Source organism: Electrona antarctica (assembly GCF_951216825.1).
Source record: "Electrona antarctica genome assembly, chromosome: 13".
Taxonomy (NCBI): domain Eukaryota; kingdom Metazoa; phylum Chordata; class Actinopteri; order Myctophiformes; family Myctophidae; genus Electrona; species Electrona antarctica.
In genome coordinates this window covers 35,441,610-35,513,698 of record NC_136794.1, presented here as the reverse complement: position 1 = coordinate 35,513,698, position 72,089 = coordinate 35,441,610, and the positions used below count along the sequence as shown (strand labels likewise).

At 42.8% G+C, this 72,089-nt stretch overlaps 2 protein-coding genes across 2 annotated transcripts; one reads left to right on the top strand and one right to left on the bottom strand.

The window, feature by feature from the left end:
- Positions 1-18,482: 18,482 nt before the first annotated feature.
- On the top strand, positions 18,483-20,447 carry LOC306934940 (ubiquitin carboxyl-terminal hydrolase 16-like; the record flags this gene model as incomplete). Its single annotated transcript, XM_079517762.1, has 1 exon — positions 18,483-20,447. The coding sequence occupies one exon, from the start codon at positions 18,483-18,485 to the stop codon at positions 20,445-20,447; it is 1,965 nt and encodes a 654-aa protein (XP_079373888.1).
- A 23,812-nt stretch (positions 20,448-44,259) lies between these two features.
- Positions 44,260-61,001, bottom strand: LOC306935813 (myosin heavy chain, fast skeletal muscle-like; the record flags this gene model as incomplete). The annotated part of the gene is made up of 38 exons (XM_079519033.1): positions 44,260-44,409; positions 44,780-44,875; positions 45,086-45,190; positions 45,555-45,725; positions 45,933-46,058; positions 46,172-46,375; positions 47,036-47,344; positions 47,466-47,590; positions 47,801-47,966; positions 48,394-48,577; positions 49,262-49,458; positions 50,286-50,404; positions 50,543-50,669; positions 51,044-51,433; positions 51,763-51,853; positions 51,991-52,136; positions 52,352-52,528; positions 52,841-53,083; positions 53,404-53,659; positions 53,829-53,965; positions 54,156-54,279; positions 54,388-54,505; positions 54,771-54,858; positions 55,032-55,096; positions 55,356-55,659; positions 56,078-56,248; positions 56,343-56,492; positions 56,588-56,706; positions 57,166-57,304; positions 57,423-57,526; positions 57,665-57,763; positions 57,915-57,978; positions 58,081-58,173; positions 58,305-58,422; positions 58,952-58,979; positions 59,089-59,245; positions 59,798-59,941; positions 60,795-61,001. 38 exons carry the CDS (start codon positions 60,999-61,001, stop codon positions 44,260-44,262), a joined length of 5,811 nt encoding a protein of 1,936 aa, XP_079375159.1.
- Between the last annotated feature and the right edge of the window lie 11,088 nt (positions 61,002-72,089).

Sequence of the window (72,089 nt, the reverse complement as noted above, 5' to 3'; positions counted from 1 at the left end):
GTGTCACCAGCTTCACATTTCTGGGGGTCCACATATCAGAAGACCTTTCCTGGACCCTAAATACATCCTCCCTGATAAAGAAGGCCTACCAGCATCTCTTTTTCTTGAGCAGATTGAGTCAAACTATACCACCAGACTCTGGAAAACTACCGCTGTACCATCGAAAGTACACTCGCCTACTGTATTCTTCACTGCCATCAATTGAGTCCATCTACAAACAGCACTGCTAGTCTAAGGCCTGACTCACACGGTTGCAACAGATTGATGTATGCTTGTTGTATACAAAGGGTGTGACACATCTTGCCCCAATGCATTTCCAATGGGAGTCACATGGTTTGACACAACATTTGTGTTGTATGAGGGGGAGGGGGGCAGTCGAAACACAGCCGAAAGCCATACAACAGCTTGTAGTCCAAAATGTGGACTACAAACCATGTGACTTCCATTGGAAATGCATTGGGGCGGCCATGACACTCACAACATTCATACAACAAGCATGCATCAATGTTGTATGCTAGATCGAAAGGTGTGAGTGAGGCCTAAGGCCCTTAGTATCATTCAAGGATAGTCTAAGAAGGATGAGACGCGAAGATCGTACGGGCGACGCCATGTTGCTTTGGAAGGAAAGAAACATGCGCAGTTGAGACCAGGAAGTTGGACATGCACAACTGCGCATGTTTCTTTCCTTCCAAAGCAACATGGCGTCGCCCGTACGGTCTTCGCGTCTCATCCTTCTTAGACTATCCTTGGTATCATTAAGGATGCATCCCACCCCAACAACAGACTGTTCCACCCCTCCCATTCACAAAGGTGAAAGGGCTACAGATGCCTCAAGACTTCAACCACCAGATCCAGAAACGGCTTCCTCCCCTCAGTCCCCCCATCCATCCATCCATCCATCCATCCATCCATCCATCCATCCATCCATCCATCCATCCAGCCTACTTAAAGTTAATTTTGATACCTATACTTTTGTAATATTACTCAAGTACATTTTGAATTCCAGACTTTTACTTGTAACACAGTAATTCTACATTGCAGTATTGAAACTTAAGTAAAACAATTGAGTACTTTTTATCCCACCACTGGCCAACTGTGTGGCATGATGCAGCGTCTGTATACCGTGCTTGCAGGCCATCAAAGGCACCGCAGATCAACATTTAATCAGCTCGTTTTACGGTGCGTGATGATTGCGTGCACGCGGTAAATAAATAATTAAACGTGCTATTATGGGAAGTGTGCCGTCTGAACCTTCTTCCACTGCTTGCTCATAAACCATACACATGCAGCACATGACTACATGCGGTAAATAACCAATGGGGGGACAAGTACGCACATTTCAAGTAAAATTAACAATACTGCAATGTAGAAGTACTTTGTTACAAGTCCAGAATTGAACATTTACTTAAAATTACAAAAGTATGAAATGCGTTTCAAATGTAGACCATGTTGGGGACCAACAGGTGCTGGAAACAAATTAATTGGTTCTACGCCAATCAGACTGCTCAGACAAATTGAAACACCTGTGTTGGTCCCCAACATGGCAGGTGTGTGACTACATTTGAAATGTAATTCATGAATTGGCAACAAAATATACTTAAAGTACCAAAAGTTAAAAAAAAACTCATTATGCAGAATGTCCCATTTTACAAGATATCGTATGCATAAAATGTACTAAAATCGTTTGCATTGTGAGCTTGTAGATCGTCAATTTTCAAATAGCCAACCTTTGAATAGGGCTGAAGTGGTTAATATATGTTTTGTAATAATAATAATCACAATCTACAAAGTACTATTAACTAAAGTTTTCAAATAAATGTTGTGGAGTAAAATAGAACATTTCGACCCGAGATGTAGTGGAGTAGAAGTAAAAGTATTGGAAGTTGGAAATACTCAGTACTTGATTAAATGTAGGCCTACTTAGTTACCATCCACCACTATAAATAATTAAACTATATGGAAAGGTGTGTGTGTGTGTGTGTGTGTGTGTGTGTGTGTGTGTGTGTGTGTGTGTGTGTGTGTGTGTGTGTGTGTGTGTGTGTGTGTGTGTGTGTGTGTGTGTGTGTGTGTGTGTGTGTGTGTGTGTGTGTGTGTGTGTGTGTGTGGTATATAAAAATAATGAATTTATTTATATAGCACCTTTCCAAACAAAGTTACAAAGTGAATAAGCAGAATAAGAGAATAAGCTGATTTAAAACGTTATGACAAAAACAACCACAGGCTTACCATAAAGATAGGTTTTTAGAAGTGATTTAAAAGAAGACACTGATTTTGCTAGCCTCAGCTCCACAGGAAGTGCATTCCGGAGCGTGGGTGACCGGACTGCGAATGCCCGATCGTCCTGTGTAACGAGGCGAGACGGGTGGCCTTTCAAGAGCACCTTAGCCGAGGATCTAAGGCAGCGCCCTGGTTCATAGGGGGGCAGCAAGGCTTTGATGTAGCTGGGAGCCAATCCCTGACGGGCTTTAATAGTTATCATTATAATCTTTAAATCTATTCTAAAGCTAACAGGTAACCAGTGTGGTGCTGCTAGGATGGGTGTAATATGGGTCATGCCACAGTGGGTAGTGCTGTACCCTGTGTGAAGACTCACATCTCTGGCAGGGAGGGACCACTGTACCGCGGCCCTGTGACTGCCCTCCTGCACTGGAGCAGATAGTGTGTATAGCACACAGCCAGCAGCGTTCAACACACACTGACACCACGGTCACTGTCTGAATGCATGTCAACACACAGTGACACCGACAGTGGCACTGTCTGAATCAGAATGCATGTTTTTTTGTTTCATTTTGTTTTTGGATTTTCTCTGATGCTGTCGAAACCTTGTATCTCCGTAGAGTAATATTCATTTTCTTCTTCTTCCTTTTTTTTTTCCTGGAATGTAAATGACCTCATTTGTACAGTAAATGGTGCATTTGTATTTTGTATAGAGCACCGAAGTCTGACGTCAATATCGGTAGAGGGCGCTAAGTCCACAGGTCCATGTACTTTTTATTTGCATTATAATCCAATAGGAGAATTTTAGATCGCCTCGTGTCATACAATGCAATGCGTAGTGAGCTTGTAGATCTGCTTAGTACTGTCTGGGTGGTTCTTGTATACTGTACATTTAACCAATGAAAAACCTTAACTTAAGAGCTTGTGACTAAATAACTACATCAATTTTGTTGACTAAGACTGAGACTAAGATTAAGGTTTTATATTTATTTAGTCGACTAAGACTATAAACATGTTCAGAAGACTAAATAGGTGTGTTAATCAAAAGACTAAGACCAAATATTTTCTGGCAAAATTTACATTGCATTAAGACTAAGACCAAAATACTAAGATTTTGATATTCGTCGACTAGGACTAGACTAAGACTAAACAATTTCAGAAGACTAAATAGGACTAAGACTAAATGGTGTGTTATTCAAAAGACTAAGACTAAATCGAAATTTGCTGAAAGAAATTAACAGTGGATCCATTGTAAGTACAGGCTTTTTTTTCTCTCTCTCCCATCTCCTCAAAAGTATAATGGCTTTGGACATACAAGGTCTCCCCCCGCCACGCCTCGCCAGGCGGCCACGTTTCGTCTCATAGCAGGCTGCACGTTGGCACCAGCTCCAACCAAGCCGTCTCAGCGGGCAGTAAAACTAAAGCGGACGTGGCAGCAGTGTGTAGTGTTTTCACGCTGCCAAGTCTAATATTGCTTCAACCACAAGGTCAACCATGTGGAAAAAAGAGGGAGCTTTTGTTCGGCTAGTCATGCAAATAACCCTCTCTCTCTCCCTCCTCCCTCTCCTCCCTCTCTCTCTCTCTCTCCCTCCTCCCCCTCTCTCTCTCTCTCTCTCCCTCCTCCCTCTCTCTCTCTCTCTCTCCTCCCTCTCCTCCCTCTCTCTCTCTCCTCCCTCTCTCTCTCTCTCTCTCCTCCCTCTCCTCCCTCTCTCTCTCACTCTCTCTCTCTCTCTCTCTCTCTCTGGAGGAATCCCGGGGATGGCTTGACAGCGGGACATACTTTTAAAAGGTCCTGTTGAAATGTTTAGTGTGTGCCTCTCTGCTGTGCGCTAAAATGTTGTTAAATGTCTGTGTCGCAAAGCAATTTTGTCAAACTTTGCTCTTTGCAGCTCATCATTCCCAAATTGTAGCTGAGCATATCAATGTCGATGTCCATTACTCCGATATCCATTTAACCACTCTCCTCAGTCTCCTGGGCATGTCATTATGCAGTAGGCAAAAAAAACTACACGTGCATTTCATTTATAGTAAGTGGGTCGGATAGGCTTATTGTCTGTATCTGTGCTCAGAATTCGGTTGTCTATTCAAGCTTTTCGATGTGCTAGACCCCTGGTAGATGGATTGCTGATGATGCCCAACACCTACCATCAGCCACTTGCCACACAACTTAAGCTCGATTCATGCTTGCCGAAAATAGCCAATCTACAAGCTCACAACGTGTCACATCGTGATGTGTTGTGGCTTGTATGTCGGCTACTTTAGACGCACGCCACTTTCAAGCGACGAAGCATAAATTAGGCTTTAAATTAGATACCCAACAAGTCATGCTACTCATACTGTACGGTCTTGTACTGTACCCATAATCATGTGGTCTAATATACCTGGCCCTGGACACACAAATACAAACCAAATAGTAAGTTTTAAATTATTAATAGTAATATCACTTTTTTTTGTTTGTTTTTTATGAAGTGTTTAACTGTGGGAACTAGCTCATTAGAAAACAATTATAAAACAAAACGCATCTCCTCCTTGTCACCACCAAATACTTTCTCAAACGGGATGGAAAAAAATAAACAATTATAAGAATAAAGTAAAGTAGTAAGTTTGCTTCTATCACCTAGATAGAGTTAGGTCTTCATCAGTTCTGCTGTGTTCATATCACACCTAAGCAGACAGCCAGATTATTATATTTTAGATATATATTTTTTCTTTTTGCCTGGAAGTTTTGCAGAGGCCATGTATTTCACTTTAAATCCTCCTTTCAATTTCCTCACCCAAACACCCAAATTGAATTCTCGCTCTCTTGGAGATACGGTCAGGGTGACTTTAAGAAGTGGCCACAGAGTAAACAACCATTAAAGGGGAACGACGCCGGGGACCCTGCAAAGTTAAAACGTCTACACACACAGTGTCGTACCTTTTTGAGGGTCTATGATCAGACCAGATCTAATCACAGAGTTGCATTACATCTTCACAGGCTGTGAAGATGTAATGTGACTTTCAAATAGAATTGTGGTGGAGTGACTTTTCAAATAAATCCCAAAGTTGTATTTTTTTGCTCAAGTAATGCCGAATTCATACATGAAGACTGGTGGTAGAAAAAAGTACTCAAAAGTTTTACTTTAGTAAACGTATCAATATGGCAATATAGAAATACTCTGTTACAAGTAAAAGTCTGGAATTGAAAATGTACTTCAGTGAAGGTGCAAAAGTATTGGCATCAAAATGTACTTGACTACCAAAAGTAAAAGTAGTCATTGTGCAGAAGGTCCCATTTCAAGTTTTTTAAACTGTTTGAAAATATACATTGTATAAAAATCTTTTGACAATAGAAGATCTACAAACACACAATGCAACACATTGTGAGCTTGTAGAACTATCGGCTATTTTCAAATGGCCAAAAAGCATGGTTGCTACGGTCACCCAGTTCACCCGGGTGTGATTTCATTACGTCAGACATTACGTCAGACCAGAGCTGATCAGTCTATATATGACCTTACACCACTCAGTTCACACGGGTGTGATTTTTTGTAATAATAATAATAATAATAATAATAATAATCAAATCTACAAAGTAACTAGTAACTAAAGTTTTCAAATAAACGTAGTGGAGTAAAAGTACAATATTTGCCTCTGAGATGTAGTGGAGTAGAAGTAAAAGTATTGGAAATACTCAAGTAAACTACACATACCTCAACATTGTACTTAAGTACAGTACTTAAATGCCCCTAGTTACTTTACACCAGTGCATGGAGAGGGGCATGCAATATAATATTGTCTCTGTGTGAAGAAAAAGTCACTCTTGTGTGAAGTGAGGAGTGCCTGGTAATGATTGTTTTAAGTGTTCTAAACAAACATTAAAAGTCACTCTGTTTGTTTAAAGTGCTCTAAACAAACATTGTCTGCCATAGTCTGTTAGGGCAGCTACACTAAAAAAGTCCATGGACTTGGCTGCCACTTTGTTGGTTAGATTTGGCTGCATATGTAATTTCCATAAGCCAGTCGTTGGAATGACTACAAAGTTGCCAAAATGGCACATCTGCAACGACAACATGACATGGTACGATGTGTTTTGTTGTGTCAAAGATAACAAAATATTAAAAGAAAAAAACTTAGAAGAACGTACATTTCTTTGATTTGGTGTCAAAGAAAGTTTTGTACATTTTGATGATGACCTGCCAAAAAATATGGACACCAGTTTGAGTTTGGTTTTATAAATATTGAACCAATAAAGTATTGAGAGCTTGTGACTAAATAATGAATAACTACACATAGGATCCATTGGAACACAGGTTTTATTTCTCCATTTCTTGAAAAGTAACGCTTATCGACATACAAGGGATTTCCCGCCTGACGGCTAAAAAATGTAGCAGAACAGAAGCCTTAGCATCTCCTTTAGCCAAGTGTAGTTTCCCCTTTGGGTGAGTCTGCTTTGAATGGTTTCCCATGTGGAAGAGCAGGGTATGAACCGTTCAGGAATGGTTTCGCAAGCTGTTATTTCTGTCTGAAGTGATTATGTCAAGTCTGTCTTGTCTGTCTGTCTGTCTGTCTGTCTGTCTGTCTGTCAGGGCAGCTTTTTGTCTCAAGCTCTACATACCACCGTATTTTGTTTTGTTGTTGTAACACTAAGCATTTCGCCCTCACTCAAGGCACGTCACGCACGCAACAGCAACGGCAGTATAACACTCATCTGCTCTCCTCTCCTCCGGTCTGTTTCATCTTCAGCTATCGATCTCGTCTGCAAATCTTTTCCTGTTAGCTCCTTTAAAGATGGACTCTCGTCTGAATCTCAGAAGTGCCGTGAAAGTGCAGCGAAATGAAAGGATGCAACGTCAGGGTGAAAAGAATCATAGAAGACCGGAGGCCCACAGAGGAGATTACATTCATAAGAGAGAGAGAGAGTGAGAGAGAGGGGGGGGGGGGGGGGGGGGAGAACGTGGTGGCAGGGTTTTTCTTTTGGGTGGGGGGGGGGGGGGGGTTGTCTTTACACTCCTGTTCATCTTCATGCCAGACTGTTTCAGAGCAGACTTCTGGTATCCCTGCTGTTAGTTAGTGGTGGAATAAGTAGAGTTTGCACTCACCTAAAAGTTTGGTTCCATGATTAATACTGAGTGAGTATTTTACAGTGTAGATTGGGGTCCCAGATTGTGACTTGTGTCGTGGTGTTGTGGGGAAGTGGTGTTGTAAGGAAGTGGTGTTGCGGGGAAGTGGTGGTGTGAGGAAGAAGTGGTGTTGTGGGGAAGTGGTGTTGTGAGGAAGGAGTGGTGTTGTGAGGAAGGAGTGGTGTTGTGGGGAAGTGGTGTTGTGAGGAAGGAGTGGTGTTGTGGGGAAGTGGTGTTGTGGGGAAGTGGTGTTGTGGGGAAGTGGTGTTGTAAGGAAGTGGTGTTGTGGGGAAGTGGTGGTGTGAGGAAGGAGTGGTGTTGTGGGGAAGTGGTGTTGTGGGGAAGTGGTGTTGTAAGGAAGTGGTGTTGTGGGTAAGTGGTGGTGTGAGGAAGAAGTGGTGTTGTGGGGAAGTGGTGTTGTGAGGAAGGAGTGGTGTTGTGAGGAAGTGGTGTTGTGAGGAAGTGGTGTTGTGAGGAAGGAGGGGTGTTGTCAAGGATAGTCTAAGAAGGATGAGACGCGAAGACCGTACGGGCGACGCCATGTTGCTTTGGAAGGAAAGAAACATGCGCAATGGGCTATATGCAGCCAACACTTCCGCGTTCAGCTTCCTTGGTCTCAACTGCGCATGTTTCTTTCCTTCCATGGAGCACCATAAGCAACATGGCGTCGCCCGTACGGTCTTCGCGTCTCATCCTTCTTAGACTATCCTTGGGTGTTGTGAGGAAGTGGTGTTGTGAGGAAGTGGTGGAGCCTAGGACAAATAAAGAGGATAGTGCACGGAGGTGTGGCCCACTCTCCTGCGGGAGGTTTGCACATGCTCAGTGTAAACAGGAACTGCGATGATGAGTGTTCCAGCAGAGGTGTAAATAATGAGATCCAGAACAGTTGAGAGTTAAACAGCAGTCACCCTTTCCTTTTCAAATGTTTTATATCATCCACAGCACTTGAATGAACAGTATCCATGTTTCTTTGTCATTTCACAAAATTAAAAGTTTGATACATATTAATTAAAGAACATGGAAAATCCACAAAAGAAAATATACAAAAACATTAACATTTAGTAAATGTACTTGTCCTTTATCTTTCAGTCTGTTATACACACAAAAAATTCCACAGTTATGAAATTGATATACTTTTTAAAATAAAAACAAAATCAACATTGTACTATTCTCTTTTTGTGATATCCTTTTATTATTTCAGTTCAGGGTCAGCAACTCTCATGCACCTCTAGCACCTCTGCTGGAACACATCATCGCAGTTCCTGTTTACACTGAGCATGTGCAAACCTCCCGCAGGAGAGTGGGCCGCACCTCTGTGCACTATCCTCTTTATTTGTCCTAGGGTGGAGTGGGGAAGAGGTGTTGTGGGGAAGGAGTGATGTTATGGGGAAGGAGTGGTGTTGTGAGGAAGTGGTGTTGTGAGGAAGTGGTGTTGTGGGGAAGGAGTGGTGTTGTGAGGAAGGTGTTGTGGGGTAGGAGTGTTGTTGTGAGGAAGTGGTGTTGTGAGGAAGTGGTGGTGTGAGGAAGTGGTGTTGTGGGGAAGTGGTGTTGTGAGGAAGTGGTGGTGTGAGGAAGTGGTGTTGTGAGGAAGAAGTGGTGTTGTCAAGGACAGTCTAAGAAGGACGAGACGCGAAGACCGTACGGGCGACGCCATGTTGCTTATGGTGCTCCATGGAAGGAAAGAAACATGCGCAATGGGCTATATGCAGCCAACACTTCCGCGTTCAGCTTCCTTGGTCTCAACTGCGCATGTTTCTTTCCTTCCAAAGCAACATGGCGTCGCCCGTACGGTCTTCGCGTCTCATCCTTCTTAGACTGTCCTTGGGTGTTGTGAGGAAGAAGTGGTGTTATGAGGAAGTGGTGTTGTGAGGAAGGAGTGGTGTTGTGAGGAAGTGGTGTTGTGGGGAAGTGGTGTTGTGAGGAAGAAGTAGTGTTGTGAGGAAGTGGTGTTGTGAGGAAGGAGTGGTGTTGTGAGGAAGTGGTGTTGTGAGGGAGGAGTGTTGTGTGGAAGGAGTGGTGTTGTGAGGAAGTGGTGTTGTGAGGGAGGAGTGTTGTGTGGAAGGAGTGGTGTTGTGAGGAAGGAGTGGTGTTGTGAGGAAGTGGTGTTGTGAGGGAGGAGTGTTGTGTGGAAGGAGTGGTGTTGTGAGGACGAAGTGGTGTTGTGAGGAAGGAGTGTTGTGTGGAAGGAGTGGTGTTGTGTGGAAGGAGTGGTGTTGTGAGGAAGTGGTGTTGTGAGGGAGGAGTGTTGTGTGGAAGGAGTGGTGTTGTGAGGAAGTGGTGTTGTGAGGGAGGAGTGTTGTGTGGAAGGAGTGGTGTTGTGTGGAAGGAGTGGTGTTGTGAGGAAGGAGTGTTGTTGTGAGGGAGGAGTGTTGTGTGGAAGGAGTGGTGTTGTGTGGAAGGAGTGGTGTTGTGAGGAAGGAGTGGTGTTGTGAGGAAGGAGTGGTGTCATGACTCGTGCTGTGGTGTTGTGGGAAGGCACTGCAGGGCAGCTCACGGCCGCTGTCCGTGGTACTGAACTGCAGTGGTGGGAAAAAAAGTACACACAATTGTAAGTGGTGTTGTGAAGTGGTGTTGTGGGGAGGTGGTGTTGTGAGGAAGAAGTAGTGTTCTGAGGAAGTGGTGTTATGAGGAAGGAGTGGTGTTGTGAGGAAGTGGTGGTGTGAGGAAGTGGTGTTGTGGGGAAGTGGTGTTGTGAGGAAGAAGTGGTGTTGTGAGGAAGAAGTAGTGTTATGAGGAAGAAGTAGTGTTATGAGGAAGTGGTGTTGTGAGGAAGGAGTGGTGTTGTGAGGAAGTGGTGTTGTGAGGAAGAAGTAGTGTTGTGAGGAAGTGGTGTTGTGAGGAAGGAGTGGTGTTGTGAGGAAGTGGTGTTGTGAGGAAGGAGTGTTGTGTGGAAGGAGTGGTGTTGTGAGGAAGGAGTGGTGTTGTGAGGAAGTGGTGTAGTGAGGAAGGAGTGTTGTGTGGAAGGAGTGGTGTTGTGAGGAAGTGGTGTTGTGAGGAAGGAGTGTTGTGTGGAAGGAGTGGTGTTGTGAGGAAGTGGTGTTGTGAGGAGGGAGTGTTGTGTGGAAGGAGTGGTGTTGTGAGGAAGGAGTGGTGTTGTGAGGAAGTGGTGTTGTGTGGAAGGAGTGGTGTTGTGAGGAATGAGTGGTGTTGTGAGGAATGAGTGGTGTTGTGAGGAAGTGGTGTTGTGAGGAAGTGGTGTTGTGAGGAAGGAGTGGTGTTGTGAGGAAGTGGTGTTGTGTGGAAGGAGTGGTGTTGTGAGGAAGGAGTGGTGTTGTGAGGAAGTGGTGTTGTGAGGAAGTGGTGTTGTGAGGAAGGAGTGGTGTTGTGAGGAAGGAGTGGTGTTGTGAGGAAGTGGTGTCATGACTCGTGCCGTGGTGTTGTGGGAAGGCACTGCAGGGCAGCTCACGGCCGCTGTCCGTGGTACTGAACTGCAGTCGTGGGAAAAAAGTACACACAATTTTAAAGTGTCAATACTGCAATGGGTTACAAAATTGTGGGATAAAAAACAAAAAGTATCAATACTGTAATGTAGAGATACTCTGTTAAAAGTAAAATCCGGAATTCAAAATGTACTTGAGTAAAAGTACAAAAGTGTTGACATCATAATGCACTAAAAGTAGGCTACCAAAACTGAAAGTATACTCATTATGCAGAATGTCCCATTTCAAGTCTTTGAAGATAGATCTACAAGCTCACAATGTGCCATCCATCCATCTTCAACCACTTATCCGTAGTCAGGTCGCAGGGGCAACAGCTCCACCAGAGTGTTCCAGACTTCCCTCTCCAGAGCAACGTTAGTGACTTCCTCCTGGGGGATCCCGAGACGTTCCAAGGCCAGTGAGTTGATGTGTTTCCTCCAACTGCGCCTTGCTCTGCCCTGGGGTCTCCTCATAGTGGGACGTGCCTCGAGGACCTCCCTAGGGAGATGCCCGAGAGGCCTAACCAGATAAGCTGGCTCCTTTCCAGGCGAAGAAGCAGCGGCTCTACTCCGAGTCTCTCTCGTGTGACTGAACTTCTCACCTCTAAGGGAGATGCCAGCCACCCGTCGAGGAAAACTCATTTCGGCCGCTTGTATTCGCGACCATGATCAGACACAATGTGAGCTGGTTTCCCACCGTTACTGCTGCTCGTGTTTAGATAATTCATGGTAGATGGGCTCTCAGTGCAACCCGTAGCATAATGCCCACTGTAGAACGATTAGCCAACGGCATTTTCTTTTTATTTCTTATATCTGTTGTGATTTTGTAGAGCTATTAAATGCACGTTTAAAATGTTTCAGAGCATCTAGAAACTAAAACGATTTGGCAGCGCAGCGTTGTGGTTTCACCTTGTGGCTCCAAACTGATCGTCGTACAAAACTCCCCCCGCCACCCCCCAGAAAAGCCATGCTAAAATCGCCACAGGACCTGTCAAGCCGAGCCACCCACACGGCATTACACAAACACACTAATTGGCTTATGCCGCCGTTGGTCTAAAGGGTGCCGAAATCGAGTTCAATTGTAGGGCACGGCCACAAAGGGAGCGAACTATGTATTTGAAAAGGAATCCGCGGAGGGAAGAAATGTTTTATTTGCGGCACGGCTCTTGTCAGAAGAGCTTGCCGACATGTCGGCGAGGTGTCCACATTTGAAGGGGGTGGGGGTGGGCGGGGGGAGGTTAACAGCATTACCGTGGAGCAAATAAGATCTTGTCTAAAGGCCTCGGGAGAGTCGGGGCTAATCCAATACCTGACACCGCTGCGTCCCAAACAGGAGGCCCGTCGCCTTTGTCAAAAGCTGCTGCAGAAGTAATTGAGAGTTTAATCACTTCCGACTGCCTCGCATTGTAATGCTCTAGTATTCCTCACCACTGTCGTGCGCAACATAACTCTGACTCATTGTCATCTGACATCAGCTCCTGCTTGTTTTCTTTTTGTATTTGTGATGTTTTCGGCTGTAGTCCTCACAACAGAGACTGGCAAGAAAGATGACAGCTAGTAGCCACATCACATGACCCACATGCCGTGCACGCAAGCATGTGCACGTGGCACGTACACCAGTTGCTATAGATGGGACACCACTGTTATTGTCACCTGCGTCAAAAACCGATATTTTGGTGTGTGTGTGTGTGTGTGTGTGTGTGTGTGTGTGTGTGTGTGTGTGTGTGTGTGTGTGTGTGTGTGTGTGTGTGTGTGTGTGTGTGTGTGTGTGTGTGTGTGTGTGTGTGTGTGTGTGTGTGTCCAGGCTGACAGGGGAGCGCTATGATTAATGTACAGTGCAGGACATGGCACGGGGACATCTGTTTGTGGTCATTTTTCACCTTGGAGCTGAAAGCCATCAGACATCATATTGGATCATTAATATGGTCCAGATTGTTGCCTGGATGATGAAACAGGCTTACCACGCCATCTCTTCTCCCTCTCCCGACTCCCTTTCAGCAGGCTCAGGGTGCACTGCATGGCGACAGGAATCAATAAGGACACGCGGGTGCCAGCTAGGGCTGGGATCCTGGGCGTCATAAAAAATGAACGTGCGGATGTGTTTTTGTCCCGGGTGAAACGGGATGGCAGTCGCTCGGGTCAGGATGTTCGTTGTGTCAAAGATGCATTATATGTTCTGTTTCCAAAAATAGTATGTCTGCAATCCATGACTCACCAACAGATGGCATTGTGTTGTGAGCTTGTAGATGTGCTATTTTGGCTGAATTATAACTCATACTTGAGTACACATGCGGACACACAATGATCCAATACTCATGCAAACTCTGAAGAGAAAATCGTGTGCGGGAACATGCTGTATTTAGAGGTCATCCGTTTTGAAAGCTAGGACAGAGAAAACTTTTGAACCATCTGAACACGGGCTGGATAGATGATTATTTACAGTTGTCTTCGGATCGGACCTTGGGCCATTGTCCATTGTACCCAACACTCCATTTAGCCGCCTCTGCTGTGAAAAAAGTCCATGTGATTCTGAAAAGATGGATGCTCTTTTTAACCCGCTACAACCTGAGGCCAACTCTATGTCTCCTAAATCCTAACAGTTGTCTGTAAAAAAGAAATACAAATACATTCATATGTTGCTATAAATCAGTGGCGCTCAAACATTCAGAATCTGCTTTATTATCGACGACAACATGAATGAACAATAATTTTTTTAAAGATTTTGACACATTTTCAAACATCGCTAATCTACAAGCTCGTAGCACGGCACCAACATGTAGAAATTGATGGTTAAAATGGGACAGATGCTTTCCCGGCTTTGATGAGTTAAGCACAGCAGAGTGGGTGGTTCACTGTGCATTTGGAAGACTGAGTGAGAGGCACTGTAGAACACTGCCTCATTTACTCTGTTGGAACGCTGGCGTTGCTTGTCCACAAGAGCTTATCTTCAAGATAGCACGGTGGCGCTGATAGCCTGACGATAAGTGACACATTGGGGCTCATGGGGAAAGCTGTAGCGGTTTTCAGTGGAATTCAACCTTGAGCCTTGATGTCATTCCTCAGATGGAGGTTGTAACCATCACGCCATTGTTGTCTCTGCAGTCTGCAGGGTGCTTAGTCAACGGTGGTTCTTGAACAGTTTCATGTCAAGGATCCGCCAAATTGAAGTGTTTGGCTTTTTCTTTTTTTCCTTTTTCTTTTTGCAGGGACCGCCGTCGAGAGGGTTTGTGTTGTTGAAATGTACAATTTAGGACCGGGCGGCTGGCGTAGCTGTCTGGGCACCTAGGCTGGTAATCCAGTCAGACAGCGTGTTGCCCGGTTCAACTCCCGATCCCGACGACCTTTGCTGAGTATCTCTCTCCCCATTTCTTGTCAGCTTACAGTTGACAAGAAAATATCTTAAAAATAAAAGAAATAAAATGTACACGATGCAACACATTGTGATCTTGTAGATCGGCAATTTTCAAATATAATATACTGTGGTGTTAAAGTGGTTAAACTGATATTTATGCTACAGTGAATTTTAACTAAATGTATTGGGAACCCCCTCAAGGACCCCTGGGGGTCGCTGGCCCCCACTTTGACAATCACTGCATTTAAAGCTCTCCACGTGTTTTAGGGCATTGGTTCTCAAAGTGGGGTCCAGGGAACCTCCAGGGGTTCTTGGTTGGGTTCCAGGGGGTCCATAGCATCACATCATCACATCATTTTAACCACTTTTTCCCTGTATAGTTACGTTGGCTATTCAAAAATATAAAATTGAAAGCTTGCACTGTAAATCTCCTTTGTTGCCAGGGTGTCCCTGGCAACAAAACCTTTTCAGATTGGATCTGTAGCCAAATATCTTTTGGTTCTTTGGTTCCAACTATTCTTGCTCAGAAATCTTTGAAAAAACCTTTTTAACACCTTTACAAATATTTAACATATATAATAATATAATATATTTATATATGAATGTAATAATAATAAGGGTAATAATAATTATCATTATCATCATCATCATCTTCTGGGTGTCCCTGGCAACAAAACCTTTTCAGATTGGATCTGCAGCCAAATATCATTTTGGGCGTCCTTGCCACAAAAAAGTTTGAAAAGCACTGCCTCATACCGTCCTATGTCTGGGGGGAGCGTTTCACTCTGTTATATTACAAAGTGTTCCGCATGACTCTGGCTTTATACATTTTCTATCACCAATCCTGTGTGTTTCTCCAGGCACGAAGAAAGGAGAATAGTGAACCGAAACACAAACACAACATTCTGAACTCGAAGCACTTCTCTGGATGACTTTGCAGTACTCCCCTCTGACAAATCTTGTGTGTGTGCGCATTCATCCAATGATCCCTCGAATAACATTCCCCACTGCTGGAATGAATACAGTGTGTGTGGAGATGGGAGAGCTGCTCCAGATAACATGGGCTCATAGGCTCACGCCATGAATAATACAAAGCTTTATTTGGACAACATTTCATATGACAGGGATACATGCTATTACTTTTCGCAGCTATAGGGCTCCTTCGGAGCAGAGGTGGAATGCTTCTAGGATGCATGGGAACACCGTGAGGGAGAAAAAATGGCGTGTGTTCTATTTTCATTGTTTTATCTGGTACTAGAACAAAAAGCTTGGAATACGGATGTGTATATTACAGGAAACTCCCGTTAAACTTTCCAACAAACTCCCGCAAACTCCCGAATTGTACCATCACACCTGTATATTACTGTATATTACATGTATATGCCTGCTAAACTTGAGGTTTACGGGGAAAATACAGTTCCCGTAATTGCCTGTTAACTCCTCTTTTCACGTACAGTGATGTCAACATCATTGTGGGGTCAGAAGTTAGGCCAGCTCCATAATGGAGATAGGGGTGATCAGTGGCCGTTGGGGGTGATCAGGTGTGATGTCAGAACAGGCCAGCTCCATATATGAGGTGTAGGGGTGATTAGGATTTAGGCCTTGGTCGGAGCCTGGACAGAGGCTTTTGTGCTGCTTCTGGACAACCGACGTTCCGACGGACTCGACTCCGGGCACTGCACTCCCTGCGGAACGCGTGTCAGATTTGAAGTCGGTGGGGCGAAGGGTATTCGAGTTAAGTGGATTACAGACAAATCGGCTGTTTTTGTGTTAACACAAACATTAAATGCATGCCATTGACAATGAATGGAGAATTGACATCATGTGGACGAACAAATTGGCTTTTTTGTCCTAACACAAAGATTAAATTCCCAATGACAATTCATCATATCATGAAGCTGTATGATGATAAGAGCGCCCTTCACTTCACACGGGTGAAGTGAAGTTTTTTACTGTATTTTAGTGTCAAATAAAAGTTCAAACGAGCTTCAGAAAACTGTCAAAAGTGCTTTCCCGAACATGATACATTAATCATTAAATAGCACTGCCATCATGCTGAGATTAAACTGTACCAGGTGAAGAAGAACCGATTTCAAGATGATTTCAAGATGATTTTCAAGGGTGCAATATTTGCCTCTTAGATGTAGTGGAGTAGAAGTAAAAGTATAGAACAGTACTCCAGTAAAGTAAATGTACCACAAAACTTTACTTAAGTTAAATAGTATCATCAGTAACACCTGTGACAAGCTGGAGTTTTAAATACAAATACATTGCAAAACTATCAGCAATTTTAGGCATGTGTGCAACATGCCAACTGTTTTAAAGTATTGTACAGTGACAGTTAAAGTCTCTGTAATGTTTGTTGTACTATTACTAAATAACGACCTAAAATAAAGGGATATAAGATCATTAAAGATGATCCAGTGCATTCTGCCAACTTCCAGTCCAGGACCTGTCACACTTCGCCATGCTCTTCGCCAATAGAAGTCTATGTAGAAGAGCCGCCATTGGACTGACCCCGTGAAGTAAACGGAGTTGTCACAACTCTCATGTAAACGGCGCTGCCATGAACGACGCGCGTGTCCCTTTATGTCCATATATGGATATCTCTGTAGATCTGTTAGTCATTGTCCATACTATGCCCATATATGAAGATCCCTGATCCCTGTTGTCATATGACTTTGTGCGGGGCACAGGGCAGGCAGATGTGACATAGTCTCTGTGTGGGCATAAAAGGGACACAGGCAGACTAGTCTTGTGTGGCCAGACAAGACTAGTCTGGCCACACAAGTGCTTCCATCAGTCTGGAGCTACGGAAGCTCTGATCATGAGGAAGTGAAGCCTCCTCCCCACTTCTGTTTCGTCTTTATACAATCACGCAAATGTATCCTAATATAAATCTAAATTATCTAAGGATATACTGTATAGCTTGCTGCTTAGCAGGAATGACAATTAATTATCCTACATCATGCATCATCACATTCCGTGCTCAGCCAATCAAATCATCACATTGCTCTGTGCTGTACAAAAAGAACAAACACCAACAGAATGCACGCCACTTTGGGATGGCCACTGATTGAGGACAGACTTCATATTTCCCTGCTGTCTTTTGTCAAAGGTATTATTACATCTAAAGTTCCGGCTGTCCTGTATTGCAGGCTGAAGTTCAGCTCTAATGAACACACCTACAATACCAGACATTCAGCACAAGGTCTTTTTACGTTTCCCATCTCAAAAACGAATGCAATGCAACACACAGTAATATATAGAGCAATGAAAGAGCTGCATAGTCTTCCATCACAAATCAGACAGGCAACAAGTAAATCAGATTTTAAAAATAAGTTAAAGAAATATCTCATGTCATTGAGCACTGTTTAAAATATTTCATACTGTAACGGTAGGCTACTCAAACTGAAATTGTATATGCAATGTTATTAATCACTTGTTTTATATTTAGTTGTATTTTATTTTTTTTAACTGTTTTTCTTACAGTCTTGTAAAATTGTATTTCATATGACTGTATTGATTGTAATGTATTTTATGTGTGGACCCCAGGAAGAGTAGCTGCTACTAAGGTAGTAGCTAATGGGGATCCAAATAAACAAATAAATAAACATTCTGTGGTTTTGCACAAACACACAAAGCTGTGCATAGAAGGGTCTAGCGCCCCTCCAAAAAATGAAATATATAAGGATAAATTTAAAATACATTTTCATGAACGGAAATGACGAGACAGATGCCAGCTTCCATGGTCATACCGGCAGGTGTAGTTCCAGACCCTGTATATAGCATTGGGAGATTGTGGAATAGTTATCTGGCTATGCGAGCCTGACGGGTATATATACTGTGTACTACAGGCATTGCAATATGCTAGGCACTGTTCCCAATGACTTAGGCTAGTACAGAGCCATAGAGGGCTAGTAGCACTACTACTGTGATGTCAGTGCTATGATGTCAGCCGTCTCCATATTTGGGCAACACTCTTTCACATTTCGTAGGATATATCAGGCTTATCTGCTATCTGTACGGTTAGTGTTAAATGGCGCCGAAGAAAAAAGGGAGGGAGAAAGAGAATGTGAAAGCTTCACAGAAAAGCAGGAAGGATGAAAGCCAGAATGTGAAAAGGGAAAACGGGAAGGACAAAAGTCAAAAGGAGGATGAGGACATCACTTGTAGGCATGTCAAGAAGGGGGTGGATCGCAGGTTCGTCAAATATGCCGTGAAGTCAGACTGCAACACTTGTGAGGACTGTAAGCCACGGGCATCTGGTGTAGACCCAATATGGATGTGTTTACAATGTGGACACAGAGGATGTGGCCGAAACTCTGAGAATCAACATGCGGTCAAACATTTTGAGCGGCCCCGTACAGGTTTACATTGCTTGGCAGTCAGCATGGACGACTGGATTGTGTGGTGTTATGTATGTGATCAAGAAGTCGAGTGCATCACCAACGGAAATATATATCAGTTAGTGACCAACATCAAAAACAAATTGACCAGCGAGTTGGAAAATCAGTCGGAAGCCGTGTCAAAGAAGAGCCATAAAACTCTTCCAGAACCGAGAAATTCGACGGTGGAAGAACCACATTGGACGGTTGATAAAAACAAAGAAGAGAACGAGCGCAATCTTAATACGAATGGGAAGAAAGGGGCCGTGTGTCTGCAGAAGCATGTCACAGCTAAAGATGGAAGCGTGTTTTCAGTGAAGGGTCTCAACAATCTTGGGAACACATGTTTTTTCAATTCCGTCATTCAGAACCTCTGTCAAACATGGATGCTAAGGCAGCTTCTCAGTAAAGTGACGGCGGAAAAGATCAATGTTAACGTTACACCAGGTACCTCCTCGGGTCTGGAGCCTATTGTGGTTGAGTTGGACCAGCCTGGATCCCTGACTCTGTCAATGTGTCAGCTACTCGGTCAGATCCAGAGAACCAAGGAGCGTGTCGTCTGTCCCCGGGGCTTGTTCACGCAAGTTTGTAAAAAGGCTGCCCGGTTCCAAGGCTACAAGCAACAGGACAGTCAAGAGCTCCTGCGCTACCTGCTAGACGGGATGCGATCCGAGGAGACTAAGAGATTACACACTGGGATATCGGAGGCATTGATTAAATCTGGGAAAACGGAATCGGTTAAAGAGTACGAGAAAAGTGGATCTCCCAGGAACTTTGTTGATGAAGTGTTTGGTGGGGAAATCACCAGCACTGTAATGTGTCGGGAATGCAACACAGTGTCGTCAGTCACAGAGACATTTCTCGACCTTTCCCTTCCTGTTTCAGATGAGGCGAACAGCCCTGGAAATGATTACATACCCCACTCCAAGAAAAAACATTTCAAGAAACAGAGACAGAAGCAGACAGATGCTCCCCACCCAAAGGTTAGAGAACACACTGACAATGGGACTCGAGAAGAGACTCCAGTGAGGCAGTTGGCAGAAATGGGTGTTTCACAACAGGACAAAGAGGACCGTGATCCGGCCCAAGCCAATGCGGATTGGATGGAGGAAGACTCATGTGTTAGCTCAATGAACTGCAATCGTTTCACCGTCTCAAAAGACGAAACCATATCCGAGACCGATCAAGAAGTGATGGGTGAGGCGGCAGATGAAATGGACAAAGCAGAATGCCCCGAAGTGATGGACGTTGACGAGGGGAGAGACTTTCCGGCCGAACCCAAAGAGTACACCGTGGTAAATCAGGACGCAGAGCTGGCCTTCCACACACTGGCTACAAGAACCACACCGGAGAAAGGGGAGTGCTCCGTGCAGTCCTGTCTGTTTCAGTTCACCGAAGTGGAGAACCTCACGCAGGCGAACCGCCTGCTGTGTGCCACGTGCACAGCGAGGCGCCGCGCCAACGACAACAACAACGTATACACGGATGCCGTCAAGCAAATGCTCATCTCCTCCCCTCCTCCCGTGCTCACGCTACACTTAAAGAGATTCCAACAGATTGGTCACCGTCTATGCAAAGTCAACAGACATGTCCAGTTCCCTCACAAACTGGACCTTGCACCTTTCTGTGCTGCCAAATGCAAGACTGTGTCGGACGGAGACCCCATAGTGCTGTACAGCCTCTACGGCATTGTAGAGCACAGTGGGACAATGAGATCAGGTCATTATACGGCGCGTGTCAAGGCCCCGTCTCAACGCCCCACACCCTCGTCCAATGGAGCGTCAATGCAAGGAGACACAGCGCCACCGAGAGAGTCATGGTTCCATGTCAGCGATGGCAGTGTTCAGCCCATGCCGGAGAGCAAAGTCGAGGGTAGCCAAGCCTACCTCCTTTTCTATGAAAGGGTCCTCCAGTCCAATGGTCCTCAAGATGCGGCTGTGGCTCAGGAGGTAGAGCAGGTCGTCCAATGATCCATGGGTCGGTGGTTCGAATCCCGGCTCCTCCTGTCTACATGTCGAAGGGTCCTTGGGCAAGACACTGAACCCCAAATTGCTCCCGATGTGCTGGTTGGTACCTGGCATGGCTTCCGCTGCAATCGGTGTATGAATGTGTGTGTGAATGGGTGAATGTAATGCACAATCTATGTAAAGCGCCTTGGATAAAGGCGCTATATAAATGCACCATTTACCATTTATGTTTCATTGTAAGTAGGGCTGCACGATATGGACACAATTTCATATCTCTGTATATATGCCAAATATTGTGATATAGATACGATACTGTTAAAATGTCATAGTCTATATTTTAAGTGTTGCAACATTGAAAACTAAACATTATTAAAAAAACCTGCATAATCCAATCCAATAATAAGTCCAAATATAGCTGCAAGCAGCGATAAGGCGGGACCAATAAAGAAGACAATACGCAATAAGAACAATATGCACAAATAAGAATCACAGGCTGAGTTTTCGTTACCCGGATTTGAACACACAACCTTGTGGTCTGAAGGCGAGAGCTCTACTGACTGAGCTACACAGAAACAATCAGTGACTACAAGTTTGATAACAATCATGTGTATCCTCGTTTTGGGCATGTCATTATCCATTATTACAGTGTGTTCGCTGTTCATGTTTTCATGTACAAAGTTCTCTTCAACTGGAATTTCAGATAATGGTCCATACATTGTGTGTAGAATGTTTCACGCAAATTGCTCAAAAAACCAGGCAGAAAATCAGGTATAAGCATTCTTCAAACTGCTCAAAATGGCGGAAAATCTGAGGGCGGAGCTTACTTGTCAAAGTGACAGATGTGTTCCCCATGAGTCAAGGAACATGTGGAAACAAGTGCCATGAATTTTGGCCAAACGAGGCATGAGTTATGACTGTTCAAAGGTTTCATTTTCAAATAATTGCCATAGCGCCCCCCTTTGACCAATTGGAGTAAGACTGGTTACAGGCCTATTTGGCATGACCCTCTACCATACTGTAAAGTCGCATAAGCAAATGACGCTTCATGTAGGTATTAGGTGCAGAGGAAGTAGTTTCACAAAACAGCAATTTTCATTGGCTCATACAAACTTCATTTTTTCACTTAACAAAAATGTGCTACGATTATTTGTCCGTATAGGTCCAAAGTTCACGTGTAGAAGTTTTCGTGCATTTTCATCAAAGATCCTGGGAGCAGATACATTTAAACTGTTTTTCATATAATTCTAAGGGTCAGAGGTCAAAAGTGGTTCGGCATGAGGAGACACATATGTGTATCAAAGTGTCATTGTCAACGGTCAAACAGTTCATGAGATATGCACGTTCAAAGTTTGCATTTTCAATTGAGTGCTATAGCGCCACCATTTGGTCAATCGTCATGGGCTTCGCATAGTCACCGTTTGGCATGGCCCTCTACCATGTTGACAAGTTTCCGAAAACCGACTGCACGGTTCAGCCAGAACAGCTATTTTTGGCGGAAGGAGAAGGAGGAGAAGGAGAAGAAAAATAAACACAAAAACAATAAGTGACCAAATTCACTTTGTGACTTCTTGGTCCCTTAATAATGAGCATGAAAGAAGGAGAAATGGAGTGGTGTTTTATTTACTGAGAGCACCCTAAGGGTTCATATGGATCCCCGGACCCTACTTTGAGAACCAGTGCCAGTGGGCAATTCATTCCACACCACTTATTGATCAGAAACATACCAACTTGCTGCTGATGCAAGGCCCGGCCACAACTAAAGGATCTGCCAGCATCCGTTTGTGTAACACGGAGACTGCTCTACTGTATCACTGTCGGGTGAAACCTCCTTATGTCCAAAACTGTTACGTTTCAAGATTCAAATTCAAAAGCAGCGGATCGACATGCCCAAAATGTGTCGCTTCACGCCACGTTTCGATCTTGCAGATCTGCTACTTCGATGCTTTTTTGCGACGCTGTAGAATGATCTAGTACGACGTTCATTTTTAAAATAGTTAAAATAATAATGGGGATACAAGGTTTCTGCCCGACAGCAACGAGATTATACCTGGGATACATTGTGCTTATGCGCTTCACTGGCAAAGTCAACTCATTCAGGGTACCTCCAATCGCTGCAGATGCCTGTCGGGCAGAAAACAAACATTAAACTCCATAGACTTGGCTGGCAAACGATTTACGTCATAAGTGCTCTAAACAAACATTAAAAAGTCCTAGACTTCGCTGCCACATGCATACGTCATCTTCAAACCTATGCATTGGAGGGGATAGCGCCCCTCACAAATATTGATAATTCAGCAAATCCCAATTTATGGATTACCATGACATCTATATGTTGTCATAGTACTGTAGCCATAGACTTGCCTGGACTCTATATTTGGTCATGGCTGTTACGGTACTCTATATATGGGCGTACAAGAGACGCAGACAGACGGTTACAACAGGTACTTACTCTGTCAACCGGCATGTTCTGCTCGTATAGGTACTCTTATAAGCAATAATTGCATAAACTAGAGGGGAACATCACGTGTTCTAGTTCCTGACTTGCATCGTTCCTGAGTAGTAGGTTCTAGTTATTGAAATACATTCAGGATTGCAGTTCAACTGTCGAATAAAAATAAATTGTGTGAAGTGAGCAGTGCCTTTGATGAGTTGATTGATCTGCTGCACCCACTACCATGACGTCATATTCATTTATTTTGACTTGGCATGAAAGGTTTAAAGTTTAAATGGACACCACATGGCATCAAGGGGGGCAAACACACAGCCACACGTTGGAGCAGTTTATGGCAGCGGTGGCCGAACGGTTTGCGGAGCGGTCTTGATACCGGAAGGTCGCCAGTTCGTATCCCCGGACCGGCACGTTAAAATTACCACTGCTGAAGTGCCCTTGAGCAAGGCATTGAACCACTACCATTAAATGTTCTATGAGCAGGGTCTGGCTGTAAACAAGTATCTGATGCTTAGTCCAGTTACCCTGGGTAAATATAGTAACTTTGCTTTGCTTTGCTTAGTTGGCACCGATCAAAATGAGAGAAAGAGAGAGTGAGCCCGATTTGACTTAGACAAAAAATACAAAAAGTAACATATAAAGCAGCACTATGAAACAGACTATACCAAAACAAAACAACTTGCTTGGCCTCTGCCAGCCAAGAAACCTTTTTCTTTGGCTTTCTGAATCACAGTCATGGTCACCGGAACACAATGATTTATTTCAATAGGCCTACCACCAGGCCTTTGTTTTGCCAATTTTAAACTTGACTGTTTTCTAAAGGTGTGTGTGTGTGTGTGTGTGTGTGTGTGTGTGTGTGTGTGTGTGTGTGTGTGTGTGTGTGTGTGTGTGTGTGTGTGTGTGTGTGTGTGTGTGTGTGTGTGTGTGTGTGTGTGTGTGTGTGTGTGTGTGTGTGTGTGTGTGTGTGTGGGGGGGGGGGGGGGGGGCACACTCGTGCACCTGCCATGCTCATGAAGGCCAGGCGTGCTCACAGAGGTGAGGGACAGTCTCGAAGCGTGTTATTAGTCCTGCATCTCGTTGTGATCCCACTGGAAGAGGGGATCTCGTCAACAAATACAAACTAGACTAAAATGTTAGGGAGCGACAAGTGGAGAAGAGATATTTCTTATATATACTGTCTTTGAATCGAACTTGTTATTTTGTTTTATTGCTTTTAATTATTTTCTCTATTGTTGTCCCCTCCACACACATGTAAAGCGTCCTTGAGTACTTGTAAATTCCAGCTATTATTACAGTTTTTTTTAAATAAATGACTGACTTATAGATTTTGATTTGCATTATTCAAAGTACTGTAGCCTCATAATTTCTGAGCTCAACACCATGCAACATGTTGTGAGCTTGTAGATCTGCTATTTTTACACCGATCTGCAATTGTAAAACAAAGTATGACTAGTGGTCTGTGCAGACCTTAATCCTAAAACCATTATATGAAGCCTCCATTTCTTTGCGGGCATAATTTCTCTCCGGTTGTATAGTGTGCATGATTGTATTGGATTGCAATTATAGTCTCGGCAAGTAGTGGGGGGATTTTAAAAAAGTAGGGTGATTTCAAGTTAGATTGAAGTTATGTTTAATCTTACAGCGTCCTGCTGTGTGAACCGTGTGACCAGCAGATCAATTGATTCTGTATCTCCCTGGAGAGGATCTGGAGTCTGGAGAGCCTTATTGCAGGCTGATGTAATTCAGTGAAAGTCAACGGGGTTTCACATGCACATAGCCTACACTACACACATGTAGGCACAGCCATGCAGACACGCCCCCACACAAACACAATGCGTTCTTGTTCCATTCACTCACCACCATTCACTCGTTTTCCCTCGGGCTATCTGAGCCCCGAAACCAGGCAGGGTTCATTTATTTTGACAGCACAATTTGAATACAATTCCATTTAGTTTGAGTCATATTTTAGCCGGCTGAAATGTTTTACTTTTAGTCTTGTTTTAGTTGACTAAATATAATGAGATTCCAGTCAACTAAATCAGTTGATTCAGTTGACAAAAATGCCTTATTTATACTGTGCCGATCTACAAGCTCACAAAGTGTCCTGGTAGATCTGCTATGTTCAGTGCATTGACACTCGCACACAACCATGCATAAAATGACTTGTCTTACCGGATCTCTTATCCACTAGTCCCTCCCTAACATGTTAGTAGTTTGTATTGGTATTATTATTATTATATATTTTTTAGTTATAGTTATCATAGCTGAGTTCTTACAATTTGCTCGCGTTGTGAGCTTGTCAATCTAGTATTTTCAACGAAAGCCTCCCCCACAATAGCCTGGCCCCGCCTCTGTGGTTCCTGGTCTAGAGGGGTGGGTGCCGGTCGAAAACAGGCGCTGGATACTACTGGTTCACTGTTCTGAGCACCCGCCCTCGTCCTCCCCTAACAGCCAAGAACACTGACGTCACCAAATTTGGAGTGACGAGTTATTGGTTAGCGGAATACATGGAAGTGCAGGGCTTCCTATGCCAAAAACAGAAAATTCTCTGGCATAGGCCCGACTTACACCTTTCGATCTAGCATACAACATTGATGCATGCTTGTTGTATGAATGTTGTGAATGTCATGGCCGCCCCAATGCATTTCCAATGGAAGTCACATGGTTTGTAGTCCACATTTTGGACTACAAGCTGTTGTATGGCTTTCGGCTGTGTTTCGACTGCCCCCCTCCCCCCTCATACAACACAAATGTGTCAAACCATGTGACTCCCATTGGAAATGCATTGGGGCAAGCTGTGTCACACCCTTTGTATACAACAAGCATACATCAATCTGTTGCGACCGTGTGAGTGAGGCCTTAGAGCCCTGATGGACTCTGGTCAAACTGGTAATACAGTTAGTACTTGAGTAAATGTACTCAATGTGGTTACTTTCCACCACTTAGAGTCACACAAGCAAGAACAGAGGGGGGGGGGGGGGGCTGAGGACAGCCCTTAGAATTAGCCTCATTTTTCAGAAAGGCACCCGGCTGTGTGCTGTAATTAGAAGTAGGCGGATTATAACACATTTATTTCAGGCCCCTTTGTAATGAGTAAATACAAACAGAATTGGCCACACCATTAACACGGAGGGTGAAAAAGAGGGGTAAATTGAAAGCCAATTGATCAAAAGTAAAATCAAGAACAGATGTTTTCACTTTGTTTCATCATGGCGACAAAACATTACGGGGGGGGTGCGGGGGCAATGCAGTAGTACAATAGAATGAAACTCTCCAGTTTGATCCTTTTGACCGTTGTGTAGAAATATACATCTGTGTATGGCCCCTTTTCCACAAATAACTTTGGTTCAATAACTAGTTCTGTTATTTATGTATTTATTTTTATGATGGTTTATATCAAATCTTCCAACCTGAATAGGTTGGAAGATTCCCATTTCAGGGCAAGAAGAAGTATTTTTTGGTTTGAAATCCAAACCAACTTTTAGGGATCTGAACTAATTAATTTGGTTCAAAATTAGGCGGGAAAAAAGAACCGGTTCAACCCCGGTGGAAAAGGGACCTGTTTGCATTATGTAAGGGCGCAAAGCTTATTACATGGCTACTTAATACATCAATTAATTAATAAATTGACCCAAAACACAACAAAGCGAGATATTTCCTTGCTTGCGGTAATGAAAGGTGTGTGTGTGTGTGTGTGTGTGTGTGTGTGTGTGTGTGTGTGTGTGTGTGTGTGTGTGTGTGTGTGTGTGTGTGTGTGTGTGTGTGTGTGTGTGTGTGTGTGTGTGTGTGTGTGTGTGTGTGTGTGTGTGTGTGTGTGTGTGTGTGTGTGCACTGTTTACATGGCTGTCATGTTGGAAACAGCAGTAAATCAAGCGGGCGCAGCAGGTGCTCCGATAGTTCGATTAGGCATCGGTATGTTATAGAGCGGAGCCGTCATTATCAAGAAATAACAGCTGACCACTGCATTCAGCGATTGACCAATAAAAATGTCAATCAATCAATGGCTAGACAATGTGAAGCGTATTTCTAAAAGACATGGAAGAACAAGACGAGACACTCTGAGATTGTACAAATGTGTAAAACTTGATGAATTAACACTTAAGCAGTGCGTTGTCCTGTGCAAGTCACACCGGAAGCACACAACGAGGGTGCTTGATTTCATGCCTTGGACAGGATCGAATGCTTCCATGTGTCTTACGCACAGGCTGTTGACTTGCTCCGCTTATTGCATTAAATTACAGCTTAATGGGGAGATGCAGGTGTTACAACAGCCAGTGCATGTGTAAGCAGTGTATATGTATATTCAGCAGACATGTATATGAAATACATTTACTCGTATTGATTGCAACGTAATGTAATTACAGTACATAATTATATTTATATCGTTGCTGTCGGGTGTAAACCTGTCCAAAATGGATACTTTTTAGGATTAAAATCCAAAAATATCAAAAGTAGCCAAATGTGTCACTTTGCACCGTGTTTCGAGTTGTAGTATGATCAAGTGGGGCGTTAATTTTCGAAAAAAAGAATGCAAAAAGTGCAAAAGTTATTAAGCAACGATATCCAATGTCTATTTTTCTCTATGTGCACAATAGAGAAAAATATAGGGCTGACGGCTTGACAGCCGCCAGGCAACCTTTTCTGGGTTATGCAATACCAGTTGTACAGTACTTTGTCAGATTATAACTTAGTACAAATACTCTTAACGGGAATGTGAGGGGGCTAGCAAGATTGTGGGGGTACAATTTGGCTGTCTGACTCATATTTATGATGAGCAGGTGCTTAAGAAAGGGTCAACTATTAGACCGGACAGCTTTCATCCCCTAAATCCTGACTACAGACTATTGCCTTCTGGCCAACGGTTAGGCCCCTGCAAGTAAATGGTAAATGGTGCATTTATATAGCGCCTTTATCCAAGGCGCTTTACATGTGCATTATACATTCACCCATTCACACACACATTCATACACCGATTGCGGCGGAAGCCATGCAAGGTACCAACCAGCACATCGGGAGCAATTTGTGGTTCAGTGTCTGGCCCAAGGACACTTCGACATGTAGACAGGAGGAGCCGGGATTCGAACCGCCGACCGATGGATCATTGGACGACCTGCTCTACCTCCTGAGCCACAGTCGCCCCGAGTAGAAACACATTCACATTTATACCTACCTACTTCCATTTGTGCCATCAATGATGGAAGCGGGAAGTAGCTAGCTATTGTATAGGAGACACTTGAAAGGCCCATTATACATACATCGCCATCTGGGGGGAGCTAATTATTATTATTTGTTCTCTCTATTGTTTCCTACGGTGCAATATGTCCGTGGTCTGTCTACGAGTATGGGGGTGGGAGGGTGGTTGTTGTTGCCTTGCTGCTGGTGTACACTTATACTTAACACAAACTGCTTGTGACGGAACGTTCCGCCAATTAGAATCCACGGCTCCAGCTGGCGGAACGCTCCGTCATATAAGTTTTATTATTGATATCAAACGGGACCACTGATTTATTTTTTTGTTTTTGTTTTTTGCTTGGCCTTTCCTTCTTCAGCAATCCTAGACCGGTTTTGCGCATGCGCAATGCCGTTCACTACAGGCTGACTAAAAAGCTGAATAAATCTACGGAGCTCTTTGTTTTCACAAAACGCTGATGTTCGGAACTTCGGAGGTCTTTTCTGATTATCAGGTGATCCCGATTGGAACATTGCCGTTTTCTAGAGCAATGATGGCCTGATTTTAGCTCGCTAGAATTGATGCTAACATTTTAGCATCTAAAATGGACGCCCAAACCAGACGTGCATCACACTAAAACCAAGTAGATCCGGGTCGGCAGTTAAGCGTTGGCACTTGCGTCCTCCAGGTGGCAGTGATACGGTTAATATTATTATCTGGAAAGGATCTTGTAATCATGTCTATATGTCTATTCTTGGTATTCTAATGTGTGTTTTAGAGTTCTTATACATTTCCCAGCTTGGGACATATTAATAAGCTTGACTTGACCATTATCGTATAGTAGTTGGAGGCCTGTCTGTCTCTATGATGTCATACAGACATCAGGGATCCACACACACACACACTCACACACACACACACACACACACACACACACACACACACACACACACACACACACACACTATTATGGAGATTTGCAGACTCATATTTCTTGGCAACCACTGACTCAGCACATCACTCCTTGGTGAAAACGAACCATACGATGGAGATAACAGAAAATGCTGCAACTCTTGAAGTAAACAACATACAGAGACAAATGACACACTTACCACTGACTCAGCACATCACACCTTGGTGATTATGATCAGTCGGATGGTTCTTGGTGAATGCAGGGGGCAGACGGACAGACAGAGACACCGTGCATGTATACATTCACACATTGCTGAAGCCGTATCTCCATATTCTAACTCTTTGTGCGTTTTTCATCTTACATTAATGTCCTGCAGCGTCACACATACAAGTATCAAAAGTAGCAGATCTGCTATTTTTTTATTTGAATCCTGAAAATAACCATTTTGGACATGAGGTTTCCACCCGACAGAGACGCTCAACATATACGTTTAGATTTTCTTTCCAAGTCAAAGTCATGAGCCTTTCATGACTGCTGGGGTCTGCGCCGGCCTGAAGACGGTCACATGCACGCCCGCGGTGGGAATCCCTCTACCTGCAGGAGGCCATCTTTGACCCAGAAATCTGCACACTTAAGTTCCTCCAGAACCATTAAAGACACATTAGTGTGTGGGACGTTCCGTAATCAATAATCAATGGCTTCCTTTGCTCAATAATTCACAAGTCCTTGAAGCTCTGCTGCCACGGGAGTAGACCTGTCTTTCTTTTGGAATTCATCACAGCAGATCCAGCGTTCTTTGGCAATCAGTGGGAAAGGAACCAGGCAGAGGTTGGTTCCCGTGGGGGTCACGACCCCTTTTTTTACATTCCAGGGTGGTAGCGGCTCCTTTTGCTCATAAATGATGTTTGACTCTATGGCGATCCAAATCGATAATGAAAGGAGGGCAGTCATGATTGTTAATGTATCATGACCCTCATGATTTAGTCAACAGCAAAAAAAAGTGGCATTTTTATACATTTGATCTATTTTACCTTGGATGATTTATGGATACATACTGTATCTGAGGCCTGAAAAAAATAACCTTTAGTTCTGTACAGGACCCTTCCCTGACTGCTTGTTTTCATTCCAAATGGTTCATCGGGGTGAAGTCCTTGTGCAGGTGTTTTTCTTCTTCCATGTATTCATAAGCAAGGCCGACGTTTGAGAATGAATGAAGGCTGGTCTGCTGCTTAGTTGTTTATTGCAGGGGAACTCAACGTTTTTCAAGGACCCCTTAGCTGAGAGAGAGATGAAGCAGTGGCCCTCATGCACTACAATATGTTGTGTTGCAGATTAAACCCTTTCACAGATTTCATAGATGGCTTCACATCACCAAATCGTTTCGCCTAAAATAGCCAATCTATAAGTTCACAGTGCATTGCAACACAATGCACTGTGAGCTTGCAGATCTGTTATTTTGGGGTAATGTTGACCTTAGAGTATGGATTCTGGGGTTCCGGTGGTTAAGGCTCGTTCGTATTCATCTCGTATTCCGTCCTAGTAAAATGTGTCTGTTATCGGCAAGCGACTCCATCGCATGACTACGTACAAATCAGACTTTTTACCGTTTCACTGAAGTTGACAATGGAAAATCATAATTCCGTACATAATCTATTCTTTAGCAATTATGAATAAAGCATTTGTGGCTCTCGGTATGGACAGACATCGCACGTCTCTTTATGAGGCTCTGTGTCTTTTTCATTGTTTGTTTCTCACAATGACACGAGCACAATCCCTCACATGGCCTTTTTCCCCCACTCTGCCTCATTCGGCAACATGGCCACACCCACCCCTCTTAACTCAAAGATCACAGGAACCAGAAATGGCAAAAAAGAAAGAAAAAACAAAGGTACCGCTATCCTCTCCTCTCTGGGTCGATATAGAGTTTGCCTGCGGGTGGGGTGGGGTGGGGTGGTGAGGGGTGGGGGACAGGTGCTATCTTTTGTGCTGTTATTTCTGTCTGGTATATATGCCTGGTGCCCGGGCGCGGCGTCTTGCTGGAGAGCCTCCCCCCACTGAGTAATGAGAGCGAGGTGAGGGGGCCCGGGAGTGTAATTATTTTCATTTGGGAGCCGGTGAGGGGGCCGCTTCCACATTTGTCTCACCCCAACGTGACAGTTCACTATCTTCCCACCGACGGTAATGAGCACCGGGCTCTCATTATCTACCAGGGACACGGCACATCTAAGAGAAGAGGGGCTAAAAATAAAACACACACACACACACACAAAAACCCCACCTTCCTCGCTGTCCACGCGGTAAAGGATGAGGGAAATAGTGTATTTATTTAAAAGAAATCACACCCGTGTGAAGTGAGGGTGCGCTCTTATCATCGTACATCATCGTACATCATCTCATACTGGCCAATCAGAATGCCTGTTGCCTAGGCTGTTGCCACACATTTACGTCATTTGTCAGACATTTGACCTAATTTCTCCTTTCTTTGTTGATGGCAAATATGAGAGGTTTGGGGACAAGGTGACGTACATTTTCCCTTCATTGTCAATGGCATTTAATGTTTGTGTTGCGGACATTTTACGTCATATTTGGTGGACATTTAACCTAATTTCTCCTTTCATTGTCGAGGGCAAATATGAGACGTGTGGGGATAAAATGACGTACATTTTCCCTTCATTGTCAATGGCATTTAATGTTTGTCTTGCGGACATTTTGTGGGGACAAAACCTGTATATAGGAGGGGCTAGCACCCCTCAAAAATCACACCCGTGTGAAGTGAGGGGTGCTCTTATCATCGCACATCATGACGTAAAATAAACTATGCCTTTTTGCTCAGACACTATAGGACGTAAAATTCTCCTTTCATTGTCAATGGGAATTTAATGTATGTGCCCATATTATATTATGATGGCCCATTACTGTATTTATTCGGCATTTGAGCCACGGACCATGCACCATGTGATGAGATTTAGCCTCAGACCCAAAACTAAAGAATAGTTTTGGGCCGAGTGGCACGCTATGAGCTTGTAGATCTGCTATTTTTCAATAGCTAAAGCAAAACATAATGCTAATCCCAAAAGGGGTTCCCGCCCAAAATGGGTTAAAGTACCAAAAGTACAAGTGGGCCTACTCATTGTGCAGAAAGTCCCATTTCAAGTTTTCAAATGTGTATATATATGTATTTGAAAATAGCAGATCTACAAGCTCACAATGTGTCGCATCGCGGCACATTGTGAGCTTGCAGATCGTCAATTTTCAAATGGCACAAATGTAGAAGCACACAGTATAGAGCTGGCTGATGTGAACCTTGGCAGTCGTCTTCTACCAACAAGTACAACTATTTCAATAGAATATGTGACTGAACTGGTTCAATTTGAGCTATCCATTGCCATGTCACTATATTTTTGTACCTGTATGTGTACATAGCATTAGCAATGTTGATGCTGAAACAAGTGGCCATGGTGTGCAGCCCTATAGTCTGGTGATGCATGCGTGAGCAGCATGTACAGCAAATACAATCCTCCAGTCTTGTAAACGGGGAAATGCGGTTCTCCAATCAGGGTCGGTGTTTGTACAGACTTTTAATAATTTTGTTGACTAAGAGGGGGGCTACAGAGATGAGCTCTCATTGAATTCATTTTCTCATTTTAAGATGATGACGTGGGGGTGCTCTCAGCCTGTGTTTACTCATCGTGTGGAGTGTTACACAGCATGTGGTGTTTGATGTCTTCTGTGCCTCTGGAGCCACGTGAACTCACTGTAACTGCTCGACTTTCCCCTGCTCGCCGTAGATTGGAAAGAGCACGTTAACAAACTTCAGTCACGCGCTATTTAATAATTTGTGCCGAGTGAGAGTAGATGGGATGATGGGATCTGTACTTTTAAGGGCCACTTCACCCATTTTGCAACCAGATCTTATTTTAATGATGTTTGGGAGACGAGAAAGACTTTCCTGGGGTTTTATGTGGGTAGTTTGTGGTTTTTATATATTTTAGTATTTCAAAGTGTCTGTGATGTCATGGACACTGGTCTCACTGCTGGATTACCACATAGACCATGATGCTTTGCTGCACTCACCCCACCTTGTGGAGAGGGAGAGGGCTGTCTTACTGAGACAACATGTAGTCCAGGAAGGAAGTGAGACCAGTGTCCATGACATCACTGGCACTTTGAAATACTGAAATATCTAAACACACGTATTACCCACATAAACCCCAAGGAAAGTGTGTCTTATCTCCCAAACATCATTAAAATAAGATCTGGTTGCAAAAGTGGGTGAAGTGGCCCTTTAAATCCCACCATGTTCTTTTCCCCCTCACCCATGGAGTGCAGAAACAACGGATAAAGATGATCGGCCATATTGGTTCTGACAGTAGGCTTACAACATGCCCACAGGTAGCTATACTGTACGAGCCCAGAAAAGAACCACCAAAATTCAACAATACTTCAAGACAAGATTTTCTTTTTATCTGGTTCTCACTGCACGTTGGTTGGGCCCTCGTTATATCTTCGGAGTGACTTTCGGAGAGAGAAACCTAACGGTGAAAATGTTTTTTCTTTTTCCCACTCCTGTCTTTCCCCGTCAACCATCTGGATAAGGGCTGTGCACGCTTCGCCTCGGTCAGAGAGGGCTCTGAGAAGCTCCATAATTAAAATGCCACTGATCCACCAAGCAATTTACAGCCTAAAGGATGATGAAAAATGTATGCGCATTATGTTCAGGATTAAAGTGTGATTTCCTTCTTCCGGCAGCTCTCACGCTCAGCTTCTTTCATTATCCTACTTTCTCAGATTGGTAAACTCTCTCTCTCTCTCTGATGGCATGAAAAATGGATGATCCCCTTCCTCCTTTTCACTGGCACACCTCTGCCTCATGCCTGCTCAAACCTGCCTCCAGTGGTGTCGTGTAAAGTAACTAAGTACATTTACTAGTACCATACTTAACCCATTAAGGACTGGAACGCATCTGTGTCACCTTAGCCTTTAACCAATTTAACCATTATTTTAAACTTTAACTGTTGATAAATAGCAAGCTAGCACCAAGCGCTGCGCTTGTAGATCTGCTATTTTTGAAAAGTCTTGAAAATGTGTGCATTTTTTGAATTATGGAATATGTACATTTTGATTGCTACTTTTACTTAAGTCAATGGTTTTCAACCTTTTTCATATCAAGGCCCATTATTTATTTGGCATTTGATCCATGGACCACCATTTCTCAGACCCAAAACTAAATATTTTGTTTTCATTCATTCATTCATTCATTCAAACCTTTATTTATTCTCGAAAGACATTGAGGTCATCCTCATTTGCAGTGTCGTCGAGATACACATGATTGATTGATTGATTGAAAACCACTGACTAAGTAAAACAATTCGGGGTGCTTGTCCCACCGTGGTCTGTCTCTCAAACGGAAAGGCGAGAAAAGAGCATGAACGGCTCCCTGTACTGCCGACCCGGCCGCCGCTAATGGCCTCGGACAGCTAGCTTCCGCCAGGGGCTGCGTGGCAGGTAAGGCGCCATGTTAAGAAGCCCATTATGCTAATGCTAATTCAGCCAGGGGGAGGGAGGGAGGGAGGGAGGGAGGGGAGAAGACCGCCCCTCACACTTCTTGTTTCCGTCATTAGCAGCAGCACTTCGGGGGTAGAAGGCAGTGTGGGGGGGGGGGGGGGGGGGGGGGAAGTACGCTACTCACATTTTTTACGTATACGCATCAATACTGCAATGTAGAACTGCTCATTACAAGTAAATGTCCGGAATTCAAAATGTGCTTGAGTAAAAGTACAAAAAAGTTGGCACCAAAATGTAGGCTACCAAAAGTAGAAAGTATTCACTATGCAGAATGTCCATTTTTAAGTTTCCAATAAATATTTCGAAAATAGCAGATTTACAATGTGTTGCGACGCATTGTGGGCTTGTAGATAGAATATTGTTTAATGTATGTTTTGTAATAATAATCAAAGTAACTAAAGTTTTAAAATAAATGTAGTGGAATAAAAGCATAATATTTGCCTCTGGGATGCAGTGGAATAGAAGTACAAGTATTGCAAATTGGAAATACTCAAGTAAAGTACAAATATCTCCAAAAATGTTACTTAAGTGCAGATATATAAATGTACTTTTCACCCACTGGGGAGAAGGAATGGGGGAGGAAGATGGAGAAGCTCTTTACTGCAACCTGAGCCCTTTGTGGAGGCTCCCAAATGGGATATAGGGGGATGGAGGGGGGGGGTGTCTCTTTCTTCTCAACAAAGCATGTGGACTTGACAGCTCATTTCCACCGTTGAACGCAACCCAGATGGAATATGATGAAACACTGGGCTCAACCGGCTCATCCCGGAAAATCTCGAAATTGGTTTAGAGTGAGGATGAACAATCGGAATGGCTCCTTTGGTTGGATTCGCTGAGGAGGCCTTGTGTCTCGCAGGGTGAGAAAATACTGGACGACTCTGCAGCCAAATGCAATCACACTACCAGTGACTCACCTGACGTGTTTGTTTGACTGTAATAACACTGTTTTGCCGTGTCATTTTAACCCATTAACACCATGAGGCCAATTCTACAAAATGCCTTCTAAAGCAGTGGTTCTCAAATGTTTTTGTGTCATCAAGCACCCCCGTCCCCTGTGTGTGTGATATATATATATATATATATATATATATATATATATATATATATAATTACACACAAACACAGGCCTACATACAATATTTAATAATTGTTTTTGGAAAAGAATATCCGGCCGGAGGAGACTGAAGAATAAAAAAATCACACCCGTGTGAACTGAGTGGTGTAAGGTATTATATAGCCTGATCAGCAGTGGTCTGACGTAATGTAATCACACTCGTGTGAACTGAGTGACCATAGCAACCATGCTAATTTTTGAGTGGTGTAAACCACTCCTACGACTGGCTTTGTTAGTTTACGTGTCTGTCTGTCTGTCTGTTCGTACCAAAAAATGAGCATGGTTGCTACGGTCACCCAGTTCACCCGGGTGTGATTTCATTACGTCAGACATTACGTCAGACCACAGCTGATCAGGCTATATAAGACCTTACACCACTCAGTTCATACAGGTGTGATTTTTTTGGTACGAACAAACACGTGGACACGTAAACTAACAAAGCCAGTTGTTGGCGTGGTTTACACCACTCAAAAATATATGTTACAAATTTCAACAGTAAATGAAAAAAAAAACACAGCCCCCTCACATACTAGAAGGACAATATCAGTCACCAGATTAAAAGACGGGTGTTTTCGATTAATCATATCATATGGTTAAAATGGAGTTTGAAGTTATAATGGGTTTGTATAGGAAGGGGGCGGGAAGATAATATGTATATAAAATATCTAAATACTGAATCAAGCAACTTAATAACTGGCTGTTTACATAATCCTGAGTAGATTTTGAAAGTGAAATACCGGTATCCCTTTAAGCAGTGCTGGAAAGTAAGTACAATTGATTGTAGTTCTTCATACTTTGTACGTCAACTCCACCACATCTCAGAGGTAAACATTGTGATTTTCACATTGAAAACTTTATAGTTGCAAGCAAGTTACTTGATTGACTGTAATGATAGTCTCTGCCACGTCATTTTAAGTAAACTGTAGCTTTGCATTCTGAGATTCAATACTTTCCAATTGGTTTACCAGACTGGGTTTGCAGAAAACATGTTATTTTGTTGTTCCGAAACACAAATGGAGATCATTTTCCCAAAACTTGTCTTGATGCGAAGAAGTAAACAAATGCAAATGACTATTCCGCCCTTAGCGAGAGCAGAGCTCGCCTTGCTTTCTGCAAAGCCCACGGATATGACTGGGACGTCTCGCTTTGAACTCAGAGGTTATATGATGATCACTCGTTTTGATAAAGCACGCGCACACACACACACACACACACACACACACACACACACACACACACACACACACACACACACACACACACACACACACACACACACACACACACACACACACACACACACACTTCTGCTTGGTTACAAAACATGAAGTGGAACTGCTCCAAAAACGTTATTATCTCTGCACTTATGATAAACAGAGTCACGTGTAGTCGTGCACATGAGTGTTTCTCAAACTTTTTTTTCAAGTCAAGGACCGCCAAATTGACACATAATTATAGCCCACGGACCGCCATTTGAAAAGATATGCCGGGGACCCCATAACTGAAGATTTTTACAGCCATAACAGTGATTCTCAACCATTTTTTATTTATTGGACCGCCAATACACAGACTCCCATTTAATTACTTTGTTTTATCTTAGCTTGCATTGTAAAATGTTGATTTAAAGGACCACTTCACCACTTTTCAACGTATCTTCATAAAATAGGTCCTCACTAATAATCATGATAAAATGGCACCATTTTTTCCTACTCAGTCTGTTTCTCATAGGAGGGCTGTTGGCAGTTCAGAAACCCGTCCACCAGTGACATCATCGTTAGGAAGTTTTTTTTTAAACAATATGTTTTTACAAAAATGTTCAGATTTGTATTATCGTGAGAACGATGGCTTCCATTTTCGCATTGCAACTTTTCAGGACTAGAAAGCCTGCAGTTTCTATTAGCTTGGATTCCCCATTGATGATGTCACTGGTGGACGGGTTTCTGAACTGCCCACAGCCTTCCTATGAGACACAGACTGAGTAGAAAAAAATGGTGCCATTTTATCATGAATATTAGTGAGGGCCTAGTATATGAAGATAGGTTGAAAAGTGGTGAAGTGGTCCTTTAACACTGGTGTTCATTTAACTCTCAGGGCTATAGACCTGGATCCATTTGGTTCCGAACTATCAATGGAACCCCTTCAAAGACTCCTTACTGTTATTATTGAGGGCCCTCCTATGCCCAGCTTTGTGTGTTTGTGTTTACCAAATTTGAAATTATTTGATTGGTCCCCCCCCCCCCCTCCCTATTGTCAAGTACCGTGCCGAATTCAAATGGCTACTACTTTGCATAACAATAGCTTTAACTGTTACCTGAGCGCACGTTCTTACATACAAGGTAAGCAACACAGCACAGCAGTATATCTCCACTAGGCTACTGCCTGCTGTGGTGTTCTGCAGGCAACAAGATATGCCTCGAGTCCTCCACCATCAAAGAACAGATTAATTCGCCCAAAGCAAACTTTTTAGTTTCGCTACTGTGCAGTATCTTAGTTTGTCTGATTATTTTAACTTTTGTCTACTTTTGTGTTTGTGTGTCTAAATCTCTCATACACTATTCAACAATATAGGCTTAGGCTATATCACTTGCTCTGTGTGCATGCCGCGATGCGCACATGTAGGCGCGTGCACGTGCGGGCGCGTGACGCACCACTGCTAAAACAATAATCATACTAACATAGGTGGGAGAACCAAGCCCCCAGTAAGGCTATCCAACGTTGAAGTTGCCACTACCTACTGGCGAAAAATGGAACTGCAGCACTTTCATGGAGGTGGACGGACGTTCATGACGTCATGTGCGTCAGCTAAACTTCCGCTCACTCGAGCCATTGAGTTATAATTGCGCTTCCGGCAGTCTTCCGGGTGCTTCAAAGCGCCACTGAGCAACTTCTATTGAAATGAATAGCGGGGGGCGGGGCTAACACTCCGGTTCGGTCCCTATCCTTTTATTAGCCTACTCTATGGGGAGAACACAACGGAGACAGCGCTTCTTTCACCTGACATAATATCACTATGTGATCATCTCTTGTTTTATAATGGGATGAATCTAGAGTTGCAATACCCTCCATTGACAGCCCATTGATCGAAATCGAATTTCCGATCTGCTTGTATAACAACATTAAACTCACCAACATTGCAGCTGTAGGGCAAGTGTGAATTATCTTTCAATCTGCATAGCGTTTGTTTCATAAAACTCCACCATAGGCATGTTATGAGCTACTTTCTGTAAAAAAACTTCTGTGCAGGTGATCATTTTTCAAATTTCAAAGTAACTGACCTGTTTCGAATTTGCACATACTGCAGGAAGCAGCAGCACGACCCGTTAAATAAAACGAGTGCTTCCAAATTAACACTCCAATTTATTGACAGAAAGTAGCTCATAAGATGTCTACAGTGGATTTTTTATGAAACAAACGCTTTTTGCAGATTGAAAGAGGTTAATTCAAGCTTGCCTTACAGGTGCAATGTTTAACGTCGTTTTATACAAGCAGATCGGAAATTCGATTTGGATCAATGGGCTGTCAATGGAGAGTTTTGGAACTCTAATGGAGGGTATTATGCGTGCGTGCGTGCGTGCGTGCGCGCGCGCGTATGCAAAGCTTAGTAGAATTAGTTCGGGTTTCAAATTAAGGGAAACAATATTAATGTTGCGATTAGGCATTTAGGGGTTGAGGTTCGGGTTCGATTTATGCAACAGGACTTGTGAGCTACTGAGCTTGTAGATCGGCTTTTTTGTTAGTTTTTAGTGTTTAGCATTAAAAAGTGTGTGTGTGTGTGTGTGTGTGTGTGTGTGTGTGTGTGTGTGTGTGTGTGTGTGTGTGTGTGTGTGTGTGTGTGTGTGTGTGCGTGCACGACTGTGCGTGTGTTTATTGCCTATTTATAGCTTGCCTCCACACAGTGGTTCCATCTGTTGGACTCACATGGCAATAAATCACATGAAACCGGGAATGATCCCCTCACAGTTCCACATATTACATGAACTGTGCAACCACCTGCCTGGTGTGCACGTGATGTGTGCACTCCTCTCTCACGCGCTCTCTCCTTATTGTTTTGTCTCCTCATCTCAAGGAGTACTTTGAGTTTTATGTTCCTTGTACAAAGCAGAATGAAAACAGGCGATCTCTTGCCGGAGTGTTTTTACGACATGTTGTGATGTGTTGTGAGCTTGTAAATCGCATAATTATTTTCTGCCGAACGTTTCTCTGTTCTTGCCAAAAGTCTGCCTATTATGACATCCCCTGAATAGGGACATTCAGGTGGTTAAACTGTCGGATACTGTTTGGAGGTCAGTTGGACAAACGGTGTAGCCTAATAAACTACAGTTTTTGCTGTAAGTGAAAACGATCTGTGGGATCTCCATTTCGTCCTGCCTCACACACTGGTTGCCTGCTCCTCCGCCAGTGGATGGGACGATTATCGTTATCGTTTATCATTAAAGAGGTGCTCCGACCGATCGGCCACCGATCGGTGATCGGCCGATTTTCACTCCAAATGACTCCATCGGTGATCTGCAATTTACCCGATCTCCCCTTCCTCCCCACATATACAGGAAGGAACAGTTTTGACATATAGTATATAATGTATAATACATACACACATTGAAAGTGTGTGTGTGTGTGTGTGTGTGTGTGTGTGTGTGTGTGTGTGTGTGTGTGTGTGTGTGTGTGTGTGTGTGTGTGTGTGTGTGTGTGTGTGTGTGTGTGTGTGTGTGTGTGTGTGTGTGTGTGTGTGCAATAAATAATAAACAGTGCCCTTGTCCTTATTTGGTACCCTTGCCTTTTACCTTAATCCAGTTGACCGCAGTAAGAAGTTGGAGTAGACTAATATAGTCTACCCATTAATACTAATTATATTTATGAGTATAAAAGCAATGAATCTAAAGTCTATCTGAATTCAAATTGGTCTTTTATAGCTACAGTGTTTTTTTCTCACTTAGCTTTAGGAACATTATATGGCATTATTGTAAGGTGTTTAATGAGTAAATTGTCAATGTACATTTTGATATTCCCGGCATCAGCATGCTGACACAATAATGTGAACAAGAATATCCAAACATTGTATTTATTTTTGTATCCTCAGCTCTCAGACTAATGGGTTCATGTCATGCCTTTATTATGCACTTCTCTGCCTTAATGGACTGGCTGGCAAGGCGTTTTCAATTTTTCACAGGAAAGACCACAGGAAATATTCTCTTCCAGAAATATAACCGGTGGGCCTATACCAAATCTGCACAGTAATTACATGCACAGCATCTATTTACTATTTCAGTGGTGGAAAGTCCTGTATTCTTATTTTTTTCATTTTTTATTTTTCATTACAAGCATATTGGAATCAAAATACAGTACAAAAAAAAAGAAAGTAGTCATTATTCATAACGGCCATATTCACAATCACATTATTGGATTGTAATTAGTAATTCATCAATGTGTTCATCACTTTTACTTATGAAGGTGAGAGTGATTTTAATGACTTTATGTGCTGCTGGGTATATTAACCATAATGCTTTCATTTATCATTTATTATCGCTGTTGGGCAGAAACCTCTTTATCTCCATTCTCCATATTCTAACGTTTTGTGTTTTTCTGTTAATCAACGCCCTACTTGATCATACTACGGCGTCACACACAAGCATCAAAAGTAGCAGATCTGCAAGCTCGAAATGTTATGCAAAGCAACGTGTTTGCATGATGCCAATGCTGTGCACACATTTTTTGAATAACTAAGCTTTGCCGAGCCATGAGGCCCATATAGGGCAGAAGCCTATCTCCTGTTTCTGTATTGTGAGGCTTGATGTCCAAGTACTGTACACCCCCTGGACAGGATGTACAAGTACACCCCCTGGACATGACACTAGTATGTCACAGGGACTTACCCCCAAATCCAACCCGTGATGCTGAGTGCCAACCAAGCAGGGAGGCACATGGATTTAATTTTTCAGATGGTATGACCTGGCCGGGTTGAATACAGGATGAATATTTCTATATTGTGGTATTGTTACGTTTACTTAACTTTATTACTGCCACTAGGTGGTAGCATAAGTATACGTACTGTAACGTATGCCACACATCTGCTCTCACTCTACGCTCTTTGTTTCATTTCCGGGTTATTCAGAGAGGTGGGGGCTGTTGTTGTGAGTATCGTTAGCAGTAGCTCATACCCCTTAGCTATCATTACAAACAGTTGCATGTGCTCAGCGATGCGATACAAACTCACAAATTCACAGTTTGCTGGGATGCGCGACGGCTCACCATGGACAGCGCTCGAAGCTTTAGAGATACAGCGCTTTGAAAATCCTGTTATAATGGAGGCTCAATGGAGCTGGATTAAAGAATCCCATGCCAAAGGCAGGACATATGATGTTCTCAAATGGGCACGGCACATCTGTATCTAATACCATCCGCAATCTAAAGCCCTTTTGCACATCTGATGTCTCTGCGTTGGTGGAGCATAATAAACGTATATCCTACATACAAATTGCCTATAGTGGGTGGACGTCAAACATATTGTCTCGACTGTCTGGTGGAAACCTCATACTGTATGTCCAAATCTGTTATTTTTTTTTATTTTTTTTAATATATATATATTTTTATCCCACGATTTTGTAACCCATCTTTCACCCCTGTGTCAATCATCTAATGTGATCCTGGGCTCTACACACCCTCCGCCAGCCTAGTCCCCATATATGGGGGACATGGGGAGAGCAACGGACTTGAACTCATGCTTCCTTCATGCCTGAGTGTCCAAGTTGCTCCTTTACACTTGACAGGGGGAAGTTTCCCTGGTTGGACGTAGTGCGTGGAAGGAACACGTTATTCCAACCAGTTCCTTTCCCCTCCATCAGGCACCAAGGCTGGCCGGGATTACTGCATGTTTTTTGTGAGGGTACCTACCCTAGGGGACACGGAAAGAACATGCAAACTCCACACAGAAAGGCCCTTTCGCCAACCCCGCCTCAGGTATGGGCACTGATGACGTGGAGGAGGAAACGCCGCCAGCACCCACAGTGTCCCGAGCGGGAATCGAACCCAGGACCTTCTAGCTGTGAGGCGACAGCACTACCAACTGTGCCACCGTGCCCCCTCAAATCTGTTACTTTTCACGGATTTCACCACATTGGCGATGCATTGTGAGCTTTTGCTGGTCACAGGCCAAATGCAGGACTAGTCCAAGAATATACTTCACATACAGCAGAAGACAAACTATTACACAAGATAACTCTATGACACTAATAATACATTTGACTGAGGAACCTCCGCTTGACTTGGAGGATCTAATATACTCTAGTATGGAGTTAAGAAGCACTGGGCGCAATGTCCCCCATCGGACCGGGAACAATACACTAACAATTCTGGTAGGCCTACTGTCTGCACCTACAAGCTGAAACTAAGCAAAGACTCATAAATTATTCTCTCCTGCCAACGCTATTAAAAGATGCATATAGCTCTTGTGATAAGGCAGACACTCGAGAGATTTACACACATTCACAGCTGCAGAGCACCATGTGACGTATAAGTGTGATGTACGTGGAGCGCACCTGTGACGTTGGAAGCAGCGGACCAAGTTGGCGGTCTATTTATGTTCACCTCATTCAGTTTGTTGTTTCAGTACTTGCTGTGTCACTGAAGTTTGGCATGTGCTCCTTTGCCCCACCATGACCACATACCACCAGGCACGTGTGCACACTTGTAGACATCAACAGGGCCTTGAGCCCCTGCCCTTTTACCCGTCTGTAAAAACAACTGCCCTGCCCTCTCTCCAGTCCAAATTAATGCAAATGACCCCGCCCCTTTCCATGCCATGCCCGAAGGCAGCATTCAGGAGACTTGCCTTTTTCTGAACTCTCCTGAACTTGAACACAGCATTTTAGTGTATAAATGTCAAAATGTGGTAATACAGCATCCCAAACATTTCAGCCATTGCATACATTTATACATTTATTATTAAAAAATAACAGATATACAAGCTCATGTATCTGCTATTTTATTTTATTTTATATTGTATTGTTGTATTTATAACAACATAAATATATATTTTATATATATATATATTTTTTGAATAATACTAATACTACTAATACTAATACTAATAATATGTTCCCTCATGTAGATTTTTTTCCACCTTTCCTTTTTGTTACACAAACTGGTCTATTGAACTACACCAGAATTGTTTCAGTCTGTGCCCTTTCCCTGCCAAGGTCTCCAAGCCGGATATCTTATTTTATTGTGCCAGAATTTATGTTAAAATGGGTTCCATTTATAATGCATTCCTCATCATGACATACACTGTTACAATCTGTACCTATATTCCGAAAACCAGGTCTTGGCACTTGAAAAGGACCATGTGATTTGCATCGAAAACCTCTACGTTTAATTAAGTATCGTTGAAATGGCGATGGTATACTGTAAAATGAACATGTGGGTTGGACCTAGAATACTCAATAGACAAATCTGACAATTAAAAAGTGATTGACAAGACAAAAGTAATGAATACAACAAATAACAAAAAAATTTAGTTGAAACCTTTATTGTAAATTTCACAACTTTCTACAATGAATTGAATAAGTTAATCGAGGTTTCAACGATGATGAATTGAAGTCATCTGATGACTCATTCGGCACAGTCTTTCCCCTTCACGTCGCGGGACTTGGCCCTCATCTTGTTGACCTGGGTCTCGGCGATGTCGGCGCGCTCCTCGGCCTCCTCCAGCTCGTGCTGAACCTTTCTGAACTTGGTCAGATGACTGTTGGCCTGCTCCTCCTGGAACGTGAGAAGATGGTGCAAAGCAATGAGTATTTGAACGAAGCATCTCCAAACTGTAGTCCAAACTGCACAGCTGTAAATCGTGGTTTGCGCCTAATCATTGCACCGCAGCAATCTAGAGATTCTGGCATTTAGGATTTGGCATCCTATAGTTTGTATAGTTTCAAGATTATTTGTTTTTTTGGATGTATACAGTTTAGAGTACTGACAATAGGTTCATGGTTTGCCTATGATTCTAGATGATATTTCAATGCAATTCCTATGATTTCTTAGCGCGGTTGCCTATATGGCAATGGTAGCCACACTATAATGTATTCATCACTCAGTGTAGTTGCAAACACACAAATTAAAAAGACTGTTTTCTTACCGCTTCCTCAGACTGCCTCTTGTAGGCCTTGGTCTTCAACTGCAGTTTGTCCACCAGATCCTGAAGCCTACCGAGGTTCTTCTTGTCCTCTTCAGTCTGAAAGTGAGAGTGAAATGATCAATATTAGATGTGTGTTCCTGTAATACGTGTGTATGAAGTGGCATGAAGTGACCATGATATATACATCTAGAGTATACAGCAGTGGTGGAAAGTAACTAAGTACATTTCGAATGTGCTTTCGTTTGAAATGTACCCAATCTGCATACTGTGAAATAAAAATATCAATCAGTCAATCATATACAGTACCTGGTATGAGAGTTCCTTCACCCTCCTCTCGTACTTGCGGACGCCCTTAACAGCATCCACTCCGCGGCGCTGTTCACCGTCCACCTCGGCCTCCAGTTCACGCACCTTTCAGAGTGGAATGGAAATATGCACTATGAAATATTGTTTTCTGATTTGATTATAATATATGATTATTTGTAACCCATGTAATAAACCAGAGGGTATTTAAAAAAGCGCGGTCCTCAGAGTTACTACAGGGGGCCAAATATTTGTCTTAGAGGAACTTTGTATTTTATTTGTTTTACATGAACCACTTCAACCCTACAGCAGCTGAAAAAGGCATATCGACAAGTGAGCTTGTAGATCTGCAATGTTCAGCTAAATGTTCAGCAACACACATGTATACAATATGTATCTCTTTGTCTCAGCAGAAGGGGTCCCCATGGCCTGAAACCTTGAAGACCCCTAGCTGTAACAAACTCCATCTTACCCTCTGCTCCAGTTTCTGGAGCTGCTTCTTGCCTCCCTTCATGGCCAGGTTCTCGGCCTCGTCGAGGCGGTGCTGCAGGTCCTTGACCGTGACCTCCAGGTTTTTCTTCATCCTCTCCAGGTGAGCGCTCGTGTCCTGCTCCTTTTTCAGCTCCTCGGCCATCATGGCGGCCTGGAAAGTAATTTTTGTGTTAATTTCGTTGACCAAAACTATGCCAAAACTACGCCATTAATGACTGCCAAAAAAGAAATGGTTGACGAAAACAACATTTAGTTGGCTAAATCTAATCTAATATATTAGAGTACGTATATTCATATCAAGAGACATGATTCTATCAAATATATTAGATTTGAAGAGGGGATTGTCTCATTCACTCACGTCAGTGATGGCCTTCTTGGCCTTCTCCTCTGCATTCCTGGCCTCTTGGATAGTGTCGTCCACTTCACCCTGGACCTGGACCAGGTCCGTCTCAATCTTCTTCTTGGTGTTCAGAAGGCTTGTGTTCTAAAAAAATAAAGAAAGAAATATTAAGTTTAACAATATATCAGTGGAAGGCTTGTATGTAAAATATATGATTGAGTGGTGAGAGATTCTTTTTTATTTCATCGTTTGATTACCTGAGAGTGCAACAGTCCAGCGCGCTCGCAGACATCAATCAGCTCCTGCTCGGCCAGCTTGCGGCATCTCTCGATCTGTTCCAGAGCCGCTCTCAGCTCCTCGATCTCGGACATCATGAGGCCGTTCCTGCGGTCCACCATGCAAGCCTGCTCCCTCAGATCTTCCTGGGCTCTGCAAGAGTCGTCGAGGTGCAGTTGGGCATCCTAAAAAAAAGAAATCAACATTTTGAGATGGGCCGTGATCAGAGAAACTCATTCTTCAGAGCAGTTCCACAGTTTGAATATTATGTCTAACTCAGTGGTTTTCAAAGTGGTTGAAAGGGTTCCAGCTAGGGGGTCCTCAGCCAAATGATTGATTGTTACAGACATGATATGTGACCTCATTACACTTCTCTTCACTTTTCCTGAAAAAGCCTTCCCCCCTCCCCCTTTGTCATGCATGATTTGTCTAGTGTGAAAGGAGGCCTATTTGCACCTACCACCATTTCACACTTGGCCAAATGGACCCTTACGGTTCTGTAACTCTGAGTGTGTTACAAATGGAACTCTGTTAGTGTCATCAGTCAAATTCACACTGGTGGTACTACATTAAGTGTAGATTGGGGGTTCCAGATATCAGAAATGGTATCAAATGGGGGTCCGTAGCCTGATAATGCATATCAATGTGGAGGTCCTTGAAATAAAAAATGTTTTTGAATTGCTGCTCTAGCAGTAAAAATAAAAATAGAAAAAATCTCTTATGGATGGTCCTTGGCATATGTTTTCAAATGGGGGTCTGCGGGCTAATTATATGTCAATTTGGGGGTCCTTGATGTGGGAACCACCGGTCTAACTACAGTGTTTTTTTCTCTTTTTTTAAATTACCTTAAGCTGTCCCTGGACGTTCCTCAGCTGCTTCTGGGCCTCGGAAGCCTGGCGGTTGGCGTGGCTCAGCTGCACCTCCATCTCGTTCAGGTCTCCCTCCATCTTCTTCTTGATCCTCAGGGCATCGTTCCTGCTCCTGACCTCAGAGTCCAGGGTGCTCTGCATGGAGTCCGTCATCCTCTGGCTGTTCCTCTTGATGGTCTCCATCTCCTCGTCCTTCTCCGCCATCTTCCTGTCCACCTCGCCCTTGATCTGGTTGAGCTCCAGCTGGACACGGAGGATCTTGGACTCCTCGTGTTCCAGAGTGCCCTGAAATCAAAAGTTATTTGAGTGTTAGTTTTGTCGGCTTAAAACTATATGGACGGAAAATGATTGACTACCTTTTTTTTGCCTGACGACAACAACAGCGCTATAATTTAAGAGCTCTTACCTCAGCTTCTTCCAGGGCTGTCTGCATATCTGCCTTCTCGGTCTCCACCATCTTCTTGTTCTTCTCCAGCTCATGGATGTTCTTTCCAGTCTCACCGATCTGTTCAGTCAGCTCTGAGATCTCCTCTGCAAGTCGATTGAACAGGAATCATGAGGAAAGGTTCAATCAGCAAAAACACGTGCATTTCACACTCATAGTCTATCTCAAAGTTGGGTAACTCTGAGACAATAACCCTTAAAACGATGGCCGGTTTTTAACCTACTATAAAAGTAGATGCACAAAAATAATGTAATCAAATGGACTGTTGTTCCAAGCATTATGTAGAGAAAACTCACGTTGCAGGTTCTTGTTCTCGCGTTTCATGGTCTCCAGCTGGTCCAGAGACTCCTCGTAGGAGTTCTTCATCTTGAACAACTCGGTGCCAAGACAACGGGCCTCTTTCATTGCTCCCTCCATCTCTGCCTGGCTCTCTTCAAACTTCACCTTCCATTCTGCCAGGACCTGCACAGCATTTGTAAACGAATGATGTCATTGATCCAACTTTATGAAGGCTGATTAATGATTATACAATTGTTATTATTACACTTAAAGCTTGACTATGCAATATTTATGCATGTGTACAAAGGGAATGAGTGTTGTTCCCCCCACTCCCTATCTGAGAGACACCAAAACAGGTGGCTGTCTGTGATGGATTAATTGACAGAAAGAGTTCAGCAAAACTAATCAACTCGGCTCACTATCCTAAACAGTGGAAGGAAAACTAAATACAGCCAGAGCGGCGTGTCTTTCTGCAGGGAAACACTCCAGCACAATGATATAGTGGCTGATACAGGGAAATAATATAAAAACAATATTTATATACATGAATATTTGGCAAAAAAATAAAAAGTTGCACAGTTGTTGCCCTTTAAAATATGCCAAAGCACACCTTATCAAAGTTCCTCTGCTTCTTGTCCAGGTTGGCAGCCAGAGCGTTGGACCTCTCCACATCGATCATGAGGTCCTCCACTTCGCCCTGGAGTCTCTGCTTGGTCTTCTCCAGAGAGGCACTCTTGGAATTCACAGCCTCGATTTGCTCCTCGGCCTCCTGAAGGCGCTGGGCGAGCTTCTTCCTGTTATTCAAGTTACGAATGGAACCAAAATCAGTGTGGGCAATATTTCACAATCGTCTCTTGTCGTACAGTAACCTCATACAGTTGGGTGCCACCGATATTGTCCCTTATCATTTGACCCATTTAGGCCTGACCTCAAAATAAAAAAAAATCCTTCTAAATCCTCCAGTTTTCTGAAATAAATATTTTCACGATTTTTCAAAAATAGCAGACCTACAAGCTCGTAGCGCGCCACTCGGTGGCGCGCTATGAGCTTGTAGATCTGCTATTTTTCAATAGCTAAATTATAACATAATGTTTAAAACACCAAAAGGGGTTCCCGCCCAAAATGGGTTAACTGTCCTTTTGCGCAGATCACGCAAACCTCAGCAAAAAGAAAAGGACAATATCGATGGCCTCCAACTGTATGTCCAAAAACTGTTACTTTCAGGATTCAAATTTAAATGGCATGAGTAGCTTTGCGTTTCAAGCTTGCAGATCTGCTACTTTTGATGCTTTCTTATGACGCTTTACTTACAAAAAAATAAATAATAATAGCACAGATATAAGAGGTTTCTTCCCGACAACAGAGATATAGAGTGTGGTGCCTGATCAATATTCAATCAATATTATATAAAGTTGGGGGTCCTTGACAAAAAAATAAAAACTTTGAGAATGAACTGGTGCAAATCTCTGCTGACTTACTTGGCCTCCTCCAGCTCCTCTGTGCGTTGGATAGCGTCGGTCTCGTACTTGGCCCTCCACTGGGCCACCTCGCAGTTGGCCTTGGACATTCCACGCTGCAGCTCGGCCTTGGCCTCTTGCTCCTCCTCAAACTGTTCTCTCAGGAGGTCGCAGTCGTGGCGAGAGGACTGCACGGCGTGGGCAAGGGCGTTCTTGGCCTGTCGAAATGGGGGAAAAAAAACAATTGTCAAAATGAGTTTGCAACAATTGCAACAGCACTACAGTACAGTGGTGTAAGCCAGGTAACTAAATGCATTTGCTCAAACTACTGTACTTAAGTACAGCATAGTTGTAAGTTACTGTAGATTTTGCAAGACATGCATTAACCACTCCAGCCCTATATAGCATATACTTATTTGAAAATATCTGATCTAAGCGTGCAGATATGCTATTTTCAAAGCATTTGTATACGTTTTGAAACTTGTGAAATGGGACATTCTGCAAAATGGGTACTTTTACTTTCAGTACTTTAATTATATTTTAATGTGAATTATTTGTACTTTTGACTCAACTTTTGTTATTTCTACATTGTGGTATTGGCACTTTGGCTTAAGCATAGCATGTGAGTACTTCTTCCAACACTGATCATATAAAACAGTGGTTTTCAACCAGTGGTCCTTGAAGCTGATCCAGGTGTTCCTCATGGTAAATGATGGAGAGTTGGTAACCAATTGACCCTTATGGATCTTTAACTCTTGAGGGCATGAAATGAAACCAAATGGACCCGTAAATTATTGTTAAACATCTGCATTACTTAATTTACAAGAAGTCTATTAGAGAATGTAGGAGGAATTGTCATTTTGATCAACGGCAACAAAATATTCTTTAGTTTTGGGTCTGAGAGGCTAAATCTCATCGAATGGTGGTCTGTGGCTCAAATGCCGAATAAATAATGGGCCTTGAAATGAAAAGGGTTGAAAACCACTGATATACAGTATAACTAGCTAGGCTTATGTGTTTTTTTGTGTGGGAACTGCCTCCTCACCTTAGCCTCCTCCTCCATGAGTCTCTTCAACTCCTCGATCTGCTGGGTGTAGGCCTGCTTGCCTCTGGTGAGCTGAGAGACCAGAGCCTCTTTCTCCTCCAGTTGACGAGCAAACTCGCCTAGAGGTCGGATTAATGCATACGTTTATTAGTGTCTTTACATTTGTCCATGCGTTCATTTATGTAATGTATTCCTTAAAATGCTCTGGGTTAACTGTTAATGAAATCACCACAAGTCATGACATTTTGTTTTCTTACCATTTTCTGTCAACAGTCTTGCTCTCTGACCCCCGATATCGTTTAACTGGCGAATGCTCTCGTCGCTCTTGGCCTTGGTTTCACTGAGTTGGTCCTCAAGGGTACGGCACATCCTTTCAAGATTTCCCTGTTAATTAGACATTGGACGTTATTCAATCATTCATCCCCTCTGTCATTGTTTACGTTACTTCAATATTCTACAAACTATACTTGTGACTGGGGGGGGGGGGGGGGGTGGACTTTGGGAGGGCCGGTTTTTGTTGAATTTTGGTTTACGTAGAAGTCAGTGATTTTGGCTTCGCCCCCTCTGGTGGAGGCTTAGCCCCCCCTAAGCCTCCACCAGAGGGGGCGAAAGCCCCCAGAGCCGTCCCTGCTGAAGTTGCGGCAAAATCTTATCCAACGATAACAAATATAAATAAATAAAATTGTGGTCTGTGGCGCAAACGCCGAACAAATAATGGGCCTGGAAAAGTGCTGAAAACCACTGGGTTATATATGTACCTTTGCCTTGGCGACGGCCTCCATGTTGCTAGACAGGTCGTCGATCTCCATCTTGCACTCGCTCTTCTCCTTCTCTAGCTTCTGCTTGACGCGCTGCAGGTTGTCGATCTGCTCGCCCAGCTCGGCCACGCTGTCGGCCTGCTTCTTGCGGAGCGCCGAGGAGGTGGCCTCGTGCTGCAGCGTGGACTCCTCCAGGTCGCGACGCAGCTTCAGGAACTCGGCCTCGCGCTTCTTGTTCATCTCGATCTGAGCGGCGGTGGCTCCTCCGGACTCCTCCAGCCTCTCGCTGATCTCCTCCAGCTCCCTGGAGAGGTCGGCTCTCTGCTTCTCCACCTTGGCCCGGGCTGCGCGCTCCGCCTCGATCTCCTCCTCCAGTTCTTCGATGCGAGCCTGTTTTTTTGAAAATGAACGATAATACAGATAGATGAGGTTAACATGTTTATGTGAATATCGTCTCTGGTCGGGTGGAAAACTCATAAGGTCCAAAACCTTTACTTTTCACGATTCAAATTCAAAAGTAGCAAGCAGATCTACTACTCTACAGATCTGCTACTTTTGTTGCTTGTGTATGTGTTGCTGTAGGATGATCTAGTACTGCGTTAATTTACGCAAAAAAATAAACATATGTCGAATTTATATTTGTTGTGTTGCTGTCAGGTTTCTGCCTGACAGCAATGCTATCCTTCTTGGTTAAATGCTAAATCATTCTCTCAAATTACCTGTAGCTCTTTGATCTTCTTCTGTAGCTGAATGCTCATGGATTGCTCATCGTCAATCTTGCTCAGAAGCTGGCTCACTTCAAAGTCCTTCCTGTGAAACGTATAAAATGTTAGTGTACATTCATTCCTTGCAATATCGCAGAATGGATCATTGGCATATATTAATAATAATAATAATAATTAAAGGACGTTATTGCACATGGCATTCCATATGGTTGTCCACATTACTTCTTGATCTTCTCGTCCGATTGCTGCTTGTCATTCTCCAGGTCCATGACGCTCTCCTGGGCCAGTTTCAGGTCGCCCTCCAGCTTCCTCTTGGTTCTCTCCAGGTCCATGCGGAGCTTCTTCTCTTGCTCCAGAGATCCCTCCAACTGCGCAATAACGTGCAAAGACATGAGTTAACAATGTTCGATGTGAAAGAATATATATTCAAAACACTCAATAGCCGACCTACACTAAATTATGACTAAAGAACAAAATGGCATTTTAGCCAAAAGACTATGACTAAAACTAAACATTTGCTCAAAATTAACACATGCAATAAACACGAGAAAACCCCGTCCCAGTTGGCTTGGCATGAACTCACGTCGTCGACTTGTTGCTCCAGCTTGGTCTTGGCCTTGGTCAGCGTGTTGACCTTGTCCTCCTCAGACTGAAGGTCATCCAGGGTCTGCTGTTGGGCCTCCTGGAGGGCCTTCTTCTCCTTGGTCAGCTTGGCGATGGTCTCGTCCTGAGAGGACATCTCCTCGGTCAGGTTCTTCACCTAAAATGAGCAGGACAGAAGTTTGTTAGCATGGAATGGATCATTATTGTGCTAACTTGATGAAACCCCCTAGAGAAGTTTATTTTGACTCTGGTCACCACTGTAAATGACTTTCTCTTTTATCCGAGACATTGTTATTTCATAGCACCTTAGTTTGGTACTTAATGTGTGAATCTTTAACCCCTAATACATAGTATGTCACAAGGTTATTTATCAAAGTATTCCGCGGCACCCCTGGACTAAAGGTTCAGTCACAGCACACCCGCTTTGAGAAACCCTAACCCCAGACTAGTGTACGATGGATCGACGGACCTTGTTTTCCGTGGCGTGCTTCTCCTTCTCCACTTTGGCCAGGGTGAGCTCCAGGTCGTCGATGTCCTTCTTCAGCTCGGAGCACTCGTCCTCCAACTTCCTCTTCTTGGCGGTGAGCTCTGCGTTGACCTCCTCCTCGTCCTCCAACCTCTCAGTGGTCTCTTTGAGCTTGGACTCCAGCTGGATCTTGCTCTTGATGAGACCCTCGCATCTCTCCTCGGCGTCCATCAGAGTCTCTTCTCCCTGGTTATTGAAAAGAAGATAAGGGATAAGAAGCAGGCCTGGAATTGGGGGGCACGGGGGGGGGGGGGGGGGGGGGGGGCACAAAAAGGCCAAATGCCAGGGCAACATGATATAAATCCACTGAAATAATTAATTAAATTATAAGTTTGTATTTAATACGTAGAATAACTATCAGTGAAATAAATACATTATTGGTATTTACAAATTAGCAATATTTGTACAAACTCATGAACCCATGACACTCAGCTCTGGGCTAATCATTGGCCTGGTTTGAAGATGGGGATGGTTGGGGACTCAGACTGATGGAGCAGTAAACTTACCGACGATGCTGCCAGCGACAGGTCGTTCTTCTCCTGCACCAGAGACACCAACTTCTGCTCCAGCTCCTTCTTCTTGGCCAGGGCGGTGGCCAGGTCGGTCTTCATCTTCTCATAGTTCTCCTTCATCTCCGCCAGCTCCTTCTCAGTCTCAGCGCTCTGCAGGAGAGGCTTGATCTTGTAGTAGACCTTCATCCAGGGCCAGTGTTTCACACTGACGAACGCGCGAAGGTTGAACTGGATGGTGTAAACGGCGTCTCTGTGAGGGGGGGGGGGGGGGGGGGGGGGGGATAAAAAGACAGTTGATGGTGATGCATGCGTCTTCGACAGGGTGGTCCGGGACCCCTAGGACAGCGGTACCCAAATATTTTAGCTCGACACCCAAAAGATAAATGTGATGTGTCCCGGGGATCCAAAGTTATACATACCTAGTGCGCACCATCTTGACATAGGCCTTCCTCATGAGGAAACCTCGGGCGAGACCCTGCGTCATGGTGACCAGACTAGCCAGCTTCTCATCTCGCATTTCCTCAAGGACACCCAGCAGGCCGGCTTTGAAGAACACCTGAATGGGACATTTACAAACCATGTTATTTGTTGTATTCTCCTTGACCTTTTATTTATAGTTAAAATCACTTTTGACGAGGGAGCCCTGTCCAAGCAGTACAATTTTTTTCTCAACAATATAAACTAACTCTAAATCTAACATTAATCATCTCGCTCAAGGTGATAAAGAAGATTGTCAGTGTGTTTACCTTGGTGTGTCCAAACTTGTACTCGTCATGAGGCACATCGATGGACCCGAGCAGCTTCTCACTGGCCTTCTTGTTGTCCATGAACTGGCCCTCTGGGCACGCGCTGGCGTTCAGTACTTTGTACCTGTTTTGTTTGCAAAGGTTCACAGTCATTTTGTGCACTTGATGGGTTGTATGGAACTAGAAGTTGTTGTCAGTAAGCAGTAAATTCAGTAAAAAAAATCATTGGTACCTCTGCTTGAAGTCGGCGTATGGGATTCTGCTGGGGAAGCCCTTTCTGCAGATCCTGATGCCCTCCAGCACACCGTTACACCTCAGCTGGTGGATGACCAGGAAGTTCTCCATCAGGCCTGTGAAGATGTCGCTTTGTTGTTATAAATACAGTCTAATAGTTGCTTTAACCACTTAAACCCTCTATACCAGGGTGTTGTCCGTTATCAGTTTTTGTGGACAAAGCTTTCGCAGGAAAATAGCCCAACGCGTTGTGAGCTTGTGAATGTTTTTTCCTGAGAAAGCTTTCCCCACGATATGGATGCTGCATGGGGTTTAAGGGCTTTTAAATGCTTGCCTCTCACAACCGTTATGTTTACAACGTTATGCTGTCTCTGAGCATACCTGGGGTTTTGGTCTCGTTGGGGATGAGGCAACGCACAAAATGAGGATGAGTGCTCCTCAGGTTGGTCATCAGCTTCCCCAAGTTATCCTGTAGAGACATACAACAAAGTCAAGTTATCCTGTATGTAATGTACATACAATAAAGTCAAGCAGGCCTAGCATTAGTACAAAGGTATTTAACTACAACGTGATGAGACATTGTGCCTATGTGTCGTACACGACAATTATTGTCGATAACGATGCTTGATTGTAATTTCTTACCCTGAATGCGGCAGACACGGTCTGCATGGAGCCCCCCTTCTTCTTGCCTCCTTTCTTTGTCGTATCTGTTTATTGGTTAGAACTCTGATAGTTAAAATGTGTTTCCTCTTTTCTTACAGATAAGATATGATGGAAAGTTACTCAAGTACAGTACTAAAGTACAATTTTGAGGTATTTATACTTTACTTGAGTATGTTACATTTCCAGTACATTTTGAATTCCGGACTTTTACTTGTAACAGAGTAGTTCTACATTGAAGTATTGATACTTTTACTTAAGTAAAACATTGTAGCACATTTTCCACAACTGGCTTAAGCGTCTTACCTTCGGGCTCGGCTTGGGGGTACAGGACGGAGAGCAGCTTCACGGAGGACTTCTGGTACAGCTGGATGACAGAGTCGTTTAACGGGTCCTTGTTCTTCTCCAGCCAGCCTGTGATGCTGTAGTCCACAGTCCCGGCGTAGTGGACCAGGGAGAAGTGGGACTCCTTCTTGTTCTTGCCGGGCTTGGGCTTCTCGAACGCCTTGTTCTTACCCAGGTGCTGGTCGTAAAGCTTGTTCTTGAAGGTGGTGTCCGAGGCTTTGGGGAACATGCACTCCTCTTCCAGGATGGAGAAGATGCCCAAAGGCTTTACGAAAAGGAGACAAAAGAAAAGTTAATATAATAACAACAAATATATATTTGTTTTGTATATTTCCCATTGACCCATTTAGACCTTCTAAATTCCTAACCTAAAGCCCAAACCGCACCAGTCTCAACTCAAAACAGTTTTAAGGCATGTCACACCAATGCAACTCCTTGCAACTTGTGGATAATGGACGCGGCTAGTTGCATGTAGTTGCATGTCGCAAGGAGTTGCAGGTGGTTGCATTGGTGTGGTTTGGGCTTAACTTTTCAGAGAAGACGGAAATCCTGTTAATAATAATATAATATAATACATAGAAACATCTAAAATTGACACTTAATGACGCTTTCCCGGTGTAACAACGTATGTAGGCTTTCCCGGTCGTATTGGGTACAAAACACAAAATAATAGTATAGTGTACCCTCTCAATGAGCTCAATGCAGGCGGCCAAGTCCATGCCGAAGTCGATGAGGTCCCATGGGATACCCTCCTTTTTGTACTCCTCTTGCTCCAGAACAAACATAGTGTGGTTGAAGAACTGCTGCAGTTTCTCGTTGGTGAAGTTGATGCACAGCTGCTCCAGGGTGTTAAACTGCAAGCGGAAATATGGCGATTAGTCGAAATCTCTTGAGGGCATCGAGACAAAGGGAATCGGTCTACCACGTAAAACAAGTATCCATGCTTACGTCAAAGATCTCAAAACCAGCAATGTCCAGCACGCCGATGTAGTAGTTTCTCGCTTGCTTGGTGTCCAGCTGCTGGTTGATTCTGATGACCATCCAAAAGAACATCTTCTCATAGATGGACTTGGCCAAGGCACCCACTGAGTTCATGACCTAAGGAAATAGGAACATTACGTTATTAAACCTCTCCTTTTTCTAAATGCAAGTGCATGAAATCAGAACATGAAAAACAATGTCTCGTAGCTCACCTGTGGCACGGTCTGGCCCTTGGTGACATACTCGTTTCCGACCTTCACTCTGGGGTAGCAGAAAGCCTTCAGCATCTCGGCTGAGTTCAGACCCAGCAGGTAGGCGATCTTGTCGGCCTCTGAGATAAAGTCATGAAAACATATACAGCATGTTCATATATAGAGTATGTAAGAAAATACAATTGTTTACTTGTGTGATCATTGTGATGAACTGCTCATTATTTTCATGCCAACCCAGTGGTGGAAAGTAACGATGTACTTAGGTACTGTACTTAAGTACAATTCTGTGGTATTTGTACTTGAGTATTTCCAATTACCTTTACTTCTACTCCACTACATCTCGGATCTAAATATTGTACTTTTACTCCACTACATGTATTTGAAAACTTTAGTTACTACTTACTTTGTAGATTTTGATTGATATTACATTAACCACTTCAGCCCTATTTCGGCCATTTGAAAATAGGCGATCTACATATTGTAGATCTGCTGTTTTCAAAATATTTGTATAGATTTTGATTAGGGAACATGAACATTTCTACCACTGCCTATAGGTTGAAGTACAGAATGTTGCTCACCCTCTGTGCCCTCTGGCTCGGCCTGCTCCTCCCTCTGCTTCTGCTTGAACCTCATGACACCGTGGTGCATCACTGCACCCGTGAACTTCCAGATTGCCATCTTCTCGTCCGCGCTGAAGCCCAGAACATCAATGGCATCCTGTATTTAAAAAAAAGAAGGGGAAAAATAGATTATTAATCTTTAGATCAGCAAACATCATTTCGGACAATCGACACACACCGAATATTTTTGAATGGTTAAAATAATGTTTCCTCACGTCAGTGGCGTCCAGTTCCGCTTTGTCGTCTATGCTGGCCACGACGATCTGACCCATGCTGCACAGCGGGAAGTCGTACGGGTTGGTGGTGATCAGCGACATTTCTTAAAGGGTGATTAAAAAGGATTAAAAATTAGTTGTTTTTTTTAATGTTTTTTTTATTCATGGACGCTGTTTAATTTCATTTTGTGTAGATTGTACATTGATGTAGATTGATTGCATGATTTAGTGATCCGCCTTACCAACGATCTCAGGCTTGTGGCCCGTCATCATCTGGTAGAAGATGTGGTAGCCTCTCTCAGCGGGGAGCTGATAGGTCACTCTGGACTTCTCTAGCAGATCTACAAGGGTTGTGATTTTAAGTTAGTAAAAAATGAGTTACAAATAGGCCTACAATGTATTATTTAATATTATTATTGTTATGAATGTACGTAACAAAACATGTAATCCTCTAAAGAAGGCAGATTCATCATCTGTGAACTTCATACTTACATGTTTCAATATCAGCACTAGCCAGTTTACCCGATGAGGCAAAGTGGATTCTGATGAATTTACCCTGTGTGATAATAGCACAATGTTTAGCATCCCTCTTTGTCTATGCATTTCCAAGCGATTGCAAGTTTCCTCGTAGCGTTAACTTGTTTTACTTTTTACTTACAAAGCGAGAGGAGTTGTCGTTCCTCACGGTCTTGGCGTTACCATAGGCCTCCAGCAGCGGGTTGGCTGCAATGATCTGATCCTCCAGTGACCCCTAGAATGTTTGAGGCATCACAGTTTTAATATTGCTCAGTAAATTGCTATTTTGCATTTTGTTGAAATACTATTGCCATTTGTTCATTTGCTCATGTACAAAACTAGACATATTTATATCCTGTACTGTACCTGAATTTTGCCAGAGCTTCCGCCACCTTCACCGGCTTTTTTTCCTGTGCTCGCTGCTGTTGCAAAGTACTGGATGACACGCTTGGTGTTCACAGTCTTTCCAGCACCGGACTCACCACTGGGTTGTGAAATGCACGAGAGAAATCAGTCAGTGAATGTCATTTACAATGTTTGATCTTGCTCATTAGATGCCTTTTACTTTGGTCTCTTCAACAGGGGGTCCTCAGAGTTACTACGGGGGGGGGGGGGGGGGTAGGAAATAAAAACACCCACGTTGACCCTAGCATCTGTATTCCGGGGTCCCAACCACTTGCCAAAAATAGCAGATCTACAAGTTCACAATGCACTGTGAGCTTGTAGATTGGCTATTTTCTGCAAAGAGTTTGGTGTAGAGTCGGGGGTAAGAGCCAAAGGTGTCTGAAAATCCACATTAACGTGAATCCTACACTGCTGGATGAAGCACGTCTATGAAGCTATCAACATGCTACAAGCTATCTGTATGAAACCTACAGTACAGTATGAAAAAGTTGAGTGCAACATAATTTTGAACAATATATGGGGGTCTCTGCTTCATCTCTCTATCAGCTAAGGGGTCCATGGCCTTGAAAGACAATGAAGAGTGCTGGCCTAGTAGATGAGAAACTTACGTGATCAAGACAGACTGGTTCTCCCGATCTGCAAAAAGGTAGAGCAAAAGTACTTGTTATTATTATGTTATGTACAGCACAACACCACTATAATTACAACTTTTTTTTATCATAACATTATCCTGACTAGTACGTACCCATCAACATGAACTGATAGGCGTTGTCGGACACGGAGAAGATGTGGGGTGGAGCCTCAATACGCTTCTTGCCTCTGTAGGCATCCACAACGTCCTGGTCGTACACTGGGAGCCACTTGTAGGGGTTCACAGTGGCACAGAACAGGCCAGAGTATGTCTGAATGGAATGGGGTACAGGGGAGAGAGAACATTATATCAACGTACAAAACGTATAACAGATAACTGCAGCTGGAGTATTACGGTCACATGTTTACAAGTGGCATCAACCAATGAGAATCTTAACTTCAGCGGAGTGAGCTTTTACAGCGTTGTCCCATATGGCAGTGGTTCCCAACAATGGGGGTCGGGACCCCCAAGGGATTCCCCAAATGGGAAACAACCCAACATGTTTTTAGTGTATAGGGTATTTGCACATTTCTAAAGTGACAATTTGAGGACTTTTAATACCAAATTGGCTAAATTGTCAAATATTACATAAGAAATAGACAGAAAATAGCCAATCTACAAGCTCACAACGCCTCACAGTGTTGTCCCGAGTTCAAATATGATTATTTATGTGGGATCGCGGCCTTAAAAGTTTGTGATCCCTCGCCCCTATGAGGCAAACCATCTTGAAATATTTGTCACATTTAAAGTGAATTCATAATTGTAACAGATCAATCAGAGCAGAATACTGTAGTGTTCTCAGCAGGCAGAAATAAAAGCTTACATAGATCATCCATGCTGCATAACGCTCTTTGAGGTTATACAGGACAGTGGCTTCGTTGAGGTGGGTCATCATGGCCATGTCCTCAATCTTGTCATACTTGGGAGGGTTCATGGGGTGAATGTCGGATTCCTTCACCGTTCTTTCCTAAAAAACCAAAAAAACACAACACTTTAAAAGAAATAGAACTATGATGAATAGAAACTAAATAAAAGCTAAGCTATGGTGACTAAAACTAACTATTTTGTCAACAAATAAAGAGTAGAAAATGTTAGGGAGGGACTAGTGGAGAAGAGATCAAGCAGAACTAAAACACAAGTAATTTCATGCTTGGTTGCACTCGGGTGAAAATAGCAGATCTACAAGCTCGCGGCATGTCACACTGCGACATGTTGTGAAGTTGTAGATCGGCTATTTTCAGCATGCAAGCAAGTGTAAAATGAGGCATTAAGAGTAAGACGCCATCAAGGCTCGCCCAAATATCTTTCGGCCGTCAAAATCACCTGCAGCTTTAGTGGACTAAAATCTTATGATATTTAGTCGACTAAAACTAAAACATTTCAGGTGACTAAGATAATGACTAAAACTAATTACATTTTATGACTAAAACTAAATGAAATGCCTCTGTCAAAATCAACACGGGTCACTATTTGTGACTTTCAGTCACACATCGGCAGTGGTGTGAAGTAACTAGGTACTTATCTTGAGTATTTCCAATTTTCAATATTTGTACTTCTACTCCACTATATCTCAGAGGCAAATATTATACTTTTATCTTTTCAAATTATTTTATTTTTGAAAACTTGAAATGGGACATTCGGCATAATGAGTACTTTTACTTTTGGTACTTCAAGTACATTTTGATGCCAATACTTTTGTACTTTTACTTACATTTTGAATTCCGGACTTTTGCTCGTAACAGAGTAGTTCTACATTGCAATATTGATACTTTTACTTGACAAATGTGAGTACTTTTTTTCCACCCTTGGCTGTACTGTACCTCTTTGGTGTCAAGAATCTCGACGGTGACTTTGTCTCCATCCTTCTTCAGCATTTTGCACTTGAGGTATAGCTCCTTGACATCGGACACATACGCTGAGGACTTGGCATCGAAGGGAGCGCTCTGCGCCTCGATCCTCTCCTTCTCCGACTTACGGAGGTACATGGCGGCCTTGCCGTAGATCTGCATCTCTGCGTCTGTGCTCATGGTGGCGGTGTTCTGCGGACACACGGTAGATAGATGCTGGTGATGCCTTTTGCTCGCTTAACCCATTGATAAAAACACCTTCTAAAACCTAACCTAAGTTTTCTGAAAACCTTCAAATTCTTCTTCTTTTTTTTGTATTATATTGCTAGGCTACATGTATAACTAATGAGACACAGAGGTAGCATCCGGAATCAAAGGTATAAAACATATAGGCTGCACCAGGTAACAATGAGTTAAAGCTTCGCTATGTAACCTTTTTTTTAACGAGTATGTTTCAATGCAATATAAGTGATATAACGTTGCATTGTATTTGGTCTCCCTGTTATTGAGACATTTTGATTGTGTCAAAGGTCATGTCTCACCTAGACACAGGATCTGACACAAATGACCTGATGGATTAAATTAATCCAATGAGCAAGCAGGCAGGCAGACAGGCTCTATTCACTCGTTGGTAAAAAATGGCAGGACTTATGCAGCAAACAGAGTTCAAATCCCAGGGTAGAAAGTTAGGTTACATAGTGCTGTACTGCTTTAAGATCTGACTAGAGATCTGTGTGATTCTGATATAGTAAAGGTTTAATAGAAAAATAAAGAACACTCACTTGTTTTCCCTGCTATGTAGTAACTGTGAAACCTTTCAGATGTTCAACTGTGGGAGGAAAAAAAAAACATTGAGCTGACGATGCTTACATGAGTTGGTAGATTCCAATACACTTATTAATGTACATGAATTAAATTAGATGATAAAACTCCTATGCTAATTCTTGCAACACACCAAGAGAGAGAAGAAAGAAATGTCTCAATGGCTCTTCACCTCAGTTGTGATTAGATGTAATTACTATTATTGATGTGTCATTTAGTCTCCCCCAAGAGTTATTCTTAACTTTAACAACTTGCTTTATCCTGTTACAACCAAGTTTGTTTTTTTCCTCTCCCTCATATACACACATTCAATTACAAATTATGAATTAAAGTTTGTCAAAGACAACTAAGCAAAGTACCAAGGCAGTTAACATCATCATTCTCTTAACGCATTGACAGTGTTGTATACTCACGATGAAGTGTCGCTCACCACCACTTGGAATGGAATGGAATGGAATGGAACTGTACTCCGCCATGTCACCGTCGGGCCCTTTTATACTGAGTGGGTGTCGCCAACCCAATAGTAGGCAGATACTATAAGGTGGCCATGCCTTGTAAGGCTCCTTTCACTATTCTGGTGTTATTCCCCCCAACACCTGTGACCAAAATGCCCTCTTGTCTCACTGTGTGTGTGTGTGTGTGGGGGGGGGGGGGGGGGTCCACCTATTCTTCTGTCATGAGAAAGGAAGCAGCTGAGCTTACATTACATGGGCGAGATGAAAGAGATGAACTGCAACAGTGTTTTTATTTTAGTCAACTAAACTAAAGTGTTCTTTCATAAAACACATTAGGACAGTAAGTTCATGAAAAACTAGCAGATATTCAAGCTCACAGCACAGCACAAAGTGCGAGCTATTTGTTTCTTTTAGAAAAATCTTGAGTGTTTGAACAATATTTTGTATTTTTTCAACACAAATCTACTTTTCTGGGGGTCCCTGGGCCTGGCACAATACATTTTCAGATGGGGGTCTGTGGCCAAATGGGCTACATATCATATTTGGGGGGTACTTCATGGCACAAGGTATATATATTTTTAGAACCACTGATTTAGAAGGCATTTGTGCATATGTAGTATCAACTTCAGGTCTTTTTTTCAGTTTGTCTGCTAAAACCTGCCGACAAAATGTGCTAGCGTATGTGTAAACACTGTGTGTGTGTGTGTGTGTGTGTGTGTGTGTGTGTGTGTGTGTGTGTGTGTGTGTGTGTGTGTGTGTGTGTGTGTGTGTGTGTGTGTGTGTGTGTGTGTTTTCTCACTGCACAAGAAGCGTCAAGGCATTTGTTCATCAGCTCATTAAAAACAAGTTATTATAATACAGATTGTTTTATAGAACAGACAGGAGGCCACTAAAGTCAACTGCATTCGGTCTGAAGGTGCTATCACACTCACACACACACACACACACACACACCCTGTGAGGCAGCTGTTTTGAAAGCAGCTGTCAAAACTCCTATGGAAGCTCTTGTCAAATTCATGACTTGTTTTTTCTTAAACCGTATATATATATATATTTTTTTTTTAAATATTTTTTATAGAGAGTACCTCTCTCTATAAAAATAAAAAAAGCACGCAATCCAACTGTATTGAAAATAACCTTTATTTGAGTACGTTTTCCAAGGTTTTGCTCCACATCCACAATGGATCTTCTTCAGATCAGCTTAATCATGCACACACCTGTTCATTCTTTTTTGAAGTGCTTGAGCCCCACTGTGGTGCCACGGCCCCACTGTGTGTGCCACGGCCCCACTGTGTGTGCCACGGCCCCACAATCACAGCAGCTGAGCCTCAGTATCACCCTTTTGGAACCTTTGTTTTTAAAACCCCATTTAGACCTGAGGCCGATTCTACACATATCTTCTCAATCAATTGCATTGTCTAATGTTTTGATTGATTGGAATATTTATTAACAGTTTGCAGAATTACAGTACATTTCAAGCACAAACTCAATACAAAGACTGTTAACTGTGAGTGGACGACCCAATTAAGCATTACACTTGTTTACAAGAGGGTCCACCATGTTCAATTCATCAAAACATTTAGAGACGTACAAATAGACACTTCTATATAGTCAAAGAACAGAACAGGAATTCATCATAGAGGTAAAAAGGGAAAAGAGACATATACAGTGAGGGGAAAAAGGGGGGGGATTCAGATTTTTCCGGGGGCCAGTTTCGAATTGCAAATTGCAATGTTGCTGCATTGTCTGACTCTGACTCTAAATAAATGTTACTCTCATTATGTACCTGTACACGAGATCAGTGATGAATCAGTGATTCTCAAACACATTATGTGTATTTGGCCGTGGACCCCCATCTGAAAAGGTTTTGTGCCAGGGACCTCTAGGAGAGAAGATTATGTATAAAAAAACAAAAACCAAAAAAAATCTTGTAGATCTACTTTTGGGAAACACTGCTCTAAAACACTGTTCTAAATGCTAAGAGTTTTCTGAAAAACTAATGTACAAAAGTACTATACTTAATTACAATTTTGAGGTATGTTTTACTTTACTTCGGTATTTCCAATATCCAATACTTTTACTTCTACTCCACTTCATCTCAGAGGCAAATATTGCGCTTTTACTCCACTACAAGTATTTGAAAACTGTAGTTACTAGTTACTTTGTATGTTTTGATTATTATTTTATTGCATTATTACATCTCTATACATTTTGGCCATTTGAAAATAGCAGATCTACAATCAATGTGTTGCGATGTGGTGTGGGGCAGCGGTGGCCGAACGGTTTTCGGAGCGGTCTTGTTATCGGAAGGTCGCCAATTCGAATCCCCGGACCGGCACGTTAAAATTACCACCGCTGAAGTGCCCTTGAGCAAGGCATTGAACCCCTACCATGAAATGTTCTATGAGCAGGGTCTGGCTGTAAACAAGCATCTCGAGCTTAGTCCATTCACCCTGGGTAAACAAAGAACTTTGCTTTGCTTTTACATTGATTTTATACATTTGAAAACTTGTGAAATGGGACATTCTGTACTTTTACTTTTTTTACGAGACAGTAGCCATTTATCAGCTTAATTTGTATAGTGTTCCTGTTCCAGTTTTGTCTGATCATGTCTTTGTGTTATCACTTACAATTCCACTTTAATGGATTAATCTGTATCCTGACTGGATTCTCTATCCTTTATCCCGACCTGCAAATGCATGTTCTGTTTAATACAAAGATGGAGATACATGGAGACTCATATTACTGAACAAACACTCTATCATAGCAATGCATACTATCACAATATTGAACTTTTTAACACTTATTTGAACAAATTCATTTTATAACTATATGTTAAAGTTTGCACATTGTAATAGTACCTTATCGGTAGCCTTTAATATGGATGATTACAAATTTCATTTATATTGCAGTGTACACTGCCTACCACTCAGAGCAGTGTATTCAAATTAAGATTAGATGGTAAATGGTGCATTCATAGGGCACTAGAAAAAAGTCCCCCCCCCCCCCCCCCCCACACACACACACACACACTCCCAAATATTCCTTATACGAAGCTGTTTATGTGAAAGCCCCCAACCCCACAACACCACCACCACATTACCACTCCATTTGCTACCACCCCCACCCCTCTCACCTCCCAAGACATACTGCCACCCGTCAAACACCCTCTCCCCCCCACCACCACCGATATCCCCCACAGGACTTTAGTCAGAAATGTTCAGCACCTGGTACAGTAGGCTAAAAGGATAACACAAAATATGTCCTGGGGACTTTTTACATTTTGTCCCTATTAATTAATTTCATCAATATACAGTAATATAAAACATTAACAGAAAATACATCAACAAATACAGACACTATGTACAATGGAGAAAATACAAAAAGTGGTGTTAGTGAATGACACCTCCTTTCAATGGAAATTTGCACCTCCCCTTGTGGTCTCATGATAGATGTTTTTTTCAGGCCAATTTTCAAAGAAACCTTTTCAGGCCGTGACCCCCCAAACTAATCATATTTGAACTGGGGTTCAAATATTTTGAGTTGAGACATGACATTTTTTGTTTGACTCAGTTCCACAGATAAATCGATCTACAAGCGCACAAGGCGTGTGAGCTTGAATTAAATAATGGTTCACAAGATTGGCTATTTTCAAAAATGTGCCATCTTCTCTATTCTTTGGCCAATGTTTGATCAGTGTTTATAGTATATAACATGTTGTGACCCACCTGGGGGTCCTGACCCACAGGTTGAGAACCACTGCTTTAATGGATGTTACAGGGCATTCCACATTTTGGTGACAGAGCATTGGAATTAGAAACTCTGTTCCATTCGGGTCAGGGTGCTGCTATTGTGAGTGTTGGCTCACATGAAAACACTCACTCTGCTACACCAGTGGGTCTCAAAGTGGCCTTGAGTGGGTTCCAAATGAAACGTTTGAGGACCACTGTACACTAAATTGAACAGAGCCTGAATTTGTATTATCAGTAACACCGTCCATTTGCCCATGTTGCCCTCTCCTCCACATTTTCCGAGTGCTCGGATCTCTTTTCTTCTTTTCTAAAGTCTATATATTCCTGTTGCTCCTAGAAGCACCACTCTCCTGTGAGCACCCGGTTGGCCTCTGTGTTGTTGGATTTATTTTTCTTCTAGTTGTATTAGTTTATTCTGAGAGGTCTGCATCTGCTGTTTTAATTTGAGTGACATTGAGATGTTAATGAAATGACATTGAATGAGAGCTCCAGCGAGAGCACACTCATTGCATTGAGTGAGTACTTCTTCCTTCCACCACTGAAAGAATTAATCGGGTGCAATGTTTCAAGAGATGCCTGAAGGTCCTTGACCGTAAAGGTTGCATCTGATTAAAACGTTTTTTTCCCTTTATTGAGCAAGTGAAGATGTTGTGCATATTTTATATTTTTTTATTTTTTTATTCATTGACTTTCAGATCTTAACCCCTGATGGGCATCCGTTAGACAGTGGTGGGAAAAGTACATTATTTACTTGAGTATCTACAGTAGGCCTACTGCAATATAGAAATACTTACTCTGTTACAAGTAAAAGTCTGGAATTCAAAATGTACTTGAGTAAAAGTACAAATGTATTGGCATCAAAATGTACTTGAAGTACCAAAAGTAAAAGTACCCATGACACAGAATGTCCCATTTCAAGTTTTAAAATTCAGGCTCCAGCGATGCTTTTGGGCAACATTTATGTTTTATATTTGACCAAAAACAAATATTTGTTTTAAACATCATCATTGTCTACATGTTTAGTCAAACATCATCATTGTCAACATGTTTAGTCTTACAATGACATTGGTCATGATATTTGCATATAAATACCCCCCACAGAGGCAGAAATTCACTTTTACACAATTTTTAACCTTTGACTTTTAACCTTTAACCCTGAAAAATGTCTGTAATATATATTTTTTGTGATCCTTAGAATGTCTAGAACATGTTTTATTTATGATTGTGAAAGATATCCCCTAAATGTAAATTGTTAATTCATTATTATTATTTTAATAATTATTATAAATGTGCATACAATTTGCATGAAACTTTTTTTTTAACATTTGTTCCTCTGCGTATAGTACAAAGTAGTAGTAAGGTTGAAATATCCTTTTTGCAAGTAGAAATATATCCAGGCTTTGAAGGGAAACATATTTTGAAAATAACAGATCTACCAGCTCACAATGTGTCACATCACAACGCATTGTGTGCTTGTAGATCGGCGATTTTCAAATGGCCGAAATGTACTGTATATAGGACTGAAGTGGTTAATGTATGTTTTGTAATAATCAAAATCTACAAAGTAACTAAAGCTTTCAAATTAATGCAGTGGAGTAAAAGTATATTTGGATCCGGGATGTAGGGGAGTAGAAGTAAAAGTATTGGAAACTGGAAATAAAATATAATGTGGTTTGAACTCAACTTCAGTGGAACCAGCTGACTTGTTTTTAAAGATCAAATATTTTAAGGCAAACCCAATGCATCCCTTAACATGAATATGTAATACTGACTCCTGTATCTAACAAACTCATTTTCAAACTGTGTCAAAAATGCATACATGGATTAAGTCATTAATGTCCTTAAAATTAAAATGTTGCATCATATTAGGTTTGATACATAACTCAAAACCCTTATTAAAATGTTACATATTAGCTTTGGGTGATACACAATTCAAAATCCTTATTAAAATGTTACATATTAGCTTTGGGTGAAGCATAATTAAAAATAAAAGCCCAGTGGAGCATTTTAGCACAGGCCAACCAGGATCATTGCCTAAAGTCCTGAGTCCGACGAGATCCCAAAACTACAATTAGCCTATTGTACCTTTTTTTTATTAATTATTTTTTTAACTCTTTGAGCGTTTCAAGGATTTCTATATAGTAGGTAGACTTCTCTATGGCCAGAATGGCGTTTTTGAATGATTTATTGAAAATTCTCTGTTGTGAATGTGTGACAACGAAAGACCTTCAGAGAAAGCTTGACTTGTCTGCTTCCAGGAAAAAAATGAACTGAGTTGATAAAATGTTTAGTTCTTGTGTTGGAAGCCATTTAAAAGAGCCTGCATTTACACTGTTTCTGTTTCTAGGACAACCAAAAAAAGTTATGCCCGGTTGAAGTTTTATTTTCTAAATAACTTTTTTTCTGCTGGGCATACATAGCCATGCAATATCTCATTTTAAAGGGTGAGTTGTCTAGTTCAATTAAAATAAAATAAAAAGTTTCTCACATGTACCACTGTAGATATTTTGCCATCTATAAATAGCATGGTCAGTCATGATCAATCTGACCTATCCAGCTAAAAGTCCCCATAGCTCTGAAATTGGAACATCATATAAACTCAATTCTTTTTTGGGGTAAAATTAGACATTCTAACGCACATTTTGATATATACCATGTTTACATAGTCTTACCAGTACCTTGTCTATTCATGCATGTATCTCAAAAACCTGTTATGAAGAAACACAGTTTTGATAAAAAACACATCCAAGGACATTGTTTTGATATGACTTGGTGCCCATGATATGTATCAAAATATAGACTTGAATGTATACTGTATTATAAAAAAGAAATTGAGTTATTACCATCTACCGTTACAGAGTAAATCACAGTTGAAACTTGCTTAGTCATATACAATAAACCTCACAATAGTGAACAAAATAGTCATGACAGGTCTAACTCATTGTAAAAGAGTCTTTTATTTTTTACGACTACTAACATAATAAAATGATAAATATTACAGAAAATAAATAGGCCTACATACAAAACAGTTACTCCTCCCCTAGCTCTGATCCATAGCTCTAAATGCGCATTTAGAGCTATGGATCAGAGCTACTCCTCCCAAATGTCCCCAAACCCAGTCCTTGACGGTGTGTGTGTGTGAGTTAACCTGACTCCGCCATATGGGGCAGCAGAGTGTACACTGTGTTCCCCCCTCCTGCTCCCATCTGGGAACTCTCAGGCAGACTTGATGCCCGGCCACAAAACGGCCTGGCCAATCAGCAGCAGCTTCTAGCAACTTCTAGCAGCAGCTTCTAGCTTCTACTAGCTGCTGCTGATTGGCCAGGCCGTTTTGTGAGCAACTTCGCTTCTAGCTGCTGCTGATTGGCCAGGCCGTTTTGTGGCCGGGCATCAAGTCTGCCTGAGAGTTCCCAGATGGGAGCAGGAGGGGGGAACCCAGTGTACTCTCTGCTGCCCCATCTGGCGGAGTCAGGTTATGTGTGAGTAGGCTAAATAAAAAAAACACCCAAAAACTGCCCCCCCTGAAATGAATGAATGAATGAATCCGGTTCAGTGTCGGAGAACGCCATCGCAGTCTTGACTCTTCATCCTCCTCCTCCTCCTCCTCATCTGATGCCAGTTCTAAATATATAAAAAGAAATAAACATTTTAGCTGTAGTCAGTGCACGCTACTATTACATGGCGTTTTACCCGGCTGCTGGCGATCAATGATTTTATTGTGCAGTGTCTTTGTGGGCCGAGTCGTGGCATGACAAATACAAATAGATGCTTGTATAAGTAGTATCACGATAAAATAATATGGCAACGTTAGAATGAAACACCAATGAGTGATCGGTGGTAATGTAGCTAGCTGCCCAGGGTATATCCAGCACCATTGCGTCGCAATCATCCAGCAACATTGGTACTGGCTATTGCCCGGGCTTGTGGCCCGGCCAATAGCCAGTACCATTTGTGCAGTGTTTGTTAGCAACTACTACTAGCCAACAGCCAGTGGAATGTGGTGACGTGATGGTGCTGGATATACGCTGGGCAGCTACATTACACGCGATCACTCATTGGTGGTGTCATTCTAACGTCGCCATATTATTTTATCGTGATACTAATTATACAAACATCTATTTGTATGCCACGATGCCACGATTCGGCCCACAAAGACACAGTACAATACATTCATTTGATCAGATGTTTTTGTTAGCTACGTCGATCACCTATAGTACCGACCCTTGTTATATATTCTCCGACTATGCATGTCACGATGACTAAACCAGTTAGATCTATCCATATATGGTTCTACCACATCTATCTGATATCAGCACTAGGTCGGCTCGGGCCAAATATAGGGATCGTCTTACTAGACATGTCATATTAGGGCATTTTCGAATACAATAAAATTACCTTTTAGCGAAGGCATCAGCCTTGGTGGTAACTCCGGTGGGGAGAAGAAAAAACATTGCACACGTGTAATCCGCGAGGGTGGATGTTGCAGCCCGGCCAACGGTCTGGGACTGGAGAATGCCACTGGACACGGATGGATCATTTTTCAGATTGTTTTTTTTGCGGCGACTGCAAACCTGGCTGAAAAACTCTTCCTCCAGTGCCCACCTCGGAGGAGTCAACCAACCCCCCTGTTCACTGGGGGCTGGGCGTCAGTTTCCAATAGGAAAGCATACACGTGTGTCACGTGACACGGGAATTCTGGGAAATGTAGTTGATATTTATGCTCAATACTATATACAGAGGTGCGGACCGAATTAATATATTGGTATTAATAAAAAAAGAGAACTACGGAAAATCACGTACAGGGCAGAAAAGACTAATGCAAAACTCCACGTGTTTTCCAGTAGTAATCTGTCTAAGGGTTAATCATTTTTATCCCACTATTTTGCAACCCAGTTTTTTTTTCACCCAGTGCCAATTATCTAATGTAATCCTGGCCGCTACACTTCCTCTGCCAACCTGGGGCGGCAGCGGACTGACCTCATGCCTCCTTCTATGCATGAGGAGTCCAAGCTGCTTCTTTTCACCTGACAGGGGGGAATTTCGCCGGCCGGACGTAGCGCGTGGAAGGAACACGTTATTCCGACCAGTTCCTTTCCCCTCCATCAGGCGCCCCGGCTGGCCAGGGGGAGGTAGTTTTAGAGACCAGGATTACGGCATGTTTTTGTGAGGGTACCTACCCTAGGGGACACGGGAAAAACATGCAAACTCCACACAGAAAGGCCCTTTTGCCAACCGCGCCTCGGGTATGGGCACTGATGATGCTGAGGAGGGAACACGCGTTGTACCTTATTATACATGCCGTCAAGTTAATGACCACTGAATACATCTCATGTAGACAAGTCTGACAGTAGCCTGATGATTGATTGATTGATTACTTTATTAGGCAGAAATATAAACAGTGCGGAGTACAGTCAAACACTCATGGCCCTATCTTGGGCGCGTCTTAATCTTTATCCCTAAACGTATTTGTGATATTTTACGATCTTGAAAAAAAAAACATTTTAAAATAGATCGACTAGCCAATCTACATCGACATGTTGTGAGCTCGTAGATCGGCTATTTGAACTATTTTAAAATGTTTTTCAAAATAGTTACAAAAATGGCAAATTAGTTTAGGGATAAAGGGGTGGCGCAAGATGTAGCCCTTAGTCTACAAGGATATCACCAAAAAAAATTCCTTGCGGTCTGGTTTCCATTCAGGTCCTGGTATTACATCCACGAGGACACATGTATACTCATAATTAATTACCCTGAGCTGTGGTGCACAGTTGATGGGAGATAGTGTTCCATCCAATCAAATCCATCTAGCACACAACTCCTTCTAAGCCAAGGGTTCCTCAGAGTTACTACAGGGACGTCTCCAAATATTTGTGTAATAGGGATTTATTTTTTATTTTTACATTAACCACTTGAACCCTATAGCATCCATATTCTGGAGGGAACATTACCCGAAAATAGCATCTAGATGATAGAGCTTGTATCAAACGCGTATCCCAATAATACCAAAGATATTTAACCAGATGGTTTTGAGGAGAAATTAATCCTATCAAAGTAAGAGTGACAATGCACCCCATTGTGGCTTGGTAGGCTGGCAGGCTACTTGGTAATCGGAAGGTTCCTGGTTCGATCCCCGCGGCCCCTCCGGGCTGAGGTGTTCTTGAGCAAAGACACTGAACCCCCAACGTCTTCCGGTGAGCAGGTTGGATGCCTTTTGCATGGCTTCTTCCGCCAGTCTGTTT